The sequence below is a fragment of the Rhinoraja longicauda genome, chromosome 12, assembly GCF_053455715.1.
Source record: "Rhinoraja longicauda isolate Sanriku21f chromosome 12, sRhiLon1.1, whole genome shotgun sequence".
Taxonomy (NCBI): domain Eukaryota; kingdom Metazoa; phylum Chordata; class Chondrichthyes; order Rajiformes; family Arhynchobatidae; genus Rhinoraja; species Rhinoraja longicauda.
This window is the reverse complement of record NC_135964.1, coordinates 51,082,065-51,153,796: the sequence shown is the minus strand read 5'-3', so window position 1 is coordinate 51,153,796 and position 71,732 is coordinate 51,082,065. Positions and strand designations below refer to the sequence as shown.

General features: G+C 50.7%; 2 protein-coding genes across 2 annotated transcripts in view; one reads left to right on the top strand and one right to left on the bottom strand.

Annotated features, from left to right (window-relative positions):
• The window catches only part of LOC144598462 (ATP-binding cassette sub-family G member 1-like), a 22,789-nt gene extending 15,255 nt beyond the window's left edge, over nt 1-7,534 (top strand). Inside the window, exon 3 of the mRNA XM_078408605.1 lies at nt 2,085-7,534. Coding sequence (XP_078264731.1) covers nt 2,085-2,313 — 229 coding nt within the window. The 3' untranslated portion in view covers nt 2,314-7,534. The remainder of the gene's footprint in view (nt 1-2,084) is intronic.
• A 4,275-nt stretch (nt 7,535-11,809) lies between these two features.
• Nucleotides 11,810-42,814, bottom strand: tmprss3a (transmembrane serine protease 3a). Its single transcript, XM_078408603.1, has 13 exons — nt 42,800-42,814; nt 38,942-39,092; nt 37,177-37,296; nt 32,848-32,964; nt 30,712-30,835; nt 27,966-28,082; nt 23,700-23,740; nt 21,551-21,716; nt 18,806-18,975; nt 17,173-17,268; nt 16,699-16,844; nt 14,089-14,241; nt 11,810-11,830 (listed from the first exon to the last, which is right to left on the bottom strand). The coding sequence occupies exons 1-13, from the start codon at nt 42,812-42,814 to the stop codon at nt 11,810-11,812; spliced, it is 1,437 nt and encodes a 478-aa protein (XP_078264729.1).
• Nucleotides 42,815-71,732: the final 28,918 nt, after the last annotated feature.

The window sequence follows — 71,732 nt, the reverse complement described above, 5'->3', positions numbered from 1 at the left end:
ACTCTGGGTAAACGACTCTGTGCGTCTCTGCATGTTAGTGTGGGCAGGTGGGGCCGAAGGGCCTGTTTCCAGGCTGTATGACTCAATAGACAATAGACAATAGACAATAGGTGCAGGAGGAGGCCATTCAGCCCTTCGAGCCAGCACCGCCATTCAACGTGATCATGGCTGATCACTCTCAATCAGTACCCCGTTCCTGCCTTCTCCCCATACCCCCTCACTCCGCTATCCTTAAGAGCTCTATCCAGCTCTCTCTTGAAAGCATCCAACGAACTGGCCTCCACTGCCTTCTGAGGCAGAGAATTCCACACCTTCACCACTCTCTGACTGAAAAGGTTCTTCCACATCTCCGTTCTAAATGGCCTACCCCTTATTCTTAAACTGTGGCCCCTTGTTCTGGACTCCCCCAACATTGGGAACATGTTTCCTGCCTCTAATGTGTCCAATCCCCCAATTATCTTATATGTTTCAATAAGATCCCCCCTCATCCTTCTAAATTCCAGTGTATACAAGCCCAATCGCTCCAGCCTTTCAACATACGACAGTCCCGCCATTCCGGGGATTAACCTAGTGAACCTACGCTGCACGCCCTCCATAGCAAGAATATCCTTCCTCAAATTTGGAGACCAAAACTGCACACAGTACTCCAGGTGCGGTCTCACCAGGGCCCTGTACAACTGTAGAAGGACCTCTTTGCTCCTACAATCCTCCGTTTACAATCAGTCTGATGAAGGGTCCTGATCCGATCCATATTCTCCAGAGATGCTGCCTCACCTGCTGTGGTTACCCCAGCACTTTGTGTCGACCTACGTTAGAGACATAGGCCGTAAGCCTGAGGCTGCCCCTGTCAATCTGGGCAGCCGTGGGATAAATATTGTTCGGAAGTGGAAATTAAAAGGCTTGAGAAATGATGCCAGTTGTGCAAATGTGGATGGGGGTAAAGATCTTCCGGGCTGCAGATTCTGGAACCCTTGTCGGGAAGAAGAGATGCTGGAGTAACTCAGCGGGTCAGGCAGCATCTCTGGATGAGGAGGAATAGGTGAAGTCTTCAGGCCCCCCCTCGAGACATTGCGGGCCGAAGGGCCTGTCGCCATGCCGCCCCGCCCTCCCGCCGCGCTCCAAGGTACATAGAAACATAGGAAATAGGTGCAGGAGTAGGCCATTCGGCCCTTCGAGCCATTCAATATGATCATGGCTGATCATCCAGCTCAGTAACCTGTACCTGCCTTCTCTCCATACCCCCTGATCCCTTTAACCACAAGGGCCACATCTAACTCCCTCTTAAATATAGCCAATGAACTGGCCTCAACGACCTTCTGTGGCAGAGAATTCCACAGACTCACCACTCTCTGTGTGAAGAAATGTTTTCTCATCTCGGTCCTAAAAGACTTCCCCCTTATCCTTAAGCTGTGACCCCTAGTTCTGGACTTCCCCAACATCGGGAACAATCTTCCCGCATCTAGCCTGTCCAACCCCTTAAGAATTTTATATGTTTCAATAAGATCCCCCCTCAGTCTTCTAAATTCCAGCGAGTATAAGCCTAGTCTATCCAGTCTTTCTTCATATGAAAGTCCTGCCATCCCAGGGATCAATCTGGTGAACCTTCTCTGTACTCCCTCTAAGGCTAGAATGTCTTTCCTCAGATTAGGAGACCAAAACTGTACACAATACTCCAGGTGCGGTCTCACCAAGGCCCTGTACAACTGCAGCAGAACCTCCCTGCTCCTATACTCAAATCCTCTTGCTATGAATGGTAACATACCATTCGCTTTCTTCACTGCCTGCTGCACCTGCACGCTTGCTTTCAATAACTGGTGCACCATGACACCCAGGTCACGTTGCATCTCCCCTTTTCCTAATTGGCCACCATTCAGGTAATACTCTGCTTTCCTGTTCTTGCCGCCAAAGTGGATAACCTCACATTTATCCACATTATATTGCATCTGCCATGCATTTGCCCACTCGCCTAATCTATCCAAGTCACTCTGCAGCCTCCTCGCATCCTCCTCGCAGCTAACACTGCCACCCAGCTTCGTGTCATCCGCAAACTTAGAGATGTACTGACCGCCCTTGTCTCCGCGCAGGTACGGCTTTGAGGGCGTCATCCTGACCATCTACGGCCTGGGCCGCGAGGACCTCCACTGCGAGGAGGCCGAGACCTGCCATTTCCAGAAGTCGCAGGCCATTTTGAAAGAGCTCGACGTGGAGAACGCCAAGCTCTACCTGGATTTCATCGTCCTCGGCATCTTCTTCGTCTCCCTCCGCCTCATCGCCTACTTCGTGCTGAGGTACAAGATCCGAGCCGAGAGGTAGAAAAAAAACCCAACAAGGAAGCGGGCAAAATCCGCCTGTCTCACTGCCCTGACTTTTTTTCACTTCAGGACTCGACTTTGCCCTCAGGGTCAAATGGCTAAAAAGAAAACCCCACAAAAAACAATGACTCCCTCTGGCTCCAAACTCTTGATTTTGGGGCTTGGATACTTGCTCTCCCTCCACCATCACCCACAAGATATCACGCCCCCCTCCCCCACTTTCTCCAAATGTTTTCACGTGCCAAATATTCTCGTCTCAAGACGGGCTCCGCCATTTTTTTCTCCTCCGTTTCGTTCGGGCCTTCCAACTTCCCGGGGTAATCTCGCCATGGCAACAGGTAGACCATCTTGTCCCTATAGTCAGAGGAAGAGGGGGGGGGGGGATTGGGGAGCAAGAAAATGGGGTTATCAGGATTACATTTAATTCCAGAATTCCTCCCTCTCTTTCTAACTAATCTGTCGATCTCCGCCTTAAAAATGCCCAATGACTTGCTGAGGTTGTGCTACAAAACTAGAATTTCAAGGCACAGTGCGATAGAGAGGCAGGGGTCATAAGTGATAGGAGCAGAATTGGGCCATTCGGCCCATCAAGTCTACTCCGCCATTCAATCGTGGCTGATCTATCTCTCCCTCCTAACCCCATTCTCCTGCCTTCTCCCCATAACCCCTGACACCCGCACTAATCAAGAATCTATCTCTCTCTGCCTTAAAAATATCCACTGACTTGGCCTCCACAGCCTTCTGTGGCAATGAATTCCACCGATTCACCACCCTCTCATCAAAGAAGTTCCTCCTCATCTCCTTTCTAAAGGTACGTCCTTTTATTCCGAGGCTGCGCCCCCTTGTTCTGGACTCTCCAGCCAGTGGAAACATCCTCTCCAAATCACCCCCCCCCCCCCCTCCTCATCCTTCTAAACCAACGGGTATAAAATCACGAAGGGGATTAGATAGGATGAATGGGTTTTGGGAATCAATAACAAGAGGACATAGTTAGAAGGAACTGCAGATGCTGGTTTACAAAAGAAAGACACAAAATGCTGGAGTATCTCAGCGCTCCAGGCGGCATCTCCGAAGAACATGGGAAGGTAACGTTTTGGGTCAGGACTTTCGGGTAAGACCCTAAACGTCACCCGTCCACGTGCTCCAGAGATGCTGCCTGAAATTCTGAGTTGCTCCAGCATTTTGTGTCTTTACGTTGCGAGGGGCAGGATTTAACGCTAAATCTGAGGGGCTACGTTTTCACTCGGAGGGTGGTGGGTATATGGAACGAGCTGCCAGAGGAGGTAGCTGGGGCTGGGACTATGACAGTATTTAAAAGCCACCTGTGCTGGCACTTTTGGTGATGAATGCTTTAGAGTAATGTGGGCAATTGGAACCAGCTTAGATGGGGCATCTTGGTCAGCACGGACCAGTTGGGCTGAAGGGCCTGGTCCCATGTCGTGTGACTCCATAACTCTTTTAATTTACTCGTCCGATAACTCTATCATTTCCACATTCAAACACCTGAGGTTATTGATCAGCATCTTTGCTTTTAAAATCCCCCTTGGTGATTGACAAGGGCACGGAATTAAAGTGGCAATGAGCTATCAATGACCCCACCCACCAGGCCCCGATTTATCCTGACCCATTTGTTGTAGCACCTCCCTGACTCGATCGGTCCCATCCCTCCGGAAACACTGCCGAGTGCTTGATCAAAAGACCATTTCAAAAAGAACCGAACAAACAAACAAACAAACGAACCGCGAACGGATTTGAAAACCATTTGTCTTGGTAAATCGATGAGCGGTCGGCCGCATTGGACAGAGGACGTCTCGGCTGGGGAAGAAGGTTGTTGTGAAATTGGACGGCTTCCACCTTTTTCTCGTCTCATCTCGCTTGCGTCGTCTACCGTTGGCGGTTTGAGGTGGCGGTGGGAGCCGTGGAGTCCGGGGTTTTGTCGACACCATCTTTTCACCTCCTGCCGTAGCCCAAGTTGGGTCAACGACTCATCACGAACCTCGTCTGAGAATATTTTGCCATTCAGTAATGTTACAAGCAAAAATCAATGCAAAACAAAAACGCCAAGCTTCGGCGAAACCTACTCTCTGCCCAGCGATGCTGCGGACGTAATCTTTCTTTGCCGAACCTTCCGTCTCCGCAGGTGGCGAGGGGGCATTTTTAAGTTATTGTAAATAGTTTAGATACCTGGAATTCAAGGTACTTGAATCTCGTGCACGTTTTAATGCAGTCGTGTCGTTGTGGACAAACACTGCCTCGTCAAGAGGTTTGCAGAGGCCATGGAGAGGATGTTGAAGTTTGGGGAAGGTGTCTCGACCCGAAACATTCATCCATTCGGCCCATTCATCCATTTTGTTTTCCTCTCCTGAGATGCTGCCTGACCTGCTGAGTTACTCCGGCACTTTGTGTCTATCTTGTGCCGATTCGCAAACTTGGATGTCGAACTTTGAAACTGTGTGGTGAAAGTGGTGTCGTTCCGGCACGGTGGAGCAGCGGTAGAGTCGCTGCCTCACGGCGCCAGAGACCCGGGTTCGGTCCCGCCTACGGGTGCTGCCGTCTGTGCGGAGTTTGTGCGTTCTCCCCGTGACCCGCGTGGGTTTTCCCCGGGTGCTCCGGTTTCCCCCCACGCTCGAAAGACGTACAGGTTTGTAGGTTAATTGGCTACGGTCAAATTGTCCAGCGTGTGTAGGATGGTGTGAATGTGCGGATGTCGCTGGCCGGCATAGACTCGGTGGGCCGAAGGGCCTGTTTCCGCGCTGTTTCTTCTCAACTAAATTAAATAAGAAAATGTGGGATTAGGTGGTGTGTCTCGTTCCTTTTCAGCAGTGCACTGCGGACTTAGGTGAAGATTACTGGGTCATCTTTACAGAGAGATGTGGTGCCTCAGGTAACCTCTGTAAGGCTATCCAAGAGGGAGGGTTTTATCCAGGCACTTTATCCAGCATGGACTATTACTCAAACTTCTCAACTATTGATTATAGATTGAGATTTAAGTAATAAGGGGATAACGTTCAGTGCAAGGTAAAGCCAGCAAAGTTCGATCAAGGATAGTCCGAGGGTCACCAAAGAGGCAGATAGTAGTCTGCGCCGACCAGCGATCCCCACACATTAACGCTATCCTACACCCATAACCCCTGACACTGGTACAAATCATGAATCTATCTAGCTCTGCCTTAAAAATATCCACTGACTTGTCCTCCACAGCCTTCTGTGGCAAAGAGTTCCACGTCCTTAAATAAACGTCCTTTAATTCTGAGGCTGTGGCCTCTGGTCCTGGACTCTCCCACTAGTGGAAACATCCTCTCCACATCCACTCTATCCAGGGTCATTGTCAAGAGGTAGGTATTAGTCTAAGGTGAGGGAGAAAAGATTTGATAGGAACCCGAGGGGCAACTTTTATTTACACAAAGGGTGGTAGGTGCTTGAGGAGGTAGTTGAGGCAAGTACTATCTCAGCGTTTAGAAAACACTTGGACAAGTACATGGATAGAACAGGTTTAGAGGGATGTGGGCCAAACACGGGCAGGTGGGACTAGTTTAGATGGGGAAAGTTGGTCAGCGTGGGCAAGATGGGCCGAAGGGCAAGTTTCCTGATTACGGGTCCTGTCTGCATGGAGTTTGTAAGATGACCGCGTGGGTTTTCTCTGGGAGCTCCGGTTTCCTACCATACTTCAAAGACGTGCAGGTTTGTAGGTTGATTAGCGTCAGTAAAATAGATTTGTAAATTGCCCCTAAGTGTGTGGGGTAGCGTTAGTGTACGGGGCGATCCCTGCTCGGCACGGTCTCGGTGGGCCGAAGGGCCTGTCTCCTCTCCCTATCTCTAAAGTAGGAACGAACTGCAGATGCCGGTTTACACCGAAGATAGACACAAAAAGTTGGAGTAACTCAGAGTGTCAGGCAGCATCGCTGGAGAAAAGGAAAAGGCGATGTTGTTTCGGGTCGAGAAGAGTCTGAAGAAAGGTCTCGACCGAAAAAGCCACGTGTTCCTTTTCTCCAGAGTTGCAGCCCGACCCGCTGAGTTACTCCAGCATTCTGTGTCTCAAGAACCTGATGGTTGCAGGAAAAAGTAGCCATTCCTGAACCTGGTGGTGTGGGACTTCAGGCTTCTGTACCTCCTGCCCGCTGGTAGCAGCAAGGATGGTGGGTAGGGTTGCCCACTACCAAATAAGGGACAAGGTGACATCACCTCCCCTCGCCCCATGTGACTTCACTCAGCCAGCAGCCACATGCTCCCGCTCCACCAATGGTAGCCGCCCGGGCCGGGAGGCGGGTTGCTACGCAACCTCCGTCAGGTGGCGTCTGGGCCTCCGGGCCTACACTGTCTGGGCCTACACTGTCCGGGCCTACACTGTCCGGGCCTACACTGTCCGGGCCTACACTGTCCGGGCCTACGCAGTCCGGGCCTACGCAGTCCGGGCCTACGTAGTCCGGGCCTACGCAGTCCGGGCCTACGCAGTCCGGGCCTACACAGTCCGGGCCTACGCAGTCGTGGCCTACGCAGTCCGGGCCTACTCTGTCCGGGCCTACACTGTCCAGGCCTACACTGTCCGGGCCTACACTGTCCAGGCCTACACTGTCCGGGCCTACACTGTCCGGGCCTACACTGTCCGGGCCTACACAGTCCGGGCCTACACAGTCCGGGCCTACACAGTCCGGGCCTACACAGTCCGGGCCTACACAGTCCAGGCCTACAGCGCTCCCCGGGCCTAATACAGGACAAGGGCGGTCCCAGTACGGGACAAACCAATTTAGCCCAATATACGGGATGTCCCGGCTAATACGGGACAGTTGGCAACCCTAATGATGGGGAACGACACGACACATGACACCATAAATTCCACATAAGTAAAAATGATATTTACATTTGGCTGCTGAACCACTTTCCCAGTTCATGGGTTTTGCACTAAACCTGTCCACACACAGTAAGGACACAGGGCCACATGGACAAGACTGAGCTGTCTGCTTCTCTTAAAGAATATTGGCTCCTTCTTACCTGGAATCTCAAGAAAGTTCTTGGTATTTAGAGTTGTTTAAAATTTGTATTGTTTCACCGAGCAACTGGGACTGACCCAGCAACAAAATAGTCCTTATTTTTAGGCAGTATTTCTGTACAATATATATATTTAATGCTCATTGAGATGTCGAATGTTTTAGTACCAAAGCAGGCTGCGGGAAATGGATATATGTGCTGACGTGATCAGTCCTATTTTGTCTGCTTACAATAGGATCAGTTAAATAAAATGATATTTTTAAGAAGCTTGTCTGCTTTTCCTTCGCCAAAATCAGCTTTCATTTTTCATTTGCCCATCATCTTTCCAGAATGAATGAATGAATGGATGAATGAGTTTATTAGCCAAGTATGTGCACACACAAAGAATGTGCCTTGGTGCCCCGCTCGCAAGTAACAACACGAACAGACAGTCGACAATTAAGAATAAAGCATAAAACATTAAAACATTAAGAATACAACGTTACAGTCTAAACATGTGAGTGAACTAAACCAGAGCAAAAAGAGACCACAGACGTTTGGTTGTTGAGTAGAGCTATTGCTCGTGGGGAAAAAAGCTGTGTTTATGTCCGGCTGTGGCTGCTTTGACAGTCCGGAGTCGCCTTCCAGAGGGAAGTGCTTCCAAGAGTTTGTGGCCAGGGTGAGAGGGGGTCAGAGATGATCTTGCCCGCTCGCTTCCTGGCCCTTGCAGTGTACAGTTCGTCAATGGGGGGGAGGGAAGGTTGCAGCCAACAACCTTCACCGGCCGATCGAACGATCCATTGTATCTTCGTCACGTTATTGAGGAGGAATTCATCTTTATTGGAGCACAATGGCACATCGCTCACATACAGCGCCGGAGACCCGGGTTCGTTCCTGGCCACGGGTGCTGTCTGTACGGAGTTTGCACGTTCTCCCCGTGACCTGCGTGGGTTTCTTCCGGGTGCTCCGGTTTCTTCCCACATGCCACAATAGACAATAGGTGCAGGAGGAGGCCATTCGGCCCTTAGAGCCAGCACCACCATTCAATGTGATCATGGCTGATCATTCTCAATCAGTACCCCGTTCCTGCCTTCTCCCCAAAACCCCCTGACTCCGCTATCCTTAAGAGCTCTATCTAGCTCTCTCTCTTGAATGCATTCAGAGAATTGGCCTCCACTGCCTTGTGAGGCAGAGAATTCCACAGATTCACAACTCTCTGATTGAAAAGGTTTTTCCTCATCTCTGTTCTAAATGGCCTACCCCTTATTCTTAAACTGTGGCCCCTTGTTCTGGACTCCCCCAACATTGGGAACATGTTTCCTGCCTCTAACGTGTCCAACCCCTTAATAATCTTATATGTTTCGATAAGGTCCCCTCTCATCCTTCTAAATTCCAGTGTATACAAGCCTAGTCGCTCCAGTCTTTCAACAGGTGGGGGTATCTCAGTGAGTCAGGCAGCATCTGTGGAGAAGTGTGTAGGAAGGAGCTGCAGATGCTGGTTTAAACCAAAGATAGACGCAAAAAGCTGGAGTAACTCAGCAGGCCAGGCAGCATCTCTAGAGGAAATGGATCGGTGACGTTTCAGGTCGGGGTCCTTCATCAGACTGACTGCAGTCTGTTACAATCAGCCTGAAGAAAGGTGACATTTCAGGTCGGGACCCATCTATTGTTTCTCGACCCGAAACGTCACCCATTCCTTCTCTCCAGAGATGCTGCCTGTCCCGCTGAGTTACTCCAGCTTTTTGCGTCTATCTTTGGTTTAAACCAGCATCTGCAGCTCCTTCCTACACACTTCTCCACAGATGCTGCCTGACTCACTGAGATACCCCAACATGCTGTGTCTATGAGCGGCACGGTGGCGCAGCGGTAGAGTTGCCGCCTTACAGCGAATGTAGCCCCGGAGACGCAGGTTCGATCCTGACTACGGGCGCCGTCTGTACGGAGTTTGTTCTCCCCGTGACCTGCGTGGGTTTTCTCCGAGATCTTCGGTTTCCTCCCACACTCCAAAGACGTACAGGTTTGTAGGTTAATTGACTGGGTAAATGTAAAAATTGTTCCTAGTGTGTGTAGGATAGTGTTAATGTATGGGGATCGCTGGGCGGCGCGGACTCGGTGGGCCGAAGGGCCAGTTTCTGCGCTGTATCTCTAAATCTAAATCTAAATCTCAGGTTTGTAGGTTGATCGGCTTCTGTAAATTGCCCCCTTCTGTCTATGATGCAAAACTGGGATAACATAGAACTAGTGTGAACAGGTGATCAACGGTCAGCGTGGAGTCAGTGGGCCGAAGGGCCTGTTTCTGTGCTGTATGACTATGACTCCAGAACTACTTTGTAAATCTGCCTTCAGCCATGTAATCTGTGATCCTTTCGGCAATGGGTGACACGGTGGCACAGCGGTAGATTTGCTGCCTTACAGCACCAGAGACCCAGGTTCGATCCTGACCACGGGTGCTGTCTGTACGGAGTTTGCATGTTCTCCCAGTGACCTGCGTGGGTTTTTCTCTGGGTGTTCCGGTTTTCTTACACACTCCCAAAGAATAGCAGGCTTGTAGGTCAATTGGCCCTCTGTAACTTCATAGAAAACATAGAAAACATAGAAAATAGGTGCAGGAGTAGGCCATTCGGCCCTTCGAGCCTGCACCGCCATTCAATATGATCATGGCTGATCATCCAACTCAGTATCCCGTACCTGCCTTCTCTGCCTGATCCCTTTAGCCACAAGGGCCACATCTAACTCCCTCTTAAATATAGCCAATGAACTGGCCTCAACTACCTTCTGTGGCAGAGAATTCCACAGATTCACCACTCTCTGTGTGAAAAAAAACTTTCTCATCTCGGTCCTAAAAGACTTCCCCCTTATCCTTAAACTGTGACCCTTGTTCTGGACTTCCCCAACATCGGGAACAATCTTCCTGCATCTATCCTGTCCAACCCCTTAAGGATTTTGTACGTTTGTTCCCTCTCTAATGTGCGGGGAACGAATGAGAAAATGGGATAACATCGAGCGAGTGTGTGAACGGGCGATCGATGGTCGGCCTGGGCTCTGTGGGCCGATGGGCCTGTTTCCACGCTGTATCTCTAAACTGAACGAAAGATGGCTTGACAAAGTTGACCGAATCAATGCATCGATGTTTGCCAGAATGTTTTGTTACCATGACAACTCCCCCCTCTTAGATTGGAGGATGAGAGACACCAACCACATCAGAGAAAAAGAATGGAAAAAGCAAAACAATTAACACATTTTAAAACGGTGAATGTTCCCTCACCAGCACCCAATGAAAGCATGTTTCATCTTCGTGACAAAGGAATTGCCAACGAGACAGACCACAGCTTAGTTTAGGTAGACACAAAATGCTGTTGTAACTCAGCGGGAACAAGCAAGCACATCTCAGGAGAGAAGGAATATGGGGAGTGGGCAGGAACGGGGTACTGATTGTGGATGATCAGCCATGATCACGGTGAATGGCGGTGCTGGCTCGAAGGGCCAAATGGCCTCCTCCTGCACTTATTGTCTATTGTCTATTGAATGGGTGACGTTTCGGGTCGAGACCTTTCTTCAGGGCGGGACAATGATCTACACTTAGAGATCCAGCGCGGAAACAGGCCCTTCGGCCCACCGAGTCCGCACCGACCAGCGATCCCCGCACATTAACACTATCCTACACACACTAGGGACAATTGTACATTTATACCAAGCCAATGAACCTACATACCTGCACGTCTTTGGAGTGTGGGAGGAAACCGAGGATCTGAGAGAAAACCCACTCAGGTCACGGGGAGAACGTACAAACTCCGTACAGACAGTGCCCGTAGTTGGGATCGAACCGGGGTCTCTGGCGCTGTAAGCGCTGTAAGGCAGCAACTCTACCGCTGCGCCACCGTGCCGCCCATATATGGTGCAAATCAGAGAAGGTCATCTCACACAAAACATTCATTATCTTTCAGATGACTCAAACACAAATTAATGATAAACACTTTACAAAAAAACACGAAGGTGTTATCTATAAAATGATGCTGAATTGTTTACGTCAAAAGGCAATTTTGAGGTCGCAATGTTTTACTTTAAAATTTGGAGATACAGCGCGGAAACAGGCCCTTCGGCCCACCGAGCCTGTGCCGACCAGCAATCCCCGCACACTAACATTATCCTACACTCGAGGGACAATTTTACATTTACACCAAGCCAATTAACCTCCAAACCTGTACGTCTTTGGAGTGTGGGAGGAAACCGAAGATCTCGGAGAAAACCCACGCAGGTCACGGGGAGAACGTACAAACTCCGTACAGACGGTGTCCGTAGTCGGGATCGAACCCGGGTCTCTGGCGCTGCAAGCGCTGTAGGGCAGCAACTCTACCGCTGTGCCACCGTGTCGCCCGGTGGTAGGCTTGCAGCTTGTGAATATGTAACTAATTCCTACCCTTTCCCATTCCCAAATGTTAAAAATGCAATATTCATATTGAGACATGACTCGTTTTGTAATTAGGACAAAACTTAGACGTGGTTTTATTCAAGCATTTCACTTTAGGATGTCTTCAGCCATTTGACTCTTCCTTCTGTGAAATGAAAGCAGATAAAAAGCTTGATTAACTCCAGTAATATCAGTAATATGTTTTTTGTTACTCCTCCCATTTTAAGGGAAGATGAATACCAAATGTGGGGTTTACATTATACAGTTATATAGTCTAGTTTATTGTCACGTGTACCGAGGTACAGTGAAAAGCTTTTTTGTTGTTGCGTGCTACCCAGTCAGCAGAAAGACTGTACATGATTACTATTGAGCTATCTACAGTGTGCAAATACAGGATAAAGGGAATAATGTTTAGCGTAAAATACAGTCCAGTAAAGTCTGATTAAAGATAGCCCAGTGAGGAAGATAGTAGCTCAGGGTCGCTCTTGTTAAGGATGTTAGAAACATAGACATAGAAACATAGAAAATAGGTGCAGGAGGAGGCCATTTTCCCCTTCGAGCCAGCACCACCATTCATTGTGATCATGGCTGATCATCCACAATCAGTAACCCGTGCCTGCCTTCTCCCCATATCCCTTGATTCCACTAGCCCCTCGAGCTTTACCTAACTCTCTTTTAAATCCATCAAGTGAATTGGCCTCCACTGCCCTCTGTGGCAGAGAATTCCACAAATTCACAACTCTCTGGGTGAAAAAGTTTTTTTCACCCCTCAGTTTTAAATGGCCTCCCCTTTATTCCTAGACTGTGTGTGGCCCCTGGTTCTGGACTCCCCCAACATTGGGAACATTTTTTTCCTGCATCTAGCTTGTCCAGTCCTTTCATAATTTCATACGTCTCTGTAAGATCCCCTCTCATCCTTCTAAACTCCAGTGAATACAAGCCCAGCCTTTCCAATCTTTCCTCGTATGACAGTGCGTTGACAGGACGTATAGTGTACGGTTTTGATTTCCTTATGTAAGGATGGACCTTATTGTCCCTCGGTTTAGTTTAGTTTAGAGATTCATCATGAAACAAGCCCTTCGGCCCACCGAGGGTCACGCCGACCATCAATCCCCCACTGACACAACGTCCATGTTCTTCCACTTTCGCATCCACTCCCGACACACTGGGAGCCACCTAATCTACCCAACATCATAGCCACCTAACCTACTGAACATCATAGCCACCTAACCTACCCAACATCATCTCCTAGTCGAGCCTAACTTAAACGTGCTCAGAACACTTACATTAGCCTACAGTTGGGCAAAATCATCTAACACAAAGTATATTTTATAATAAATTGTTTTATATAATTGTCGTCAAGTCGAAATATCGTACGTTGAAGCATCGTAAGTCGACGAGCATCTGCACGACAAAACTACAACGAAGCTGCAACTGCAACTACAATTACAACTAAACTATGAAACCTGGGGTTGCCAACTATCTAACTCCCAAATAAGGGACAAGGTGACGTCACCGCCCCGCGCCCCACGTGACCTCACCCAGCCAGCAGCCACGTGCTCTCGCTCTGCCAGTGGCGGCAGCCCGGGCCGGGATGCGGGTTGCTACGCAACATCCGACAGGCGGCACCTGGGACTCCGGGCCTACACTGTTCGGGCCTACAGTGTCCAGACCTACAGCGTCCGGGCCTACAGCGTCCGGGGCTACAGCATCCGGGCCTACAACGTCCGGGCCTACAGTGTCCGGGCCTACAACGTCCGGGCCTACAGTGTCCGGGCACACGACGTCCGGGCATACGGCGTCCGGGCCTACATTGTCCGGGCCTACAGCGTCCGGGCCTACAGCATCCGGGCCTACAACGTCCGGGCCTACAGTGTCCGGGCACACGGCGTCCGGGCCTACGGCGTCCGGGCCTACAGTGTCCGCCCCCCCGGTCATAATATAGGACTAAGTTCTGGCCATCCGCGACTCACGACGCCAGGCGGAAGAGGGCTCTGCCCGAGCCGGCTGCCTGCCCCTTTTTCCGGGGTTACGTCCATCTGCGCCCGGGTGGTGTTGGAGAGGGACCGCGCGCTGTCCACGGGCTGATCCTGGGGGATTTCCGGGACCGCTGGGCACCGCGGGGGGATGGGATGCATCCTGGATGGGGATTGTAATATAATTGTATAATAGTTTAATTTGGTATATTTGTTTGTAATGCATTCTGGTGGTGGGTGCCGATTTGTTTTATAGCATTTGTAAATATTGTTTTAAAATAATTGAATACATTTTTTGAGTTAAGAAATAAATAAATAAATAAAATACAGCACAGTACGGGACAAACTAATTCAGCCCAGGATACGGGATGTCCTGGCTAATACGGGACGGTTGGCGACCCATGGCTGGGAATGGCTGTGCCGTTACCTCCATTTGCTCGTGGATCCACTCCAGGTATTCGGAGACCCTGGCGTACACGCCCGGCTTGTTGTGGTTGGCACAGCCCGCTCCCCAGCTGGTGATCCCCACCAACCTCCATCCGTTCTCCTCGCTGCAGGCGAGCGGCCCCCCACTGTCTCCCTGTGTGAATCCGAACGGACATTTACACTCACACCGACCGAGCCAATTAACCAACGAGCAGGCGCGTCTTTGGAGCGCGGGAGGAAACCGAAGGTCTCGGAGAAAACCCCTCCCCCCCCCCGCGCAGGTCACGGGGGAGAACGTACAAACTCCGCACGTGGTCGGGATGAGAGGGGATCTTATCGAAACGTATAAGATTATTAAGGGGTTGGACACGTTAGAGGGCAGGAAACATGTTCCCAATGTTGGGGGAGTCCAGAACAAGGGGCCACAGTTTAAGAATAAGGGGTAGGCCATTTAGAACTGAGATGAGGAAAAACTTTTTCAGTCAGAGAGTTGTGAATCTGTGGAATTCTCTGCCTCAGAAGGCAGTGGAGGCCAATTCTCTGAATGCATTCAAGAGAGAGCTAGATAGAGCTCTTAAGGTTAGCGGAGTCAGGGGGTTTTGGGGAGAAGGCAGGAACAGGGTACTGATTGAGAATGATGATCACATAGAATGGTGGTGCTGGCTCAAAGGGCCGAATGGCCTACTCCTGCACCTATTGTCTATTGTGGTCGGGATCGAACCCGGCGCTGTGAGGCAGCGACTCTACCGCCGCGCCACCGTGGCCGCCCAGATCCAAGGTAAACGGGAAAACCCACGGATTGGGAACAACATTACAAGGCTGAAGGCTGAGAGGACACCTGGCAGAAGTATATACGATTATGAGAGGTGTTGGATTAGACTCTCGTAGACAATAGACAATAGACAATAGACAATAGGTGCAGGAGTAGGCCATTCAGCCCTTCGAGCCAGCACCGCCATTCAATGCGATCATGGCTGATCACTCTCAATCAGTACCCCGTTCCTGCCTTCTCCCCATACCCCCTCACTCCGCTATCCTTAAGAGCTCTATCCAACTCTCTCTTGAAAGCATCCAACGAATTGGCCTCCACTGCCTTCTGAGGCAGAGAACTCCACAGATTCACAACTCTCTGACTGAAAAAGTCTTTCCTCATCTCCGTTCTAAATGGCCTACCCCTTATTCTTAAACTGTGGCCCCTTGTTCTGGACTCCCCCAACATTGGGAACATGTTTCCTGCCTCTAATGTGTCAAATCCCCTAATTATCTTATATGTTTCAATAAGATCCCCCCTCATCCTTCTAAATTCCAGTGTATACAAGCCTAATTGCTCCAGCCTTTCAACATACGACAGTCCCGCCATTCCGGGAATTAACCTAGTGAACCTACGCTGCACGCCCTCAATAGCAAGGATATCCTTCCTCAAATTTGGAGACCAAAATTGCACACAGTACTCCAGGTGCGGTCCCACTAGGGCCCTGTACAACTGTAGACTTTACTTTAAACTTTAAAGACAATACATGATTACAATCAAGCCGTCCACAGTGTGTAGACACATAGAAATAGAAAATAGGTGCAGGAGGAGGTCATTCGGCCCTTCGAGCCAGCACCGCCATTCAATGTGATCATGGCTGATCATTCTCAATCAGTAGCCCTTTCCTGCCCTCTCCCCATACCCCCTGACTCCGCTATCCTTAAGAGCTCTATCTAGCTCTCTCTTGAATGCATTCAGAGAATTGGCCTCCACTGCCTTCTGAGGCAGAGAATTCCACAGATTCACAACTCTCTGACTGAAAAAGTTTTTCCTCATCATGATAAGGGAATAACGTTCAGTGCAAGGCAAAGCCAACAAAGTCCGATCAAGGAAAGCACAAGGGTCTCCAGTTAGGTCGAGAGTGGTTCTACCTCATGAGAGTGTAGCTTTGGTCTCCTAATTTGAGGAAGGACATCCTTGCTATTGAGGCAGTGCAGCGTAGGTTCACGACCTTAATCCCCGGGATGGCGGGACTGTCACATGAGGAAAGACTGGGGCTTGTATTCGCTGGAATTTTGAAGGATGAGAGGGGGATCTTATAGAGACGTGTAAAATTATAAAGGGACTGGACAAGCTAGACGCAGGAAAAATGTTCCCAATGTTGGGGGGAGTCTAGAACCAGGGGCCACACACAGTCTAAGAATAAAGGGGAGGCCATTTAAAACTGAGGTGAGATGAAACTTTTTCACCCAGAGAGTTGTGAGTTTGTGGAATTCTCTGCCACAGAGGGCAGTGGAGGCCAATCACTGGATGGATTCAAAAGAGAGTTAGATAGAGCTCTAGGGGCTGGCGGAATCGAGGGATGTGGGGAGAAGGCAGGCACGGGTTACTGATTGTGGATGATCAGCCATGATCACGATGAATGGCGGTGCCGGCTGGAAGGGCCGAGTGGCCTCCTCCTGCACCTGTTTGTATGCTCAGGACCGCTCTCTGGTTGCGGTGGGATGACGGGATCTTTTGGCCAGGTTTGCCTGACCTGCTCAGTTACTCCAGCATTTTGTGAATAAATCGATTTGTACCAGCATCTGCAGTTATCTTCTTATACTACTTGTTGCTCCACTGAGATTGCTCAACCCTTACCTGACAGGTGTCGATACCTCCGTGCAGGTAGCCAGCGCAGATCATCCTGGAGCTGATCCTCTTGTTGTACACATCTGGATGACGGCAGACGTTGTTGGCAATCAGGGGGACCTCTGCCTCGCGCAGGTCGAGTGAGATTTCATCCGCTGCATCGCAAAAAGCGCTTTCAGTTTAGTCTCAGAGGCACGACGTGGAAACAAGCCCTCCGACCACGCACAGTCCACACCAGCCGGTGGAACTACTTTTTCAACAAAAATACGTTTTTTAAAAATATAACTCTTTCACCCAGAGAGTTGTAAATCTGTGGAATTCTCTGCCACAGAGGGCAGTGGAGGCCGATTCACTGGATGAATTTAAAAGAGAGTTAGATAGAGCTCTGGGGGCTAGCGGAATCAAGGGATGTGGGGAGAAGGCAGGCACGGTGCCGGGGTGGAGTTTGGAAACCACAAAACCGTTTACAAAAACTCTCCTCACCTCCTTCGCTTGTCAGGCCCCAGCCTGAGATCCAGCAGGCTTTGCCGTCTGGAAAGTCCTGTCCCCAGTTCGGTAGGCAGATGGGCTGAATCCAATCTACATTTGAAATGAGACACGGAGATCACTTCCTGATAGTGTGCTACAAAACTAGGATTTCAAGGCACAGTGTGATAGAGAGACAGAGGTCAGTAGACAATAGACAATAGACAATAGATAATCAGTGCAGGAGGAGGCCATTCGGCCCTTCGATCATTCTCAATCAGTACCCCGTTCCTGCCTTCTCCCCATACCCCCTGACTCCGCCATCCTTAAGAGCTCTATCCAGCTCTCTCTTGAATGCATTCAGAGAATTGGCCTCCACTGCCTTCTGAGGCAGAGAATTCCACAGATTCACAACTCTCTGACTGAAAAAGTTTTTCCTCATCTCCGTTCTAAATGGCCTACCCCTTATTCTTAAACTGCGGCTCCTTGTTCTGGACTCCCCCAACATTGGGAACATGTTTCCTGCCTCTTAACGTGTCCAACCCCTTAATAATCTTATATGTTTCGATAAGATCTCCTCTCATCAGCCCATAAGTGAAAGGAGTAGAATTAGGCCATTCGGCCCATCAAGTCAACTCCGCCATTCAATCATGGCTGATCTATCTCTCCCTCCTAACCCCATTCTCCGGCCTTCTCCCCATAACCCCTGACCCCCGCACTAATCAAGAGTCTATCTATCTCTGCCTTAAATATATCCATTGACTTGGCCTCCACAGCCTTCTGTGGCAAAGAATTCCACAGATTCACCATCCTCTGACTAACGAATTTCCTCCTCATCTCCTTCCTAAAAAAACATCCAGAACCAGGGGCCACACACAGTCTAAGAACAAAGGGGAGGCCATTTAAAACTGAGGTGAGAAAAAAACTTTTTTCGCCCAGAGAGTTGTGAATTTGTGGAATTCTCTGCCACTGAGGGCAGTGGAGGCCGAATCACTGGATGAATTTAAAAGAGTTAGATAGAGCTCTAGGGGCTAGTGGAATCAAGGGGCCTGGGGAGAAGGCAGGCACGGGGAAACTGATTGTGGACGATCAGCCGTGATCACAATGAATGGCGGTGCGTACAGGCTCGAAGGGCCGAATGGCCTCCTCCTGCACCTTTTTTCTAAATTTCCATGTAAGAGCAGAAGCAGCTTCATAAGTAGTTTAAGAAAATAACTGCAGATGCTGGTACAAATCGAAGGTATTTATTCACAAAATGCTGGAGTAACTCAGCAGGTCAGGCAGCATCTCGGGACAGAAGGAATGGGTGACGTTTCGGGTCGAGACCCTTCTTCAGACTGATGTCAGGGGGGCGGGACAAAGGAAGGATATTGGTGGAGACAGGAACATCGACTTCTCCAACTTTAGATAGTTCCTCTGTCCCTCTCTCCCCCTCCTCCTTCCCAGATCTCCCTCTATCTTCGCCTCTCCACCTATATCCTTCCTTTGTCCCGCGCCCACCCGACATCAGTCTGAAGAAGGGTCTCGACCCATTCCATCTCTCCCGAGATGCCGCCCGACCCGCTGAGTTACTCCGGCATTTTGTGAATAAGCAGCTTCACAACGTCTGCTGCCTCAAACGCAAGGAAGAGGAAGAATGGGGTAAAGTCACCGTTGAACGCCAGCGGCCTCTCCAGCTTTAAGAGGGCGAGGTCGTAATCGTACGACTGACTTCTAAATCTCTGGTGGTGGATGATCCTCTTCACCCGGTAGGAAGAGCTGGTGGTCAGAGGCTGCTCGACGATGCCCGCGTACACCCTCCACGAGGAGAGGAATATGAACCTAAATCAAGAAGGGACACAAGCAAAATAACAAGGGGTTACGCCACCCACTCCTTCCCCCCCCGAGGAAGGAGGGTCTCGGCCCGATACGCCACCCACTCCATCCCTCCAGAGATGCCGCCCGTCCCCGCTGAGTTACTCCGGCACTCCGGTTTAAAGCAGCATCTGCAGTTCCTTCCTACACATTCCTCCAGATCCTAGCCCCCCTTCCCATCGTCACATACAAATTTAGATCTCCGAATTTAGACGGGTGAGAGGGGGTCTTATCGAAACGTATAAGATTATTAAGGGGTCAGACACGTTAGAGGCAGGAAACATGTTCCCAGTGTTGGGGGAGTCCAGAACCAGGGGCCACACAGTTTAAGAATAAGGGGTAAGGCCATTTAGAACTGAGATGAGGAAAAACCTTTTTCAGTCAGAGAGTCGTGAATCTGTGGAATTCTCTGCCTCAGAAGGCAGTGGAGGCCAATTCTCTGAATGCATTCAAGAGAGAGCTGGATAGAGCTCTTAAGGATAGCGGAGTCAGGGGGTATGGGGAGAAGGCAGGAACGGGGTACTGATTGAGAATGATCAGCCATGATCACATTGAATGGCGGTGCTGGCTCGACGGGCCGAATGGCCTCCTCCTGCACCTATTGTCTATTGTCTAAAGCCCTAAACCGGCTTGCCCCCCCCCCCCCCCATATCAAAAATCTTCTAACCCACCACTCTATCTCCAGGTCCCTCAGGTCGGCCGACTTGGGGCTACTGACTATCCCACGGTCTAGGCTTAAGCTCAGGGGTGACCGCGCTTTTGCGGTTGCAGCTCCTAGACTGTGGAACAGCATCCCTCTCCCCATCAGAACTGCCCCCTCCATCCACTCCTTCAAGTCCAGGCTCAAAACCCATTTCTACTCCCTGGCGTTTGAGACCCTCTGAGGGGGCGCTGTGAACTGTTTATGTATGTGCTGTTATGTTTGTGTGCCATTGTATGTTCGTTTCTTAGTACCTGAACTGATGTACAGCACTTTGGTCAACGTGGGTTGTTTTTAAAAGTGCTGTACAAATAAAATTGACTTGACTTGACGACCGCCCGATGTCTTGGTTGCAAAAGTGAAGTGGATAGTTCGTCTGCTCTAGAGGGCACGCGTCTCAGGTTTATTTCAGAGGTACAGCGCGGAAACAGGCTCGCCGGCCCACCGAGTCCGCGCCGACCAGCGATCCCTGCACACTAACGCTAACCTACACACACTAGGCGACCATTTACAATTATGCCAAAGCCAATGAACCTATAAACCTGCGCGTCTTTGGAGTGTGGGAGGGAACCAGAGCACCCGGAGAAAACCCACGCAGGTCACGGGGAGAACGTGCAAACTCCGTACAGGCAGCGCCCGTACTCAGGATGGAACCCGGGTCTCCGGCGCTGTAAGGTGGCAACTCTACCGCTGCGCCACCGTGCCGCTTAATCTTCACTTTGTGATGCTAATCTATCGGTTATGGATTATTGGCTGTTTAGTTCAGTTTAGTTTAGAGATATTTGGGGTGGCGCAGCGGTAGAGTCGCTGCTTCACAGCACCAGAGACGCGGAATACATCCTGACTACGGGCGGTGCCTGTACGGAGTTTGTACGTTCTCCCCGGGACTGTGTGGGTTTTCTCCGGGTGCTCCGGTTTCACCACAAGTCCCAAAGATGTGCAGGTTTGTAGGTTAATTGGCTTCAGTAAAATTGTAAATTGTCCCTAGTGTGTGTAGGATAGTGTTAGTGTGCGGGGATCGCTGGGCGGCGCGGACTCGGTGGGCCGAAGGGCCTATTTCCGCGCTGTATCTCTAAACTAAACTAAACTAAATTAAACTAAATGATTGTGATCGTGTATTGACCTTCTGCCGACTGGTTAGCGTGCAACAAAAGCTTGTCGCTGTACCTCGGTACACGTGACAATAAACTAAACTAAACTAAACTAAACTAAATTAAAGTAGACCTTTCTCTCGAATCTACCAAAAGCCCTAGGGTGCCACTGGGGTTGCCAACTGTCCCGTATTAGCCGGGACATCCCGTATTTTGGGCTAAATTGGTTTGTTCTGCACTGGACCTCCCTTGTCCCTTATTAGGCCTGGGGGATGCTGTAGGCCCGGACACTGTAGGCCCGGACACTGTAGGCCCGGACAGTGTAGGCCCGGACAGTGTAGGCCTGGACACTGTAGGCCCGGACACTGTAGGCCCGGACAGTGTAGGCCCGGACACTGTAGGCCCGGACACTGTAGGCCCGGACACTGTAGGCCCGGACACTGTAGGCCCGGACACTGTAGGCCCGGACACTGTAGGCCCGGACACTGTAGGCCCGGACACTGTAGGCCTGGAGGCCCGGGTGCCCTCTAACGGAGGTTGCGTAGCAACCCGCCTCCCGGCCCGGGCGGCCGCCGTTGGTGGAGCGGGAGCACGTGGACGCTGTCTGGGTGAGGTCACGTGGGGCATGGGGCGGTGACGTCACCTTTTGTCCCTTATTTGGGAGTGAGATAGTTGGCAACCCCTAGGGTTCCACACATGCATCTAGTCAGGTTGGGTGTGGCGAGCACTGAGATGTGAATGAGAGACTTACTGGACGACGCAGTGAGCCGCAGTTGCTATCCACAGCGGGGCGATGATGGATCCTCCACACAGGTGGTGCCCGTCCAAGTGAAGACTGACCTGCCACGGCCACTGTCCGCTGGCCGAGAGGTTCCCTCCGACAATCCGGGGCAGGTACCTGGGCCTGGAGCCACAGTCTACACAAGGGAAGTCAGGAGCGTGATTCAGAAGCAAGGCACAGAGTTTAGACCAAAGACAAACACAATAGACAATAGGTGCAGGAGGAGGCCATTCGGCCCTTCGAGCCAGCATCACCATTCAATGTGGTCATGGCTGATCATTCTCAATCAGTACCCCGTTCCTGCCTTCTCCCCATACCCCCCTGACTCCGCTATCCTTAAGAGCTCTATCTAGTTCTCTCTTGAAAGCATTCAGAGAATTGGCGTCCACTGCCTTCTGAGGCAGAGAATTCCACAGATTCACAACTCTCTGACTTCAATTTTTTTTGCCTCATCTCCGTTCTAAATGGCCTACCCCTTATTCTTAAACTGTGGCCCCTTGTTCTGGACTCCCCCAACATTGGGAACATGTTTCCTGCCTCTAACGTGTCCAACCCCTTAATAATCTTATACGTTTCGATAAGATCCCCTCTCATCCTTCTAAATTCCAGTGTATACAAGCCTAGTCGCTCCAGTCTTTCAACATATGACAGTCCCACCATTCCAGGAATTAACCTAGTAAACCTACACTGCACGCCCTCAACACAAAGCAGTGTGGCACGGTGGCGCAGCGGTAGAGTTGCTGCCTTACAGCGAACGCAGCGCCGGAGACCCCGGTTCGATCCTGACTACGGGCGCCGTCTGTACGGAGTTTGTACGTTCTCCCCATGACCTGCGTGGGTTTTCTCCGAGATCTTCGGTTTCCTCCCACACTCCAAAGACGTGCAGGTTTGAAGGTTAATTGGCTGGGTAAATGTAAAAATTGTCCCTAGTGGGTGTAGGATGGTGTTAGTGTGCGGGGATCGCTGGCCGGCGCGGACCCGGTGGGCCGAAGGGCCTGTTTCCGCGCTGTATGTCTAAAAACTAAAAATTAAAAAATGCTGGAGTAACTCAGCGGGACAGGCAGCGTCTCTGGAGAGAAGGAATGGGTGGCGTTTCGGGTCGAGACCCTTGTGCAGACTGAGAGTGTGGGGAGAGGTAGACATCCAGAAATAGGCAATAGAAAATAGACATTAGACAATCATCTGTCCTTTTCCTCCACAGGTGCTGCCTGACACAAAAGGCTGGAGGAACTCAGCGGGTCAGGCAGCGTCTCTGGAGAGAAGGAATGGGTGACGTTTGGTGTCGAGACTTCTTCATGGGTTTCTTGTTTCAATGTTGAACCCGCTGTCAGTGCAACGCACGTTCCAGCAGGTGGCAGTGCCGTTCCACCAATGTCAAAGTGGCTCGACGGTGCCCCTGAGAGGCAGTGAATGGTACTGAACCCTGGGCAGACCCTCAGGAAGGTTTCAATGAGGTCCCCCCTCACCCTTCTTTCTTTGCTTTTGACAATAGACAATAGGTGCAGGAGGTGGCCATTCGGCCCTTCGAGCCAGCACCGCCATTCAATGTGATCATGGCTGATCACTCTCAATCAGTACCCCGTTCCTGCCTTCTCCCCATACCCCCTGACTCCGCTATCCTTAAGAGCTCTATCTAGCTCTCTCTTGAATGCATTCAGAGAATTGGCCTCCACTGCCTTCTGAGGCAGAGAATTCCACAGATTCACAACACTCTGACTGAAAAGGTTTTTCCTCATCTCAGTTCTAAATGGCCTACCCCTCATTCTTAAACTGTGGCCCCTTGTTCTGGACTCCCCCAAATAAGGGGTGGGCCATTTAGAACTGAGATGAGGAAAAACTTTTTCAGTCAGAGAGCTGTGAATCTGTGGAATTCTCTGCCTCAGAAGGCAGTGGAGGCCAATTCTCTGAATGCATTCAAGAGAGAGCTAGATAGAGCTCTTAAGGATAGCGGAGTCAGGGGGTATGGGGAGAAGGCAGGAACGGGGTGCTGATTGAGAATGATCAGCCATGATCAGCCATGATCACATTGAATGGCGGTGCTGGCTCGAAGGGCCGAATGGCCTCCTCCTGCGTCTATTGTCTATTGTCTATAACATCTAACAAAAGAAAAACGACTTACCTAAACATTTGAGTGAGGTCACTCTTCCTGAACTGCACTCACTGCTGGAGGGAATAACAAAAACACATTATACATCTGACCATCAATATTAGGAACAAGGTCACAAGTTATAGAAGTAGAATTAGGCCATTCGGCCCATCAAGTCTACTCTGCAGACTGGAGAACTTTAGGGCCCGTCCCACTTAGGCGATTTTAAGGCGACTGCCGGTGACTAGGCTGTCGCCGAACGTTTGCCGGGGTGTCGCGGGCGCGATCCTGAGGAGTCTTCAATGAATCGCAGCGGATCTCGGCGCATCGCGGAAACATTTTCCAGATAGAAGTTTCTCTGCGACAGCTGGCTTGTCGCCAGGTATCGTTGCTTATTGCGGGCGCTGTCTGTCGCACGCTGTCCCCAGGTTTGCTAGGTTGTCGCAGATGCGTTTAGAAGCACGTAATATTAAATTAAGAAAAGGCATTTGAAGACACCGGAAGATAGTTTTGTTGAACCAATTTATTTACCGTCAGGACATTTGACGGGTAGATTGGAGGCGACAGTTTAACGGTCAGGTAAGCGTGGGGATTTCGTGATGTTTATGGCCATCAGCCATTACATTTAAAGTGGGCTCCAAACCCAGATATGCAACCCAGAAACCAGATATGCATCTCCCGTACATTTTCAAAGAAAGCCCACACACTTTTCACAAAAATCCACTGAACCACTTAAAAAAAAAAAATTAAATTTAATATAGCTATTAGTAAAGTGGAAGTAAATCCAGTTTATTCCTTGTTACAGTGAAGCTTGGTTTTTAAGTAACCCATACAAGGTGTTATAGTTCAAAACTGTCAAGTCATGGTCGTGGTCATTGTTGTGGTCATTGTGGTGGTCATTGTCGTGGTCATTGTCGTGGTCGTTGTCGTGGTGATTGTCGTGGTCGTTGTCGTGGTCGTTGTCGTGGTCATTGTCGTGGTCATTGTCGTGGTCCTTGTTGCAGTCATTGTCGTGGTCGTTGTCGTGGTCGTTGTCACGGTCGTTGTCGTGGTCGTTGTCATGGTCATTGTCGCGGCCATTGTCGTGGTCATTGTCATGGCCATTGTCGTGGTCGTTGTCGTGGTCATTGTCGTGGTCGATGTCGTGGTCATTGTCATGGTCATTGTCGCGGTCATTGTCGTGGTCGATGTCATGGTCATTGTCGTGGTCATTGTCACGGTCATTGTCGTGGTCATTGTTGTGGTCATTGTAGCGGTCATTGTCGTGGTCGATGTCATGGTCATTGTCGTGGTCATTGTCGTGGTCGATGTCGTGGTCATTGTCGTGGTCATTGTCGTGGTCATTGTCGTGGTCGTTGTCATGGTCATTGTCGCGGTCATTGTCGTGGTCGATGTCATGGTCATTGTCGTGGTCATTGTCATGGTCATTGTCGTGGTCATTGTTGTGGTCATTGTAGCGGTCATTGTCGTGGTCATTGTCACGGTCATTGTCGTGGTCATTGTCGTGGTCGATGTCGTGGTCATTGTCATGGTCATTGTCGTGGTTGATGTCGTGGTCATTGTCGTGGTCATTGTCGTGGTCGTTGTCGTGGTCGTTGTCGTGGTCATTGTCGTGGTCATTGTCGTGGTCATTGTCGTGGTCATTGTCATGGGGTAAAAGAAAATCTCGGCGATCTGCTACGACTTTGACAGTCGCCGGCAGTCGCCTACGTGGGGCAGGCCCTTATTAGGGGCAGCAGAAGTAGAATGGAAAGCCTAATCTTGGGAGCAGATGCCACAGGTCAGTCTGAAGCCGTGTCACACTACATATGATATTCATAATAAGATCATAAGTTCTCGGAGCAGAATTTGGCCATTCGGACCATCCGCCATTCAATCATGGCTGATCTATCTCTCCCTCCTAACCCCATTCTCCTGCCTCCTCCCCGTAACCCCTGACACCCCGGTACCGATCACGAATCTGTCCGTCTCTGCCTTTTTAAAAAGATACACGTTTGACTTGGCCTCCACAGCCGTCTGTGGCAATGAATTCCACTTCTAAAAGAGACAAGTCTTTCTAGGGGAGAAGCAGATATCGTGGGTTGGACAACCTAGCAATCACTTCACACATTGCCACCACATTCCACAGAGCTCCAGTTCGGTTTAGTTTGGGGATACGGCGCAGAAACATTCGGCCCGTCAAGTCCACTCGTGGCCGATCTATCTCCCTCTCAACCCCATTCTCCTGCCTTCTCCCCGTAACCCTTGACACCCGCACTGATCAAGCAGGGCCGAACGGCCTTACTCCTGCGCCTATTTTCTGTGTAATTTATTAGTCGGAGTCCGGGGGCCGACAGAGGCCGGGGCCGGGGCCCGGGTCGGGGCCACGGAGTCATCAGGAGGGGACTTGGCGGCTGTTGTGGAGAGGTCGGTATGACGGTCGATGAGAGCGCCGGAGGTAGAGGATGGACACGTGGACGTGAGGACGCCGCTGCTGGGGCAGGGAGGACCGCCGTGAGGGGGGGTGGGGAGGATAACAGCGGAGGACCTGGCGCGGGACACTTTGTAACTCTGTCGCCGCCCTTTATGTGGTGACCATTTGCATACCTTGGGGCATGCAAGCAATGAATTTGGGACGGCCCGGTGGCGCAGCGGTAGAGCTGCCGCCTTACAGCGAATGCAGCGCGGGAGACCCGGGTTCGATCCCGACTACGGGGGCTGTCTGTGCGGAGTTTGTACGTTCTCCCCCGTGACCTGCGTGGGTTTTCTCCGAGATCTTTGGTTTCCTCTCGCACTCCAAAGACGTGCAGGTTTGTAGGTTAATTGGCTTGGCATGAAGGTAAAATAGGATAGTATTAGTGTGCGGGGATCGCTGGTCAGTGCGGACTTGGTAGGCCTGTTTCCGCAAAGCATCTCTAAACTACAAATACATAGTTCCCAGTGTAACTGGCATTGCTGGTAGACAGGGTGTGGAAAGAAGGCCTTTGCTACATCGACCTTCATCATTCAGGGCATCCATGCTAGATGAAAGACACAAAGCGCTGGAGTAACTCAGCGGGTCTGGCAGCATCACTAGAGAACATGAATAGGTAACATTTTGGGTCGGGACTATTGCTCTGCCAATTGACCGACAAACCTGCACGTCTTTGGAGTGCGGGGGGGGGGGGGGGGGGGGGGAAACCGGAGCACCCGGAGAAAACCCACGCAGGTCACGGGGAGAACGTACAAACTCCGCACAGACAAGATTCCAAGGTTCAAGATTTCAAGATCGATTTATTGTCACACGTGTACCAATTAAGGTACACAGTGAAATTTGAGTTACCAGACAGCCAACAAGACACACAGCCACACAACGTAAAGTTTAACATGAACATCCACCACAGCGGATTTCACATTCCTCACTGTGATGGAAGGTTAATAAAGTTCAATCATCTTGCTCTTTGTTCACACGCCCGTGGTTAGGATCGAACCCGGGTCTCTGGCGCTGTGAGGCGGCAACTCTACCGCTGCGCCACCGTGACGCCAACATGCAGGGAGATCAGGAGAAGATCATAGAAACATAGATAGAAACATAGAAAATAGGTGCAGGAGGAGGCCATTCGGCCCTTCGAGCCTGCAGCGCCATTCAATATGATCATGGCTGATCATCCAACTCAGGATCCCGTACCTGCCTTCTCTCCATACCCCCTGATCCCTTTAGCCACAAGGGCCACATCTAACTCCCTCTTAAAGATAGCCAATGAACTGGCCTCAACTACCTTCTGCGGCAGAGAATTCCACAGATTCACCACTCTCTGTGTGAAAAAAACCTTTCTCATCTCGGTCCTAAAAGACTTCCCCCTTATCCTTAAACTGTGACCCCTTGTTCTGGACTTCCCCAACATCGGGAACAATCTTCCCGCATCTAGCCTGTCCAACCCCTTAAGAATTTTGTAAGTTTCTATAAGATCCCCCCTCAATCTTCTAAATTCCAGCGAGTACAAGCCTTTCTTCATATGAAAGTCCTGCCATCCCAGGAATCAATCTGGTGAACCTTCTCTGTACTCCCTCTATGGCAAGAATGTCTTTCCTCAGATTAGGAGACCAAAACTGTACGCAACACTCCAGGTGTGGTCTCACCAATGCCCTGTACAACTGCAGCAGAACCTCCCTGCTCCTATACTCAAATCCCCTCGCTATGAATGCCAACATACCATTCGCTTTCTTCACTGCCTGCTGCACCTGCATGCCTACTTTCAATGACTGGTGTACCACGACACCCAGGTCTCCCCTTGTCATATTCGGAGCAAGCGGTGGCGCTAACGACAGGGCCCGATGTACCTGAGGGTGACGGCCATTTGTACTCGGGTCACGCGGAGGCTGACGTCTACTTCTGCAAAGTTGCTCCTCAACGTCTCCTCGATGGCGTGGACTGGAAGCTGGGTGGAGTTTACGTAGCTGGGGCAGGGCAGGAAAGAACGGAGTCCAGTTTAGAGATACAGGGCAGAAGCAGGCCCTTCGGCCCATCTTATCGAAACGTATAAGGTTATTAAGGGGTTGGACACGTTAGAGGCAGGAAACATGTTCCCAATGTTGGGGGAGTCCAGAACAAGGGGCCATAGTTTAAGAATAAGGGGTAGGACATTTAGAACTGAGATGAGAAAAAACTTTTTCAGTCACAGAGCTGTGAATCTGTGGAATTCTCTGCCTCAGAAGTCAGTGGAGGCCAATTCTCTGAATGCTTTCAAGAGAGAGCTAGATAGAGCTCTTAAGGATAGCGGAGTCAGGGGGTATGGGGAGAAGGCAGGAACGGGGTACTGATTGAGAATGATCAGCCATGATCACATTGAATGGCGGTGCTGGTTCGAAGGGCCGAATGGCCTCCTCCTGCACCTGTTGCCTATTGTCTATTGACCAGCGATCGCCCCGCACACTAACGCTATTCTACACACACCGGGGAACAATTTACAGTCATGCCAAGCCAATTAGCCTACGAACCTGTACGTCTTTGGGAGTGTGGGAGGAAACCAGAAGCACCTGGAGAAAGCCCACGCTGGTCACGGGGAGAACGTACAAACTCCGTACAGACATCCCCCTCCGCACCCTTAGTCAGGATAGAACCCGGAAAGAATGAACCAATAACTACATTTCTTTTTAGATTTTTTTAAATTAGATTTAGGGATACAGCCCGGAAACAGGCCCTTCGGCCCACCGGGTCCGCGCCGCCCAGCGATCCCCGCACACTAACACTATCCTACACACACTAGGGACAATTTTTACATTTACCCAGTCAATTAACCTACATACCTGCACGTCTTCAACAGAAGAAGACACAAAGCGTCAGAGTCTTAGAGTCATCCAGCGTGGAAACAGACCCTTCAGGGCCTGAAGAGGTACAGAAGTGTGAGAACGCACACCTCCAGATTCAGGGACAGTTTCTTCCCAGCTGCTACCAGGCAACTGGACCGTCCTCTCACCAACTAGAGAGCGGTCCTGACTTCCCATCTACCCCATTGGAGACCCTCAGACTGTCTTTGATCGGTCTTTACTGGACGTTATCTTGCACTAGATAGAGCTCTTAAGGATAGCGGAGTCAGGGGGTATGGGGAGAAGGCAGGAACGGGGTACTGATTGAGAATGATCAGCCATGATCACAGTGAATGGCGGTGCTGGCTCGAAGGGCCGAATGGCCTCCTCCTGCACCTATTGTCTATTGTCTAATCGTTATTCACTATTCGTTGTGCACTTTATCCTGTATCTGGACACTGTGGACGGCTCGATTGTAATCATGTGTTGTCTTTCCACCGATCGGTTAGAGCGCAAACAAAAGCTTTTCACTGTACCTCGGTACACGTGACAATAAACTGAGCTCAAACTCAAACTCAGGTCAGCTAAATTGGAAAAGGAAAGGAGGTTTGTCACAGAGTCATAGAGTGATACAGTGTGGAAACAGGCCCTTCGGCCCAACTTGCCCGCACCGGCCAACATGCCCCATCCACACCAGTCCCACCTGCCCGCGCTTGGCCCGTATCCCTCTAAACCTGTCCTATCCATGTACCTGTCCAAATGCCTCTTGAATATGATCATTGTACCTGCCTTAACTACCTCCTCCAGCAGCTCGCTCCATACACCCACCACCCTTTGCGTGAAAACGTTACCCCTCGGGTTCCCATTAAATCTTTTTCCCCTCACCTTAAACCTATGCCCTCAGGTTCCTGATTTCCCCAACTCTAGGCAAGAGACTCTATGCATCTAATCGATCTATTCCTCTCACGAGAGGAATAGCTCCCAATGTTGGGGGAGTCCAGAATCAGGGGGCCACACAGTCTAAGAATAAAAGGGAGGCCATTTAAAACTGAGGTGAGAAAAAACTTTTTCACCCACAGAGTTGTGAATCTGTGTAATTCTCTGCCACAGAAGACAGTGGAGGCCGATTCACTGGATGGATTTAAAAGAGAGTTAGATAGAGCTCTGGGGGCCAGCGGAATCAAGGGATATGGGGATTTAGATTTAGATTTAGAGATACAGCGTGGAAACAGGCCCTTCGGCCCATCGAGTCCGCGCCGCCCAGCGATCCCCGCACATTAACACTATCCTACACACACTAGGGACAATTTTTACATTTACCCAGTCAATTAACCTACATACCTGCACGTCTTTGGAGTGTGGGAGGAAACCGAAGATCTCGGAGAAAACCCACGCAGGTCACGGGGAGAGCGTACAAACTCTGTTCAGACAGCGCCCGTAGTCAGGATCGAACCTGAGTCTCCGGCGCTGCGTTCGCTATAAGGCGGCAACTCTACCGCTGCGCCACCGTGGGAGAAGGCAGGCACGGGGTACTGATTGTGGACGATCAGCCACGATCACGTTGAATGGCGGCGCTGGCTCAAAGGGCCGAGTGGCCTCCACCTGCACCTTGTTTCTACGTTTCTGTGATTTTGTACACCTCTATAAGGTCACCCCTCATCCTCCTGCGCTCTGATGGAATAGAGTCCCAAGTCTGCTCCCAAGGTCTCCCTGCAGCTCAGGCCCCTCGAGCCCTGGCGACGTTTTCTGGAGGGTGTGTGGGCGCAGGGCGTGAGCTTACCTGCCGTACCCCAGTTGTTTGCAAGCGGCGTTCCCGTGCGCCGCGTCCCAGCCGTCCCAGCACATGGTCCTCCACTCCCCGCCGCTGTAGACCTGCACCACCGAACTCTTCCCACTGACTCGCACTGCGGGAAGAACAACCCCCAGTGGAGGGCAGTTACCCGTGTGCGCCTGGGGGGGGGGGGAGAGGGTAGAGGGGCCGAAGATGTCCCGGATGGGTTTGGCTTGTGGCCAAGCCCGCCATCCGCGAGTCACGGCGCCTGCCTGCCCCTATCCCGGGGGTTACGTCCGCGCCCGGATGGGGTTAGAGAGGGGACCTCGCGCTGTCCACGGGGCACCCTGGGGTGCTTCTGGGACCGCTGGGGGTGGGGGGGGGGGGGGTGGGGGGGTTGGAATGCATCCTCAACAAGGATGGTGATATCGTGGCACTATAGGTTATCTAGTATTTAAGAATATCTGTCAAATGTATTTATTTCACAAAATGCTGGAGTAACTCAGCAGGTCAGGCAGCATCTCGGGAGGGAAGGAATGGGGGTGACATTTCGGGTCAAAACCCTTCTTCAGACTGATGTCAGGGGGGCGGGACAAAGGAAGGATATAGGTGGAGACAGGAAGATAGAGGGAGATCTGGGAAGGAGGAGGGAAAGAGAGGGACAGAGGAACTATCTAAAGTTGGAGAAGTCAATGTTCATACCGCTGGGCTGCAAGCTGCCCAGGCGAAATATGAGGTGCTGTTCCTCCAATTTGCGGTGGGCCTCACTATGGCACTGGAGGAGGCCCATGACAGAAAGGTCAGACTGGGAGTGGGAGGGGGAGTTGAAGTGCTGGGCCACAAAATATCTGTTGTACTTTGCATTTCGGTGGTGGGTTTGTTTGTAGTGTTTTGTATTGTACGTAACATCTTTGTAAATAATCGATTAAAATTATTCTTGGTTAACAAAAAAAGGTGTAGAGTTGACAGAGGTTTGACTGGACGTACCTCGACCAGGTTACGATTGTCCTCCTAGAACTTATGATGGTGGCAGAGGGAAAGATAGATCAGCCATGATTGAATGGCAGAGTACATCTGATGGGCCGAATGGCCTAATTCTGCTCCAATCACTTATGTTCATACATCATACATTAGTGACTTGGATGAAGGGATTAAAAGTACCATTAGCAAATTTGCAGATGATACAAAGCTGGGTGGCAGTGTGAACTGTGAGGAAGATGCTATGAGGTTGCAGGGTGACTTGGACAGGTTGTGTGAGTGGGCGGATGCATGGCAGATGCAGTTTAATGTGGATAAGTGTGAGGTTATCCACTTTGGTGGTAAGAACAGGAAGGCAGATTATTATCTGAATGGTGTCAAGTTAGGAAAAGGGGACGTACAACGAGATCTGGTTGTCCTAGTGCATCAGTCACTGAAAGGAAGCATGCAGGTACAGCAGGCAGTGAAGAAAGCCAATGGAATGTTGGCCTTCATAACAAGAGGAGTTGAGTATAGGAGCAAAGAGGTCCTTCTGCAGTTGTACAGGGCCCTAGTGAAACCACACCTGGAGTACTATGTGTAGTTTTGGTCTCCAAATTTGAGGAAGGATATTCTTGCTATGGAGGGCGTGTAGCGTAGGTTTACTAGGTTAATTCCCGGAATGGCGGGACTGTCATATGTTGAAAGACTGGAGCGACTAGGCTTGTATACACTGGAATTTAGAAGGACGAGAGGAGACCTTATCGAAACGTATAAGATTATTAAGGGGTTGGACACGTTAGAGGCAGGAAACATGTTCCCAATGTTGGGGGAGTCCAGAACCAGGGGCCACAGTTTAAGAATAAGGGGTCGGCCATTTAGGACGGAGATGAGGAAAAACTTTTTCAGTCAGAGAGTTGTGAATCTGTGGAATTCTCTGCCTCAGAAGGCAGTGGAGACCAATTCTCTGAATGCACTCAAGAGAGAGCTGGATAGAGCTCTTAAGGATAGCGGAGTCAGGGGGTATGGGGAGAAGGCAGGAACGGGGTACTGATTGAGAATGATCAGCCATGATCACATTGAATGGCGGTGCTGGCTCGAAGGGCCGAATGGCCTCCTCCTGCACTTATTGTCTATTGTCTGTTGGAACTGATGAACTTATTAAGATACACAAGGAAGGAACTTTACCACAGCCCAGCTCATCTTCCCCTGAAGGGCAGTCTTTAACGCCATCACAGCGAGCGGAAAACCAGAGACACGATGAGGAGTCGCGACATCGGAACTTGCCGAGACAGCTGTATGTCACTGGAAAGATTTACACATTCATCGTCAGATTCAACCTTTAAACACCCTTACAGAGATCAAATACGGCCAAACGGCACGAGGCGGCACGGTGGCGCAGCGGTAGAGTTGCTGCCTTACAGCGAATGCAGCGCCGGAGACTCAGGTTCGATCCTGACTACGAGCGCCGTCTGTACGGAGTTTGTACGTTCTCCCCGTGACCTGCGTGGGTTTTCTCCGAGATCTTCGGTTTCCTCCCACACTCCAAAGACGTGCAGTTAATTGGCTGGGCAAAATGTAAAAATTGTCCATAGTGTGTGTAGGATGGTGTTAATGTGAGGGGATCGCTGGGCGGCGCGGACCCGGTGGGCCGAAGGGCCTGTTTCCGCGCTGTATCTCTAAATCGAAAAAATCTAAACGGCAACACAAGGAACTGCAGCTGCCGGAGTCGTGAGTAAAAAGCACAAAGTGAAACATAGAAAAGACAAACATAGAAAATAGATGCAGGGGTAGGTCATTCGGCCCTTCGAGCCAGCACCGCCATTCAATGTGATCACGGCTGATCATCCAAAATCATTACCTGCTTTCTCCCCATATCCCTTGATTTCTTTAATGCGAAGAGCTAAATCTAATTCTCTCTTGAAAACATCCAGTGAATTGGCCTCCACTGCCTTCAGTGGCAGAGAATTCCACAGATTCACAACTTTCTGGGTGAAAAAGTTTTTCCTCATCTCAGTCCTAAATGGCCTACCCCTTATTCTTAAGCTGTGACCCCCCTGGTTCTGGACTCCCCCAATATTCTTCCTGCATCTAGCCTATCCAATCCCTTAATAATTTTATGTATTTCTACAAGATCCCCTCTCATCCTTTGAAATTCCAGTGAATATGAATGAATGAATGAATGAATGAATGAATGAATGAATGAATGAATGAATGAATGAATGAATCAATCAATCAATCAATCAATCAATCAATCAATCAATGAATAAGTCTATTGGCCAAGTATGTGCATATACAAGGAATGTGCTTTGGTGCTCCGCTCACAAATGAGCTAGATAGAGCTCTTAAGGATAGCGGAGTCAGGGGGTATGGGGAGAAGGCAGGAACGGGGTACTGATTGAGAATGATCAGCCATGATCACATTGAATGGTGGTGCTGGCTCGAAGGGCCGAATGGCCTCCTCCTGCACCTATTATCTATTGTCTATTGACAACACAAACGTACAGTTAACAATCAAGAATAAAGCATCACACACAGTGATAACGACAGAATATAAGTGAATACTGGACTATAAAGTGGTGGGAAATCTGTGGAATTCATTGCAAAGGGGAGACCAATCCAATGGATATTTTTAAGGCAGAGATAGGCAAATTCTTGATCAGTGCGGGTGTCAGGGGTTACGCGGAGAAGGCAGGTGAATGGGGTTAGGAGGGAGAGATAGATCAGCCACGATTGAATGGCGGAGTAGACTTGATGGGCCGAATGGCCTAATTCTGCTCCTATCACTAAATGACCTTATGAACTTATGAGATGAAGTGACATTAGCCGGAATAATACTGAAGAGAACAGTTAGATGATAACATCCGAAGGTTGGGATGAACAGATCACGTTCAGCTTTCCATTGTGAATGCAACCTAATATCCACCCAAGGTTGTTTTGAAACTCGATTAACATCTGCTCTGTTTTTCTTCAATTAAATATTCTCACACTTTCGAGCACCTGACTCAAATTGCACAGGAGATACAAACACACCAGTCACGGTGGCGCGGCGGTAGAGTTGCGAATGCAGCGCCGGAGACCCGGGTTCCATCCCGACTACGGCCGCCATCTGTAAGGAGTTTGTACGTTCTCCCCGTGACCTGCGTGGGTTTTCTGCGAGATCTTCGGTTTCCTCCCACACTCCAAAGACGTGCAGGTTTGTAGGCTAATTGGCTGGGCAAATGTAAAAAAATCCCCAGTGGGTGTAGGATGGTGTTAATGAGCGGGGATCGCTGGTCGGCGCGGACCCGGTGGGCCGAAGGGCCTGTTTCCGCGCTGTATCTCTAAACTAAACTAAACTAAAGATCCCAGTCCAACCTCCCTTCCAGTGTCTCCATCTTTAATTCACTCTTGGTAAAGCAGTCTACCACCATTCTCACTTTGTGTTCTTTTGTGTAAACCAGCATCTGCGGTTCATTGATTCTCCACACCATCTGACTTCCTTTTGATAGAGTGAATGGAATTTGTGAATTTGAGGGTATATTTGCATTAGAAAACGCAAAATATCTGCAAAGAAAAGTATTTCCTATCGTCTAATAATATTTAGCTTAGCCATTGAAAGCCAGCGTGCAGGTGCAGCAGGCAGTGAAGAAAGCGAATGGTTTGTTAGCATTCATAGCAAGAGGATTTGAGTATAGGAGCAGGGAGGTTCTGCTGCAGTTGTACAGGGCCTTGGTGAGACCGCACCTGGAGTATTGTGTACAGTTTTGGTCTCCTAATCTGAGGAAAGACATTCTAGCCTTAGAGGGAGTACAGAGAAGGTTCACCAGATTGATCCCTGGGATGGCAGGACTTTCATATGAAGAAAGACTGGATAGACTCGGCTTATACTCGCTGGAATTTAGAAGACTGAGGGGGGATCTTATAGAAACATATAAAATTCTTAAGGGGTTGGAGAGGCTAGATGCGGGAAGATTGTTCCCAATGTTGGGGAAGTCCAGAACCAGGGGTCACAGTTTAAGGATAAGGAGGAAGTCTTTTAGGACCGAGATGAGAAAACATTTCTTCACACAGAGAGTGGTGAGTCTGTGGAATTCTCTGCCACAGAGGGTAGTTGAGGCCAGTTCATTGGCTATATTTAAGAGGGAGTTAGATGTGGCCCTTGTGGCTAAAGGGATCAGGGGGTATGGAGAGAAGGCAGGTACAGGTTCCTGAGCTGGATGATCAGCCATGATCATATTGAATGGCGGTGCAGGCTCGAAGGGCCGAATGGCCTACTCCTGCACCTATTTTCTATGTTTCTATGTTTCTATCCGATCTAACTGGGAATAATCTGTATCTGAAATCAGTCTGAGGAAGGGTCTCCACTCAAAACGTCATCTATCCATTTTTAGTTTAGTTTAGCTTACAGCGTGGAAACTGGCCCTTCGGTCCACCGAGTCCGTGCCGACCAACGATCGCTACGCTATTTCTACCCTACATGCCAGGGGTGACTTACAGAAGCCAACTAGCCTACAAAACCGGCACGTCTTTGGGATGTGGGAAGAAACCGGAGCACCCGGAGAAAACCCACGGGGTCACAGGGAGAACGTACAAACTCCGTACAGGATCGAACCCAGGTCTCTGGCGCCATAAGGCAGCAACTCTACCACTAGGCCCACCGTGTTCTCCAGAGATGCTGCCTGACCCGTTGAGTTCCACCAGCGCTTTGCGGCCATTTTATAACATAAACCAGCACCTGCAGTTCCTTGTGGGACCAACAAGCCACCCATTTACTAATTGAGGATCGAGGGTATGGCAATAATCTACTGGACTGTTCGTACGTGAAAAATAATTTCACTGTGTTAGCACTTTGCACATCGGACGATAAAATCAAAATTGAAAATCACTCCAACCATTAAGACAGATCCACACTATTCCATGCCCAGCACTGGGAAGACTGCAAATGTTTAGTTTAGTTTAGTTTAGTTTAGTTTAGAGATACAGGGGTGTAAACAGGCCCTTCGGCCCACCGAGTCCGCGCCGACCAGCGATCCCCGCACACTAACGCTATCCTACACACGCTAGGAACAATTTACATTTAGAACCAAGCCGATTAACCTACAAACCTCTACGTTTTTGGAGATTAGTTTAGTTTAGTTTAGAGATACAGCGCGGAAACAGGCCCTTCGGCCCACCGAGTCCGCACCGACCAACTGTCCCCGCACACTAACACAATCCTATACCCACTAGGGACATTTTGTACACCTACACCGAGCCAATTTACCTACAAACCCGCACGTCTTTGGAGTGTGGGTGGAAACAAAACGATCTCGGAGGAAGCCCACACAGGACACGGGGAGAACGTACAAACTCCATACGAACAGCACCCGTAGTTGGGATTGAACCCGGGTCTCCGGCGCTGTGAGGCAGCAACTCTACCGATGCGCCACCGTGCCGCGATATTGTTATCAAGGGATTTGAACCCATGTATGAACAGGTGCTCCATAGCCAATGGCACACATTTTATATGGTCAGGTGTAAGGACAGCTTACTTACCTCCCACACTGATGGCTATTATAAGTAACACGGTGCTGGCCGAGACACCGGCAGCCACTAACAGCAGAAACTTCTTGGATGTGAAAATGTGGCACTTGGACGTGGTTCTGTCTTGTAATCCTGAATAAAGAGTCATAAAATCATAGTCATAGAGTGACACCGCATGGAAACAGGCCCTTCGGCCCAACTTGCCCACACCGACCAGCATGTCCCATCTACACTAGTCCCGCCTGCCCGCGTTTCCCTCTAAACCCGTCCTATCCATGTGCCTGTCTAACTGTTTCTTACAAGTTGGGATAGTCCCAGCCTCAACTACCTCCTCTGGCAGCTCGTTCCGTACAACCACCACCCTCTGTGTGAAAAAAAGTTTCCCCTCAGATTCCTATTAAATCTTTTCCCCTTCACCTTGAACCTATGTCCTCTGGTCCTCGATTCCCCTACTCTGGGCAAGAGACTCTGTGCATCTACCAGATCTATTCCTCTCGTGATTTTATGCACGCGGGTTCAGTGGGCCAAAGGGCCGGTTTCCAAGCTGGATCTCTAAACCTATGTCCTCTGGTCCTTGATTCACCTGTCCTGGGTAAGAGACTTTGTGCATCTACCTGATGTTGGGGAAAAGAAAATCCTTTAGCCAGGTCGTCACGGTGGCGCAGCGGTAGAGTTGCTGCCTTAGAGTGTCAGAGACCAGGGTTCGATCCTGACTACGGGTGCTGTATATTGGTCACAGATTGCAACTAGTATTCCATAGAATTCATTGCCACAGAAGGCTGTGGAGGCCAAGTTAATGGATATTATTAAAGGCAGAAATTGGTAGATTCTACAGGTGTCAGGGGTTATGGGGAGAAGGCAGGAGAATGGGGTTAGGAGGGAGAGATAGATCAGCCACGATTGGTCTCCTAATTTAAGGAAGGCCATTCTTGCTATTGAGGGAGTGCAGCGTAGGTTCACCAGGTTAATTCCTGGGATGGCGGGACTGTTGTATGATGAAAAAATGGGTCGACTGGGCTTGCATTCACTGGAATTTAGAAGGATGAGAGGGTGATCTTATAGAAACATGTACAATTCTTAAAGGATTGGACAGGATAGTTGCAGAAAAAAATGTTCCCGATTTTGGGGGAGTCCAGAACCAGGGGTCACAGTTTAAGAATAAGGGGCAGGCCATTTAGGACTGAGATGAGGAAAAACTTCTTCACCCAGAGAGTTGTGAAGCTAGACTTAGAGATACAGCACAGAAACAGGCCCGTCGGCCCACCGGGTCCGTGCCGCCCAGCGATCCCCGCACATTAACACTATCCTACACCCACTAGGGACAATTTTTACATTTACCAAGCCAATTAACCTACAAACCTGTACGTCTTTGGAGTGTGGGAGGAAAACGAAGATCTCTGAGAAAACCCACGCAGGTCATGGGGAGAACGAACAAACTCCGTACAGACAACACCCGTAGTCGGGATCGAACCTGAGTCTCCGGCGCTGCATTCGCTGTAAGGCAGCAACTCTACCGCTGCGCCACCGTGCCGCACTGTGGAATTCTCAGCCACAGAAGGCAGTGGAGGCCAATCCACTGGATGTTTTCAAGAGAGAGTTAGATATCGCTCTTAGGGCTAATGGAATCAAGGTGATGTGGGGAAAAAGCAGGAAAGGGGGTATTGATTTTGGATGATCAGCCGTGAATGGCGGTGCTGGCTCGAAGGGCCGAATGGCCTTCTCCTGCACCTTTTTTTTCTATGTTTCTGTGTTTGCAAACTAAAGAAAGGCACATTACCTGCCTCGGCGGGCAAGACTTTAGCTTTGAGGATGTTGGGAACCCGCTGGGCGACGTTGGGGAGAGCGATGGTGGGAATTTCATCTTCGGTCACTGACACTATTTCGATCTTTGCGTCTTCCTCTGCCTGCGTCGCTGGCTCAGACGTACCCTGACCGTGAGGGAGAAAACAAAGCAAAACATTGGCATTGTCACAACATTAGTTTATAGACAAAAGACAATAGGTGCAGGAGTAGGCCATTCGGCCCTTCGAGCCAGCGCCGACATTCAATGTGATCATTTTAGTTCAGTTTAGTTCAATTTGGAGATACAGCGCCGAAACAGGCCCTTTCGGCCCACCGGGTCCGCGCCGACCAGCGATCCCCGCACATTAAAACTATCCCTGAACTGTCACTGAAAGGAAGCATGCAGGTACAGCAGGCAGTGAAGAAAGCCAATGGAATGTTGGCCTTCATAACCAGAGGAATTGAGTATAGGAGCAAAGAGGTCCTTCTGCAGTTGTACAGGGCCCCAGTGAGACCGCACCTGGAGTACTGTGTGCAGTTTTGGTCTCCAAATTTGAAGAAGGATATTCTTGCTATTGAGGGCGTGCAGCGTAGGTTTACTAGGTTAATTCCCGGAATGGCGGGACTTTCATATGTTGAAAGACTGGAGCGACTAGGCTTGTATACACTGGAATTTAGAAGGATGAGAGGAGATCTTATCGAAACGTATAAGATTATTAAGGGGTTGGACACGTTAGAGGCAGGAAACATGTTCCCAATGTTGGGGGAGTCCAGAACAAGGGGCCACAGTTTAAGAATAACGGGTAGGCCATTTAGAACTGAGATGAGGAAAAACTTTTTCAGTCAGAGAGTTGTGAAACTGTGGAATTCTCTGCCTCAGAAGGCAGTGGAGGCCAAATCTCTGAATGCATTCAAGAGAGAGCTAGATAGAGCTCTTAAGGATAGCGGAGTCAGGGGGTATGGGGAGAAGGCAGGAACGAGGTACTGATTGAGAATGATCAGCCATGATCACATTGAATGGCGGTGCTGGCTCGAATGGCCGAATGGCCTCCTCCTGCACCTATTGTCTATTGTCTATCCCACACCCAAGAGGGCACTTTTTACATTTACCCAGCCAATTAACCTACAAACCCGCTCGTCTTTGGAGTGTGGGAGGAAACCGAAGATCTCAGAGGAAACCCACGCAGGTCACGGGGAGAGCGTGCAAACTCCGCACGGACAGCACCCACAGTCGGGATCGAACCCGGGTCTCCGGCGCTGCATTCGCTGTAAGGCAGCAACTCTACCGCTGTGCCACCGTGACCGCCCTAACTCCACTGTGTGGGGGAGTGGTGGTTGTTTGGGGATGAGCATCAGAGATCGTGACCAACGACCCAAACAAGCGAGGTTGAATCTTTATATCATATCATATATATACAGCCGGAAACAGGCCCCTTCGGCCCACCAAGTCCGTGCCGCCCAGCGATCCCCGTACATTAACACTATCCTACACCCACTAGGGACAATTTTTACATTTACCCAGCCAATCGACCTACAAACCTGCACGTCTTTAGAGTGTGGGAGGAAACCGAAGATCCCGGAGGAAACCCACGCAGGTCACGGGGAGAACGTACAAACTCCATACAGACAGCGCTTGCGGTCGGGATCGATCCCGGGTCTTCGGCGCTGCATTCGCTGTGAGGCGGCAACTCTACTTCCGCGCCACCGTGACCGCCCACGGACTCGGGGAGAACGTACGAGCTCCGTACAGACGTTACCCGCTGTCAGGATTGCGCGCTGGCACAGCTCCAGAGACCCCGATTCGATCCTGACCACAGGGGCCACCCGTGCGGAGTTTGCACGTTCTCCCTGTGACCTGCGTGGGTTTTCTCCGGGTGCTCCGGTTTCCACCCACACTCCAAAGACGTGCAAGTTTTGTAGGTTCATTGGCTTCTCTAAATTTTCGCTGGAGCGTTGGATAGAATTAGTGCATGGGTAATCACTGGTCAAGCATGGACTCGATGGGCCGAAGGGCCAGTTTCCACACTGTATCTGTAAACTACACTAAACTAACCTGCCTCCTGTATCAGCGTGTCCCATTCACCCACCATCGAATAAGAGAAAAAGTTGTCTCGCAGGTTGCTATTCAATCTTTCCCCTCTCCTCTGCATGGATACGTTTTTTCTGCATTCTTTTAGGTCCAATCTAAGAGATGGTCTCTCCCTCAGACTCCTGCACTCCAGAGAAAACAATCAAAGTAGGTGCAAAAAAAGACATAAAGTACTGGAGTAACTCAGCCAAGTCATGCAGCATCACTGGAGAACAAGGACAGGCGCTGTTTTCCGTCACCCATCCTTGCCCTCCAGTGATGCTGCCTGACCCGCTGAGTTACTCCAGCACTCTGCCTTATTTTATAAACCAGCATCTGCAGTTTAGTTTAGTTTAGTTGTGAGATACGGCGTAGAGACGGGTCCTTCGGCCCACTCTGTCCGTGCCGACCAGCGATCCCTGCACACCAGGGAACATTTACAATCTCTTCCGAAGCTGAATAACCTACAAACCTGCACGTCTTTGGAGTGTGGGAGGAAATCGGAGCGCCCGGAGAAAACCCACGCTGGTCACGGGGGAGAACGTGCCAACTCCGTACAGACAGCGCCCATTGTCAGGATCGAATCGGGCCTCTGGCGCTGTGAGGCAGCAACTCTACCGCTGCGCCACCGTGCCACCCTTCCCCACGGTTTGCCCAACCTCTCCTTCGAGCCAAACAGAGTTAAAGTTTCAGGTCGGAACTGGGAATCGCAGAAAGAGAGGGTGAACATCACGCAAAGAGTTCTTTGGTTAGCACGCAACTTAAGGGCCTGTCCCGGTTATGCGGTTTTGTAGGCGACTGCCGGCGACTGTCAAAGTCGTGGCAGACCGCCGAGATTTTCTTTTACCCCGCGACAATGACCGCGACAATGACCAGGACAACGACCACGACAACGACCACGACAATGACCACGACAATGACCACGACAATGACCACGACAATGACCACGACAATGACCACGACAATGACCACGACAATGACCACGACAATGACCATGACAATGACCAGGACAATGACCACGACAATGACCACAACAATGACCACGACAATGACCACGACAATGACCACGACAATGACCACGACAACGACCACGACAACGACCACCACAATGACCACCACAATGACCACGACAATGACCACGACAATGACCACCACAATGACCACGACAGTGACCACGACATTGACCGCGACAATGCCGAGTCAGGTCGATACCAGTCACTTTTTTCGTGAAACTAGCACCTGGCTAAGAGATTACACCGTCTTCGGAAACATCGCGAAATCCCCACGCTTACCTGACCGTCAAACCGTCGCCTCCAATCTACCCGTCAAATGTCCTGACGGTAAATAAACTGGTTAAACAAAACTACCTTCTGTTGTTTTCAAATGCCTTTCCTTAATTTAATATTACGTGCTTCTAAACGCATCTGCGACAACCTGGCAAACCTGCTACGATACCTGGCGACAAGCCAGCTGTCGCCGAGAAATTTCTATCTGGAAAATGTTTCCGCGATGCGCCGAGATCCGCAGTGATTCGTTGAAGACTCCTCACGATCGTGCCCACAACACCCCGGCAAACGTTCAGCGACAGCCTAGTCACTGGCAGTCACCTTATCATTGCCTAAGTGGGACCGGCCCTTAAAGCTTTTCACTGCACCGTGACAAAAAAAACGAACGTAAAATTAACTGAGCTAAAAAGTCCGTTCGATTGAGACACAAAACCACTGTCCAAACAGCCGACCAAAAAGATGACATTTTCGCAGTCCCGGTTATTCCTCGCTAACTTACTTCCACGGATGCCATTTTGTGCCGGGGCGGTGAATCCAAGTCGGGGGTTAACGCATGGGGAAGACCGCACGGACGGTCTCCGCTGTCTGAGTAGCTGCCTGCTGGAGGAACGATGACTGCCTCGAGCTGGCGGATAGTTCAGTCCGTGGCTATCAGGTTCCCCCCCTCTGCTGAACAGGTGGCTATAGAAACCGAGCCTCACCGCAGGACTCCTCATTACGGTCTGAATCGAGCGGTAAGCCAACACCTCCTCTGCGTTTGTCACATAAATATAACAGGAGGTGTGCATGAGAACTCTGGTGTCAATGGGGCATGAAGCACACAGGTTCAATAGACAACAGACAATAGGTGCAGGAGGAGGCCATTCGGCCCTTCGAGCCAGCACCGCCATTCAATGTGATCATGGCTGATCATTCTCAATCAGTACCCCGTTCCTGCCTTCTCCCCATACCCCCTGACTCCGCTATCCTTAAGAGCTCCATCTAGCTCTCTCTTGAATGCATTCAGAGACTTGGCCTCCACTGCCTTCTGAGGCAGAGAATTCCACAAATTCACAACTCTCTGACTGAAAACGTTTTTCCTCATCTCCGTTCTAAATGGCCTACCCCTTATTCTTAAACTGTGGCCCCTGGTTCTGGACTCCCCCAACATCTAAGTGTCTTTGAAATGTTCTTATATTCCCTGCCTGAACTACCTCCTTGTGGCAGATAGACATAAAATGCTGGAGTAACTCAGCAGGACAGGCAGCATCTCTGGAGAGAAGGAATGGGCGACATTTCGGATCGAGACCCTTCTTCAGACCTGCTGTCTGAGTTACTCCAGCATTTTGTGTCTATCTTCAGTTTAAACCAGCATCTGCAGTTCCTTCCTACACACATCACCTCTGGCAGATGGTTTCATATACCGACCTCCCTCTGTGTGAAAACGTTGCCCCTCGAGCTCCCGTTAAATCTTGCCTCCAGCTATCTGGGTTTTTTTTCTGGTTATTGGGTTTCCTGGTCATTTTAATCTGTTCACTGCCAATTTTTTTATTTCACTATTAGCCATGAGCCAGGTATTCTTTGGGGGGGCACTGAACAGGTTAAAACAGGTTGCCATCTTGGTTCTTTCAGAAGGTCCTTCAAAACATCAAGAGTTCATCGAACGACTGAAGATTTATCCTCAGTTGCACGCAAAGTCCGATGACCAAAGTTGGATATACCTTCCGTAAGTAGGCTTCATGATCGATCCAAGTTCCACGGAATCATGGACAACATATCAATAGACAAAAGACAATAGACAATAGGTGCAGGAGTAGGCCATTCGGCCCTTTGAGCCAGCACCACCATTCAATGTGATCATAGTTGATCATTCTCAATCAGTACCCCGTTCCTGCCTTCTCCCCATACCCCTGACTCCGCTATCCTTAAGAGCTCTATCTAGCTCTCTCTTGAATGCATTCAGAGAATTGGCCTCCACTGCCTTCTGAGGCAGAGAATTCCACAGATTCACAACTCTCTGACCGAAAACGTTTTTCCTCATCTCCGTTCTAAATGGCCTACCCCTTATTCTTAAACTGTGGCCCCTTGTTCTGGACTCCCCATAACATTGGGAACATGATTCCTGCCTCTAACGTGTCCAACCCCTTAATAATCTTATACGTTTCGATAAGATCCCCTCTCATCCTTCTAAATTCCAGTGTATACAAGCCTAGTCGCTCCGGTCTTTGAACATGTGACAGTCCCGCCATTCCGGGAATTAACCTAGTAAACCTACGCTGCATGCCCTCAATAGCAAGAATATCCTTCCTCAAATTTGGAGACCAAAACTGCACACAGTACTCCAGGTGCGGTCTCACTAGGGCCCAGTACAACTGCAGAAGGACCTCTTTGCTCCTATACTCAACTTCTCTTGTTATGAAGGCCAACATTCCATTGGCTTTCTTCACTGCCTGCTGTACCTGCATGCTTCCTTTCAGTGACTGATGCACTAGGACACCCAGATCTCGTTGTACATCCCCTTTTCCTAACTTGACACCATTCAGATAATAATCTGCCTTCCTATTCTTACCACCAATGTGGATAACCTCACACTTATCCACATTAAAAAGAATCTGCCATGCATCCGCCCACTCACACAACCTGTCCAAGTCACCCTGCAACCTCATAGCATCTTCCTCACAGCTCACACTACCACCCAGCTTTGTATCATCTGCAAATTTGCTAATGGTACTTTTAATTGCTTCATCCAAGTCAATAATTGCATCCTGTAAGAAGTTACAAGAAATCTGTTTACAGCAGGAGAGGGTTAATACTGGAGTAACTCAGCAGGTCAGGCAGCATCTCTGGAGAGAAGGAATGGGTGACGTTTCGGGTCGAGACCCTTCTTCAGTCTGCCTGACCCGCTGAGTTACTCCAGCATTTTGTGTCTACCTTCGATTTGAACCAGCATCTGCAGTTCTTTCCTGCACAGGAGAGGGTTAATATTTTGTTCCAAGTTAATTAATGGCGTATGGGTGGAAGCAAATGTGAAAGATGGCCCACAAACCCACGATGCAGTCATCGCACTTTAGTGTGGTTGTTAGTGTGGTTGGACCGCACTGTGCAGCCAACGTTACCCGTGCAAGTTCCTCTGTGCAAGGCGGTGCACTCCCTGTCATTAACCCGCGTCGATCACCGCCACGGGGGGAATCCCTGGAGCTGGTGGGACCAGTGTTGCCACGGGATCGGGAGCGGGTCGCCTGTGTGTCGCCTGTGTGTACGAGCGTGGAAGATGTGAGGAGGGAAGGAACAAACGCAGACGGCCGCGGCTCCAACGACTCGCCTAGCCTGTCCCAACGTCAGCCCGCCTGCACTTGCAACCTCAACCGCAGAGGAATGGCGAGGAGCGGCGAGCACGTGGGCACGCCGCCACCCACCGCCTCTGTGCGATGATCAGCGTGGGGCGCCCTGTCGTGGAGGGAACAAGGGAATGCTGGAGATAGACAGAAGCTTTGTATCATCTGCAAATTTGCTAATGGTACTTTTAATCCCTTCATCCAAGTCAATAATTGCACCCTGTAAGAAGTTACAAGAAATCTGTTTACAGCAGGAGAGGGTTAATACTGGAGTAGCTCAGCGGGTCAGGCAGCATCTCTGGACAGGACGAGTGGGTCAAGGCCCTTCTTCTGAAGGTCCCGCTGAGTTACTCCAGCATTTTGTGACTATCTCTGGTTTAAACCAGCATCTGCAGTTCCTTCCCGCACAAGGACTGTCATAGGTTGAAAGACTGGAGCGACTAGGCTTGTATACACCGGGATTTAGAAGGATGAGAGGGGATCTTATCGAAACGTATAAGATTATTAAGAGGTTGGACACGTTGGAGGCAGGAAACATGTTCCCAATGTTGGGGGAGTCCAGAGCAAGGGGCCACAGTTTAAGAATAAGGGGTAGGCCATTTAGAACGGAGATGAGGGAAAACTTTTTCAGTCAGAGAGTTGTGAATCTGTGGAATTCTCTGCCTCAGAAGGCAGTGGAGGCCAATTCTCTGAATGCATTCAAGAGAGAGCTAGAAACATAGAAACATAGAAACATAGAAAATAGGTGCAGGAGTAGGCCATTCGGCCCTTCGAGCCTGCACCGTCATTCAATATGATCATGGCTGATCATCCAGCTCAGTATCCCGTACCTGCCTTCTCTCCATACCCTCTGATCCCTTTAGTCACAAGGGCCACATCTAACTCCCTCTTAAATATAGCCAATGAACTGGCCTCAACTACCTTCTGTGGCAGAGAATTCCACAGACTCACCACTCTCTGTGTGAAGAAATGTTTTATCATATCGGTCCTAAAAGACTTCCCCCTTATCCTTAAGCTGTGACCCCTGGTTCTGGATTTCCCCATCATCGGGAACAATCTTCCCGCATCTAGCCTCTCCAACCCCTTAAGAATTTTATATGTTTCTATAAGATCCCCCCTCAGTCTTCTAAATTCCAGTGAGTATAAGCCTAGTCTATCCAGTCTTTCTTCATATGAAAGTCCTGCCATCCCAGGGATCAATCTGGTGAACCTTCTCTGTACTCCCTCTAAGGCTAGCTGGAGCTCTTAAGGATAGCGGAGTCAGGGGGTACAGGGAGAAGGCAGGAACGGGGTACTGATTGAGAATGATCAGCCATGATCACATTGAATGGCGGTGCTGGCTTCGAAGGGCCGAATGGCCTCCTCCTGCACCTATTGTCTATTGTCTATTGTCTATTGTCTATTGTGCATGCAGTACAGCATTAGACCACAGGATGGCGGAAAGGCTCCATGTAAATGGTTACCATTATTAGAGCCATCGATTCAACTTGACCAAGATACCCTTCTGAATTGTGGAGCAGACTGAAAGGGACTGGCACAAAATGATGCACAGATTCTCTTGCACAGAGTAGGGGAATCGAGGACCAGAGGACATAGGTTCACGGTGAAGGGGAAAAGATTTTAGTAGGAATCTGAGGGTTAACTTTTTCACACAGAGGGTGGTGGGTGTATGGAACGAGCTGCCAGAGGAGGTAGTTGAGGCAGGGACTATCCCAACGTCTATCCCAGCTAGACAGGTACATGGATAGGACAGGTTTGGAGGGATATGGACCAAGCGCAGGCAGGTGGGACTAGGGTAGCTGGGACAAGTTGGCCGGTGTGGGCGAGTTGGGCCGAAGGGCCTGTTTCCACACTGTATCATTCTATGACTCTATGAAAGTGCTGGGGTAACTCAGCGGGTCAGGCAGCATCTCTGGAGGACAAGGATAGGTGACGTTTCACAGAGTGCTGGGGTAACTCAACGGGTCAGGCAGCATCTCTGGATGACAAGGATAGGTGATGCTTTGGGTTGAGACCCCTCTTCAGTTCCGTGAGAACCTCCCTCATTGCTTCCCCACTCTGTCGTAGTTGTACGTCTACTTTACTTTACTTTGGAGATACTCACCAGGGACAATTAACAACTTTTTTTACAGAAGCCAATTGACTCACAAGCCTGCACGTCTTTGGAGCGCGGGAGGAAACCGGAGATCTCGGAGAAAACCCACACGCAGGTCACGGGGTGAACGTACAAACTCCGTACAGACAGCGCCCGTAGTCGGGATGGAACCCGGGTCTCCGGCGCTGTGAGGCAGCAACTCTACCGCTGCGCCACCGTGCCGCCCTTCTCAACCCCATTCTCCTGCTGTCTCCCCATAACCCTGCCTCCTGGATTTAGACAATAGACAATAGACAATAGGTGCAGGAGGAGGCCATTCGGCCCTTCGAGCCAGCACCACCATTCAATGTGATCATGGCTGATTTCTGATTTCTGATCCTCCGATATCTACCTCTTTCTCTTTTGCATTTTCTAGATCACTCTTAACTTTACACACTGTGGGTGGAACGGTAGAAATGTTAAAAAAAAAATGTTTAAAAAAGGGCGGTCACGTTGGCGCAGCGGTAGAGTTGCCGCCTTACAGCGAATGCAGCGCCGGAGACTCAGGTTCCATCCCGACTACGGGCGCCGTCTGTACGGAGTTTGTATGTTCTCCCCGTGACCTGCGTGGGTTTTCTCCGAGATCTTCAGTTTCCTCCCACGCTCCAAAGACGTGCGGGTTTTGCAGGTTAATTGACTCGGTATCAATGTAAAAATCGTCCCAGGTTGGGATCGCTGGTCGGCGCGGACGGGCCTGTTTCCGCGCTGTATCTCTGAGCTAGATCGTCCCTGCCGCGCGTAAGATGGTCCCTGGGATGGCAGGACTGTCATATGAAGAAAGACTGGATAGACTCGGCTTGTACTCGCTGGAATTTAGAAGACTGAGGGGGGATCTTATAGAAACATATAAAATTCTTAAGGGGTTGGAGAGACTAGATGCGGGAAGATTGTTCCCGATGTTGGGGGAGTCCAGAACCAGGGGTCACAGCTTAAGGATAAGGGGGAAGTCTTTTAGGACCGAGATGAGAAAACATTTCTTCACACAGAGAGTGGTGAATCTGTGGAATTCTCCGCCACAGAGGGTAGTTGAGGCCAGTTCATTGGTTATATTTAAGAGGGAGTTAGATGTGGCCCTTGTGGCTAAAGGGATCAGGGGGTATGGAGAGAGGGCAGGTACGGGATACTGAGCTGGATGATCAGCCATGATCATATTGAATGGCGGTGCGTACAGGCTCGAAGGGCCGAATGGCCTACTCCTGCACCTATTTTCTATGTTTCTATGTTTCTATGTCAGTGGACGCTGTTGGTAGAAGTGACGACGCCTATTTCTACAAACGGGCGGGTGGGTGGTCGGCACTGGCCCTGTGGGCAGAAGGGCCAGATTCCATGCTAGCTCTATGATTCGATCACCCGTGCTCCGACTGAGGAGGGGGGAGGTGTGCGAAGGCGGGCATGGCCGCTGCACCCCCCTCGGAAATGCACCAGAGTCGGGACGTGGGACAGGATACGTGCGCTGACTAACGCCCGCCCGCCCGCCCGCCCGCCCGCCCGCCCGGGTTAACAGGATGTGTGTCTCAGACCAACATCAGCAAACATCAGCGGCATCCTCTGAGAGATGTGAACTGCATGACAGCGTTGGATAAGATCACAGGTTCCAGGAGCAGATTTAGGCCATAGACAATAGACAATAGACAATAGGTGCAGGAGGAGGCCATTCGGCCCTTCGAGCCAGCACCGCCATTCAATGTGATCATGGCTGATCATTCTCAATCAGTACCCCGTTCCTGCCTTCTCCCCATACCCCCTGACTCCGCTATCCTTAAGAGCTCTGTCCAGCTCTCTCTAGAATTCAATCATGGAAACATAGAAAATAGGTGCAGGAGGAGGCCATTCGGCCCTTCGAGCCAGCACCGCCATTCATTGTAATCATGGCTGATCACCCACAATCAGTAACCCGTGCCTGCCTTCTCCCCGTATCCCTCGATTCCACTTGCCCCTCGAGCTCGATCTAACTCTCCTTTAAATTCATCCAGTGAATTGGCCTCCACTGCCCTCTGTGGCAGAGAGTTCCACAAATTCTCAACTCTCTGGGTGAAAAAGTTTCTTCTCACCTCAGTTTTAAATGGCCTCCCCTTTACTCTTATTCTGATCTATCATGTTCATGATCGATATGATCATGGCTGATCTATCTCTCTCCCTCCTAACCCCATTCTCCTGCCTTCTCCCCATAACCCCTGACACCCGCACTGATCAAGAATCTGTCAATCTCCGCCTTAAATTATCCATTGACTTGACCTCCACAGCCGTCTGTGGCAACGAGTTCCACAGATTCACCACTCACTGACTAAAGAAGTCCCTCCTCGTCCCCTTCCTGAAGGTACGTCCATTATTCTGAGGCTGTGGCCTCCAGTCCTGGACTCTCCCACCAGTGGAAACATCCTCTCCACTTCCAAACCTTGCTTAGATTGGCTTCAGAAGGTGGACGCAGAGCGCTGGAGTAACTCAATAGGTCAGGCAGCACCTCTGGAGAAAAGGAACAGGTGATGTTTCAGGTCGAGACTTTTCCTCAGACCCCAAAACGTCACCTATTCCCTTTCTCCAGAGATGCTGTCCGACTCACTGGTTACTCCAGCGTTTTGTGCCTATCTTTGGTGCAAGCCAGCATCTGCTGATCTTTCCTGCACATTGATAAGAGGAACTTCGCAAAGGGTGGGGTTACCTCCAGGTGACAAGCTGTAGGGAAAGTTGTGGCGCGGTGGCGCAGCGGTAGAAATCGCTGCCTCACAGCGCCGTAGACCCGGGTTCGATCCCGACCGCGGGTGCTGCCTGTACGGAGTTTGTACGTTCTCCCCGTGACCTCGTGGGTTTTCTCGGGGTGTTCCGGCTTTCTCCCACACTCGTAAAGCCCTAGGGTCGTAAGCGATAGGAGTAGAATTAGGCCATTCGGCCCATCGGGTCTACTCTGCCATTCAATCGTGGCTGATCTATCTCTCCCTCCTAACCCCATTCTCCTCCCTTCCCCACCCAAGACTCGAAAGGCTTGCGGGTTTGCAGGTTAATGGCCTTCTGCAAACTGTCCCTGGGTGCGGGGATCGCCGGTCGGCACGGACTCGGAGGGCCGAAGGGCCTGCTTCCGCGCTGCGTCTTGTAAGATTTGAGAAGTTTTCCCTCATTCTGAAAGCAACACCAAACCAAAGAGCTGCAGTTTGGACATTTTAAACGGGAGACTGGGGCTGATAGCGGAGAAAGGCTGCGGTCAGTTTACCAAGGGATGTCACAATCCGTGGGTCCTAAGATGGCCGCAGAACCTCGTGACCAGCCACAAAAGCAAAAACCTTACAGCCCAGTCTCTAGGTTTCTGCAAAGCCACGGCCAGAACAATGGATGGGTATTGGCCATGCAGAAACCTGCGAAACCAGGTCGAAGTCCAGACACTGGGGCGCTGACATCAGCATACTCACAATGCCCCAAGCCGACCTACACAGTTAATCCCGTTAAGCGGGCACAATAGCCCATAGAAAACTACCTGGTAGGTGATGGGAAACCAGTTAAACCCATCACCTCGCAACGAAATACCAATTAACACCGTCTGGCCATCCCCGGTACCCCCCGGACATAAGCGCAGATCAGAGAGAAAACTCAATACATATCTTTTAAACAAAGAGATCCCGAGATCTGGCGGGAGATAGGACGGGTCAGAATTAGTATAACTGGCCACGACTTTTGGGTTTTAAACGCGTGCAAGGCAGAAGTCAAACGGATGCAGGAGGAAGAAAAGACAGGCAAGTGGAGGCCTGTGGATTCAAGGCCGGGGACATCTTCTGCCTCCAGGACTTCCCAGGTAACGGATATTTCGACGTTACCTTCCAGAACCCGTCGGGATGGCAGAAGTTGCTGCAGGACTTCCGGGAGAAGGGGGATGAAGCCCCGCTGTCGCTCCTGAAGGTGCAGCCGCTCTTCACCCTCCCCACCCAGAGGGAACGGATGATCACGGTGCACATGTTTAACCCACATGTGCCCGTCGTGGATGTCCTCACCTTCCTTGCGCGCTACGTCGAAGGGGCCGGGAACTGCGTGGACATAAAGGACTTGTTCGGGATCTGGACGAGCAAGAGGCAGGTAAAGGTGAAGCTGAGGGTGGACGGGAAGGGATTCATCATCCACCCTCCCTCGGTGTTCGCTATCGGAGGGAACCGGGGCTACATGACGTACGCGGGGCAGCCCAGGGTGTGCAGGAAATGCAACAAACCTGGGCACGTGGCGGCAGAATGCAGGACAGTCGTCTGCAGAAACTGCAAGTTAGAAGGCCACGAGACAAGGGATTGTAAAGAGAGTAAGAGCTGCAACCTGTGTGGGGAGGCAGGCCACCTTTACAGGGCCTGCCCTAAAAGAGCAAGCACTTATGCACAGGCGATAAGAGGGGCCGCTGCCAGCACCCCCAGGGTGGACGAGACGCCTCCTACCACGGAAAAAGTCCAAAAAGGAAAGGAGAGCAGGGGCGAGGACAACGCGACCACCAGGAGCCCCCAACCGCAGGACAGAGCCCCCCAGGCCCCTGCCCACGAGGGTGAGTCGATGGAAGAGGGGGAACAGGAAGAGGACGAATGGAAGGTGGTACAGTCGAGGAAAACATTGAAGGCTGTGCGCACGGAGAAAAAGGCGGAGGGGGTAAGCAAGTCCCAAAAAAGAGTCCTCTCCCAGGACGAGGCCAGCAGCCTCTCCGCATCGGAGGATGAGACGACCAGGAAGAGCCGACAACGGAGGCAGAGGCAGAGGAAGAAAACGGGGGAGGAGGAAGGTAAGAGAAAGAACGTGTCTGTTGCCCCCCAGCCCCAGGAGACTGGGAGCAGTGCCAATGGGCCCCAGCCCCAGGAAACTGGGAGCAGTGCCAATGGGCCCCAGCCCCAGGAAACTGGGAGCAGTGCCAATGGGCCCCAGCCCCAGGAGACTGGGAGCAGTGCCAATGGGCCCCAGCCCCAGGAGACTGGGAGCAGTGCCAATGGGCCCCAGCCCCAGGAGACTGGGAGCAGTGCCAATGGGCCCCAGCCCCAGGAGACTGGGAGCAGTGCCAATGGGCCCCAGCCCCAGGAGACTGGGAGCAGTGCCAATGGGCCACAGCTCCGGGAGACTGGGAGCAGTGCCAATGGGCCACAGCTCCGGGAGACTGGGAGCAGTGCCAATGGACCCCAGCCCCAGGAGACTGGGAGCGGCACAACGGCCAATGGGCCCCAGCCCCAGGAAACTGGGAGCAGTGCCAATGGGCCCCAGCCCCAGGAGACCGTGAGCGGCACAACGGCCAATGGGCCCCTGCTCCGGGAGACTGGGAGCAGTGCCAATGGGCCACAGCTCCGGGAGACCGTGAGCGGCACAACGGCCAATGGGCCCCTGCTCCGGGAGACCGTGAGCGGCACAACGGCCAATGGGCCCCTGCTCCGGGAGACCGGGAGCGGCACAATGGCCAATGGGCCCCAGCTCCGGGAGACCGGGAGCAGTGCAGTGGCCAATGGGCCTCAGCTCCGGGAGACCGGGAGCAGTGCAGTGGCAAATGGGCCCCAGCTCCAGGACACTGGGAGCAGCGCAGGGGCCTCGCCAGAAAATATACCCTGTGCTGAGGAAGCCACCAACCTGTACCACTACCTGTGCGACAAAAACGTACAGGAACTCAGCCAGATGATTGGCATGCGGGAGGATCGCCTGGGACACTAAAGGACAATGGAGCTGAAACTGGCATCCTTAAACGTGCGCAGTGTGAAGAGCACTGCGCGATGTGTAACCGCCTTGCAGTACCTGGCCAAGGGAAAGGCGGATGTGACTTTTTTACAGGAGTGCGGGCTGCCACACCTTCGCTGCTATCGGAGGTGGTCGCGATGGTGGCCCCACGGACTGTCGGTATGGTCGGGGGGAAATGATTGTCGTGCGTCCGGTCTGGGGATCTTGCTGCGGGGAGGGGGCTTCACCATCACTGAGGTAAGGGAGGTGGTGGGGGGTCGTCTCTTGGTGGTGGATGTAATGTACCGTGGTTCTCCGCTCCGGCTGATTAATGTGTATGCCTCACCCAGGTGGAGCGAGCGGGTGGCCGTCCTCCAGCAGCTCCCACCGCTGCTGGCCACGTCTAGACCGCTCGTTCTGGCCGGTGACTTCAACTGCATCATCGATGCGGCTGGACGATCCGGCAGTGCCAACCACAGACTGGACGGCACCTCCAAACTCCTGGTGGAAACGGTCAAAGATGCAAAGCTGCGCGACGCCTTCAGTGACCCTGCAGGCGGAGTCCAGCCACGGTTCACCTGGTCAGGACCGAACGGTTCAGCCCAGTCCCGGATAGACTTCCTCTTCACATCGAGGGCCGTCACGGTCAGACACACCGACCTCGCGCCGGTGTTCTTCTCTGACCACTGCCTCCTTCATGCCACCTGTCACCTACAGGAGGACCGGAAGGCGGGCAGAGGGACGTGGAAGCTAAACGTGGAGCTGTTGACCCCAGAGAACGTTAAGGAGCTAAAGAGGGACTACGCATGTTGGAGAACTGTGAGGCCCCTCTTTGACTCCCAGACACTCTGGTGGGAGGCAACAAAGGAGAACATCAAGAAGTTCTTCGTCTCCAAAGGTGTTCAGAGAGCAAGACAGGGTAAGAGGGAACTGTGTCAACTCCAGACAGATTTGCAGCAGCTACTCCTTCTGCAGAGGAGAGGGGTGGATGTGAGGGAGGAACTGAGAGAGTTGAAGGGCCGGCAAGCTCGGCCCTTTACCTCTGAATCCTCCAAAATCATCTTCAGGTCCAGGGTCCGCCATGTTGAGCAGGATGAGACGTGCTCACGTTACTTCTTCCATAAGGTTCACAGGGGGAGCTCTGTGATCAAAAGCCTTAGGGAGGAGGTAACATCCTCGCAGACAGACATGCTCAAGATCTGCAGATCCTTTTATAAGGATCTGTACGATGTAAAGACCACAGACAGCACCGCCTCCCAAAACTTCCTGTCCTCCATCACGGAAGTCTTGGACGACAGCAAGCGGGAGAGTCTGGACCAACCACTGACCCTGGAGGAGCTGACTGGCTCCATCCGTTCCTTTGACTCGAGTAAAACTCCCGGAGGCGATGGCTTACCGGCAGAGTTGTACTCGGCTCTGTGGGACTGGGTGGGCCCGGACCTGCTGGAAGTGTACAACGATATACTTCTAGCCGGCAGCATGTCAGACTCTATGAGGAAGGGCAACATCACCCTGATCTACAAGCAGAAGGGGGAGATGAATGACTTAAGGAATTGGAGACCCATCACATTGTTGAATGTAGACTACAAGATCCTGTCTAAGGCCATCGCCAACCGGGTCAAGTCTGCTCTGGGACAGGTGATCCACCCGGACCAAACCTGTGCTGTACCTGGCAGGAAAATCTCAGACAGCCTGGTGCTGCTGAGAGATACCATTGCCTACGTGCAGGACAGACGGGTGGATGCCTGCCTGGTCAGCTTGGACCAGGAGAAGGCCTTCGACAGGATATCGCACACGTACATGAGGGACGTGCTCTCCAAAATGGGCTTTGGGGAGGGAATCAAGAAGTGGATACAACTGCTCTACTCCGATATCTGTAGTGCAGTCCAAATTAATGGGTGGGAATCAGACAGCTTCCCCGTCAGGTCTGGAGTCAGGCAGGGTTGCCCTCTTTCCCCTGTCTTGTTCGTCTGTTGCATTGAACCCTTTGCCGAATCCATCAGGAAGGATGCGAGCATAAGAGGAGTGACACTGCCAGGCAGTGGGGGCACTCAGGTCAAGGCCTCCCTGTACATGGACGATGTCGCCGTCTTCTGCTCGGATCCAGGGTCGGTCCGCAGACTGATCAGCGTCTGCGACCAGTTTGAGTTGGCCACGGGGGCCAGGGTAAACCGCAGGAAGAGCGAGGCCATGCTCTTTGGCAACTGGCCCGACCGATCTTCCATCCCCTTCACCATCAAGCCTGACTTCCTGAAGGTGCTGGGGATCTGGTTCGGGAAGGCTGAGGCATGTAACAAAAATTGGCTGGAGCGGATAGCCAAGGTGGGGAAGAAGCTGGAGCTGTGGAAGCAGCGCTCCCTCTCCATCACGGGGAAAAACCTGGTCATCAGGTGTGAGGTGCTCTCGGGGCTGCTGTACTTGGCGCAAGTGTGGCCCGTCCCTCCCTCCAACGCCAAGGGGATCACCTGGGCCGTCTTCCACTTCATCTGGGGGTCGGCGATGGACCGGGTGCGACGGGCCACAATGCACAAGTCGGCAGACAACGGGGGTAAAGACGTGCCCAACGTCGCCCTCATTCTGATGGCCACTTTCGTGTGTGGCTGCATCAGGCGGAGCATAGAGCCAAGGCACGTGGGCACCAAATGCCACTACCTGCTGAGGTTCTACCTGTCCCCGGTGTTGCGAAGGATGGGCCTGGCGCAGATGCCACGCAATGTGCCAGTCAGCTGGACATTGCCGAACCATCTGTCGTTTGTGGACAGGTTCTTCCGGACCAACACCTTTGACCACAAGTCCATCGGGCAGTGGTCAGCACGGAACGTCCTGCAGGCACTGCAGGGGAATGACTCCATGGATCCTGTGGCGTGTTTCCCAGAACAGACAGCCCAGCTTGTCTGGCAAAATGCCTCATCGCCAGTACTCACCAACAAGCACCAAGACCTGGCTTGGCTGGCGGTGAGGGGAGCCCTCCCAGTCAGATCCTTCCTGCACCGCCGGAACCTCACTACCGGCGCACGCTGCCCTCGGGACGGCTGCTACGTAGAGGAAACGGTGGCCCACCTCTTCAAAGAGTGTGGATTTGCCAGGAGAGTCTGGAGAGGTCTGCAGGGGTCCCTGTCACGATTCATTCCGAGCAGCTCCGTCACAGAGGACTCGGTGCTCTACGGACTGTTCCCAGGGACGCATTCCGAGACTGACATCGAGTGCTGCTGGAAGGTCATCAACTCGGTGAAAGACGCTCTTTGGTCTGCCCGATCCTTGTTGACCTCCCAGCGGAGCGAGCTGTCCGTCAAGGAATGTTGCCGACTGGCCCACTGCAGACTGCAGGAGTACGTGCTGAGGGACGCTCTGAAGCTCGGTGCAGCCAACGCCAAGGCCCTGTGGGGGAGGACCACAGTCTAGGGTCCTTCCGCTGCTGGACATGGGGGGGGCAGGGTGTGGTGGAGAGAGACGCCCCTCCAAATAAGGGATATGTATGTAAATGTATGTAAATGTCTAAGTAAATGCCTGTATTGAATATGTAACCTCCGGAAATGTCGGATGGGTTTGTTTAAAAAAGATGTTTTGTAAATGATATTTATTACTTGAATAAAGTATTTTTTGATAAAAAAAAAAAAAAAAAAAAAAAGAAAAGACAGGCAAGAAGAAGCGAAGTGCCAGAGAGAGGAACCGGCACGCAACTCGAGAAGAAATACTGCAAGAAAACCTGCAAGGAACGCAAGAAACGGAAGGAAGAAACTCAGGGGACAAGCACGACCCTCACGGAGCAGAGGAGAAGCAGCACGAACAGCCAGTAACCCCAGTAATAGCCCCATGGTGAGCATGTACCCCGATCCTGCATATCCTGGACATAGTTTAGTGTAGAGGGGAGGGTGATTTGAATAAACGTGGGTGTGTAAAGGAATATGTGTTGGTCAATTTTGCGATGTGTCGTACGTTCCCCATCTTACAGTCGTGTACATGTCTTGTAGAACTGTGCGTTTTAGAATTCAGAGTAAAAGGTATTCATGTATATGTCTTGTAGAACTGTGCGTTTTATGATTCATAGTCAAAAGTATTCATGTAATTCGGTATGTGTCTTATAGATATGTCTTATAGAACTGTATAAGTATTCATGGACAATAGTCCCAAGCGCTCAATAAAAGCCTTTTCCATTTATAAACCCTGGTTTTCAAATCTGGTCTGGTTGAATTTTTCTGCACTATAAACGCTCCTGCATCTAAGTCCAGTGTCTAGAACCGTAGGGGGTGAGTGGGTCGAACCACTCACGGGGAACCAGTGTGCGCGGCCTGGTCAAGGGATCAGAGCAAGGCACGGGGACCGTAGGTCGGGCGAAAGCTCGGCGCAGAAACCCCTTACAGTCTCTAAAACTAAAAACTGAAAGCTTTGCACTTCCAAACATCACCGCCTCTGGAAGTGCACGAGTCATGGATGATTTATTAGCCGCTCAGAGGAAATTTGTCGTGTGCGAGTTTGGATCTGGTTTGCAAACTGCTAATTAAAATTGTTCGATGGCAGGTTCATATCCAGTGTTTACAGCAACTTAGAATGCAATGTCCCTGGGTGGATCCCCTGCTTTGTAATCAAAGGCTCCTTTGTGAGTTCATCCCACTCCCAGTTTAACGAGTCCCCTGTGTCTACGGATGACAGATGCTTCTGATTTAGAAGCGTGCACACAGCAGGTTTATGACTATCAACACTCCTGGCAATGTCAAAGACAACTGCAGCCCATAGCTTCGTTAACCCTCTCCTAAACGGGGCCGGCCACGGTGGCGCAGCGGTAGAGCGGCTGCCTTACGGCGCTAGCAGCGCCGGAGACCCGGCGGGTTCGATCCCAACCACGGGCTTTGTCTTTTTTCTCCCCGTGACCCACAATAGACAATAGACAACAGGTGCAGGAGGAGGCCATTCGGCCCTTCGAGCCAGCACCGCCATTCAATGTGATTATGGCTGATCATTCTCAATCAGTACCCCGTTCCTGCCTTCTCCCCATACCCCCTGACTCCGCTATCCTTAAGAGCTCTTTATTGTCATTGTACAGGGGTACAACGAGATTGGGAACGCGCCTCCCATACGATGCAATAAATTAATTAGCTAGTCAGTATTAATTTAAACAACCCAATGAAACAAATTGGAACAGTTTTAAAACAGAATAAAGTGCAAGTAGATCTGTGCCGGTTCACTGTGCGATGTGACCATCCGGCTCAGCAGGACCGGTTCATGGCAGCTATGGCCCTGGGGATGAAGCTGTTCCTGAGTCTGGAGGTGCGGGCGTAGAAGGCCTTGTATCGTCTGCCCGATGAAAGGAGTTCGAACAGACTGTTGCAGGGGTGTGAGGAGTCTTTGTGGATGCTGGTGGCTTTTCCGAGGCGTCGTGTGTTGTAGATGCCCTCCAAGGCTGGTAGCTGTGATCCGATGGTCCTCTGAGCTCTATGGACTACCCGCTGTAGAGCTTTCCTCTCTGCCTCCGTGCAGCTGAGATACCACACAGGGATGCCATGTGTTAGGATGCTCTCTATGGTGCAGCGGTAGAAGGTCGTCAGCATCTGTCGGGGTGGACCAGACTCGGTCTACCCCAACCGTGTACAGATGCAGAGCGAGTAATTGGACCGATGCCGAAGGATCCCCCTTGCAAGTCGCAAACCAAAACTGAGGGAAATAATCGTATTGCTCTTTCACAGGAAAGGATTAAATATCCCAGTTATTGCTGAAAGGTCGCTCAAAGTGAGGGGTGTGGGCAGGGGGGGGGGGGGGGGGGGGGGATGGGGGAGGGGGGGAGGGGGGGGAAGGCTCTTGTTCACAGAATGATGCACAGGAGAGTGCATGTCCGAACCACGTTGCTTCCTCTCTCCGTCTCTGCGGGGTTTTGCCAATGACCGTGACTGCCGCTACTTTGAGGCGAAGATGCTGCGGTCACGTTTACGAGCCGGGTGATTTGTGGGGAAGTGTGGAGGTGTGACGCTGGGAAACGCTCCCCTGCCCTCCCAGCCCCTCGTGCAGGAAGTCAGACTTACAGCGTGGACTCTGCTTGGCCTCTCCTTTCAAGTGTCGCCCTGCTGGATTGTCAGTTATCCAGCAGTCATTCCAATGGATCATAGCACCATATGTGTGTGTGTGTGTGTGTGTGTGTGTGTGTGTGTGTGTGTGTGTGTGTGTGTGTGTGTGTGTGTGTGTGTGTGTGTGTGTGTGTGTGTGAGAGTTTGTGTGCGTGTGCATGTGTATGTGCGTGCTACATGTGTGTATATGTGCATGTGTGCGTGCTTGCACGTGTGTGCATGTGTGTGTGTGCGTGTGCGCGTGCATGCATGTGTGTATATGTGTGTGTGCATGCGAGTGTGCATGTCTGTGCATGCATGTGGTTGCACCTGCATGTTTGTGTTCATGTGTGTGTGCGCGTGTGTGTGTCTTCGCTTATGCATGACCGTGTGTGTCTGTGTGCATGCGTGTATGTGCATGTGGGTGCGTGTATGTGTGTGCGCGCACATATAGAAACATAGAAAATAGGTGCAGGAGGAGGCCATTTGGCCCTTCGAGCCAGCACTGCCATTTATCTGAATGCATTCAAGAGAGAACTAGATAGAGCTCTTAAGGATAGCGGAGTCCGGGGGTATGGGGAGAAGGCAGGAACGGGGTACTGATTGAGAATGATCAGCCACGGGGTACTGATTGAGAATGATCCGACTGGCGTTGCTGGCTCGAAGGGCCGAATGGCCTACTCCTGCACCTATTGTCTATTGTCTATTGCGATCACAGCTGATCATCCATGTATATGTGTGTATGTGTGCATGTGTGTGTGTGCGCATGTGGATGTGTGTACGTGTGTGTGCGCACATATATGTGTGTATGTGTGCATCCCTACTTTGTATGCACATGCACATAGAATATAGAACAGCACAGCACAGGAACGAAGGCCCTTCGGCCCACAATATCTGTGCCAACACAATGCCAAGTTAATTAATCTCTGGCTGTGTGTGATTCATATCCCTCCGTTCCCTGCATATACATGTGTATGTCTAAATATTTCTTAAATGCCACAGTCGTATCTGTCTTCCTCGGCAGCACATTCCCGGCAATCCCCAGCCATCGCCTGTAAACCTTGTCCCACTCACCTTAAACCCACGCCCTCTAATATTTGATATCTTTACCCTGGGAAAAAGGTCCTGACTGCCTTCCCTATCCATGCCTCTCATCATTTTTTCTGTATGTTCTTGCCTGTGCATGTTCTTGAACAATGGTGCAGCTGGTAGAGCCACTGCCTCACAGCGCCACAGAGACCCGTGTTTAATGCTGACCTCGGTTGCTGTCTGTGTGGAGTTTGCATGTTCTCCCTGTGACTGCGTGAGTGTTGGCCACGCGCTCTGGTTTCCCAAAGACGTGTGCGTTTTTGGGGGGTTATTGGCTTCTGTAAAATTGCCTTAAGGTGGGGGAACTGAATGAGAAAGTGGGATGATGTAAGGGTTGCCAACTTTCACGTGGGGCGCAGGGTAGTGTCCCTTATTTTGTCCCTTATTTGGGAAGTGAGAAAGTTGGCAACCCCTAACCACAGATTCTATGTTCTATGTCAAACTATAACATCTGCTTTTGGCACAGATATTGTGGGACGAAGGGCCTGTTCCTGTGCTGCACTGTTCTATATTCTATGTACACGTGGATACAAAATACGGATTCACATATACACACACACACACATGTGCGCACACACATACACATGCACGCTCACACGCACATGCACACAAACATACACACACACATGCTCATGCATACACACATGCACATACGCACAAACACCAACACGCACACACATATCCATGCACGCGCACATATACACTGATATACACATATACACATATATTCTGAAGAAGGGTCTCGACCCGAAACGTCGCCCATTCCTTCTCTCCTGAGATGCTGCCCGACCCGCTGAGTTACTCCAGCATTTTGTGAATAAATACGCACATATACACACATACATGCACGCACATTAACACACACACACACACACACACATGCAAGCACATACGTGCACACATATATTGTATAGCATAAATTCATATATATGTTGAATATAATATAATGTACTGTATAACATGTGGTTGACTTTGGAGGAGGCATCATTACGTTTGCCTCATCAGTCATCCTCCTGATACAGTCAATGTGGATAAAGGAAGTGGAAAAAGTGATCATAAAGGAAGCCCTAGTAGACCGCAAGGGTCTAATCGTGGAAGGACAGCGTAACGCCCGCTTCCTTCCTGCACGGCGGTGAGGGTATTTCGGTGGGTGGCTGACTGGGCCCAGAGCTCACAGCACAGATGGAGAATGGATGTGAGAGGCGGTCAGTCGGAGATGAGAGCAGGAAATCACAACCGGGTGCCAAGAGAGCACAGCAAGGTCGGCTTGGATTACCAACTACAAATGTCATATATATCGCACTGGGAATTCCGGTTGGGCGTAGATATCTCTCTCTCTCTCTCTCTCTCTCTCTCTCTCTCTCTCTCTCTCTCTCTCTCTCTCTCTCTCTCTCTCTCTCTCTCTCTCTCTCTCTCTCTCTCTCTCTCTCTCTCCCTCTCCCCCCCCCCCCCCCCCCCCCCCCCCCCCCCCCCCCCCCCCCCCCCCCCCCCCCCCCCCCCCGTCCTCGTACAAAAAACACAGGGAATCCTGAAGAATTAAGTTTGCAAGTTTAGTTTAGTTTAGTTTAGAGACACCAGCGTGGAAACAGGCCCTTCGGCCCACCCAGTCTGCGCCGCCCAACGATCCCCGCGCATTAAAGCCATCATACACACACCAGGGACAATTTACGCTTATACCAAGTATACGGTATAATAAGGTATAAGTGTAAAGTGTACCAATTTATGCTGATTTATACCAATTTATACCAAGCCAATTAACCTACACACCTGTACGTCTTTGGAGTGTGGAGGAAACCGAAGCACCCGGAGAAAACCCACGCAGGTCACGGGGAGAAACGTACAAACTCCGTACAGACGGAGCCCGTAGTCGGGATCGAACCCGGGTCTCCGGCGTTGCAAGCGCCGTGAGGCAGCAACTCTACCGCTGCGCCACCGTGACCGCCCACTAAGGATATTTTGGTCCCTGGTCTTTTCTTCACGATAAATCGTCAAATTTCAATTCAATGATTCACTTCAATGATACTTTCCTATCACTTGTACCTGGGTGTGCAGAAGTGAAATTCTTTATTTTTGCGGCCAATACACAAATTACGTGAAGACTTCTGATGCGACAGAGTGACAAAGTACCCATTAGAGTCCCAAGTTCACGTTCACAGGTTATAGGAGCAGAGTTAGGCCATTCGGCCCATCGAGTCCACTCCGCCATTCAATCATGGCTGACCTCTTCCTCCTAATCCCATTTCCTGCCTTCTCCCCATAACCCTTGACACCGTGACTCCTCTTTAAAAGAGCATCCCTTTAATTCTGAGGCTGTGACCTCTGGTCCTAAACCTCTCCACCACTCCCCCCCTCAACCTTCTAAACTCCTCAGGTGGCAGAGATAGATCAGCCATGATTGAATGGTGGAATAGACTCGATGGGCCGAATGGCCTAATTCTGCTCCTGTGTGCAGTTTTGGTCACAAAATTTGAGGAAGGATATTCTTGCTATTGAGGCTGTGCAGCGTAGGTTTACTAGGTTAATTCCCGGAATGGCGGGACTGTCGTATGTCGTGAAAGACTGGAGTGACTAGGCTTGTATACACTGGAATTTAGAAGGATGAGAGGGGATCTTATCGAAACGTATAAGATTATTAAGGGGTTGAACACGTTAGAGGCAGGAAACATGTTCCCAATGTTGGGGGAGTCCAGAACAAGGGGCCACAATTTAAGAATAAGGGGTAGGCCATTTAGAACGGAGATGAGGAAAAACGTTTTCAGTCCGAGAGTTGTAAATCTGTGGAATTCTCTGCCTCAGAAGGCAGTGGAGGCCAATTCTCTGAATGCATTCAAGAGAGAGCTAGATAGAGCTCTTAAGGATAGCGGAGTCAGGGGGTATGGGGAGAAGGCAGGAACGGGGTACTGATTGAGAATGATCAGCCATGATCACATTGAATGGCGGTGCTGGCTCGAAGGGCCGAATGGTCTACTCCTGCACCAATTGTCTATTGTCTATTGTAACTCGTGAATTGTCATGGAGCTCAGAACAATCACGATTGGGTGATCACGAGAAATGAATGGGACATCAAGTCCTGGGTAGCAGTGGATGTGGAGAGGATGTTTCCACTAGTGGGAGAGTCTAGGACTAGAGGGCATAGCGTCGTTCCTGAGGTGTTATGGGCCTAACTCAATGAAACATCAGTGAAGGGAGGTGCCCACTTGATAATCCCAATGATGCACCGATGAGCCAAAACATTATGACCACCTGCCTGATATGCTGTTGGTCCTCTGTGTGCAGCCCCATACGCAGCAGGGTGCGATGCACTGTGTATTGTGACACATTCCTCCCGTGACCACCATTAACGTTTTCTGTGACTTGTGTCACAGTCGACCTTCTGTCAGATCGGACCAGACGGGATAACCTTCGTTGCCCTCGCGCATCGATGAGCCTTGGGCGCCCAACACCCTGTCTGTCGCCGGTTTGTGATTTGTCCCTCCTCGGACCACTGTCGGTCGGTACTCACCACTGCTGACCGGGAGCACCCCACAAGCCTTGCCGTTTCAGAGATGCTCTGGCCCGGTCGTCTGGCCATAACAATTTGGCCCTTGCCAACGTCGCTCAGGTCTTTACTCCTGCCCATTTCTCCTGCATCCAACACGTCAACTTCAAGAACTGACTGTTCACTTGCTGCCTAATATATCCCACCCCTTGACAGGTGCCATTGTAACAAGATAATCAATGTTATTCACTTCACCTGTCAGTGGTCATAATGTTTTGGCTGATCGGTGTATACTTGCATCTGCAGGATTTGTTTTTTTGTAAGTTGGTATATTTAGTTAGATAGTTAGATAATACTTTGGCTTGGTTTTCTTAGTTGACCGCTTATCCTGGAGTTGTAGCACAAGTGCTTTGTGTTTTAATTGTCATCTAAAGTTGTTAACAGTAGATCCAGATTCTTATTGCAATGTACAGGCATAACCAATGACAATTCTGCCACCACATTAGCTCAATCCACATCAGAATTTGTGGAATTCTCTGGCACAGAGGGCAGTGGAGGCCAAATCACTGGATGGATTTAAGAGAGAGTTAGATAGGGCTCTAGGGGCTAGTGGAATCAAGGGATAAGGGGGAGAAGGCAAGCACGGGTTACTGATTGTGGACGATCAGCCATGATCACAATGAATGGCAATGCTGGCTCGAAGGTCCAAATGGCCTCCTCCTGCACCTATTGTCTATTGTCTATTGTTTATCAGCCATGATCACAATGAATGGCGGTGCTGGCTCGAAGGGCCAAAATGTCCTCCTCCTGCACCTATTCTCTATGTTTCTATGTTTATCTCCATTCACTAATTGTAGTCCTCACTGTTGGTTGCCCTACAACAGTTTAGTTTAGTTTATTTAGGTTAGAGATACAGCGCGGAAACAGGCCCTATCGGCCCACCGGGTCTGCACCGACCAGCGATCCCTGCACATTAACACTATCCCACACCCACTAGGGGCATTTTTTACATTTGACCAAACCAATTAACCTACAAACCTGCACATCTTTGGAGTGTGGGAGGAAACCGAAGATCTCGGAGTAAACTCATCCTACACACACTAGGGACAATTTTTACATTTTACCCAGCCAATTAACCTACATACCTGTACGTCTGGAGTACGGGAGGAAACCAGAGATCTCGGAGCAAAACCCACGCAGGTCACGGGGAGAACGTACAAACTCCGTACAGACAGCGCCCGTAGTCGGGGTCGAACCTGGGTCTCCGGCGCTGCATTCACTGCAAGGCAGCAACTGTTATGGCAGTAAGGGCCGCATGGTGGCGCAGCGGTAGAGTTGCTGTTCAATGTGCGGGGATCGCTGGGCGGCGCGGACTCGGTGGGCCGAAGGGCCTGTTTCCGCGCTGTATCTCTAAATCTAAAAAAAGAATGGCAGTGCCGGTTCGAAGGGCCAAATGGCCTCCTCCTGCACCTATTTTCTATGTTTCTACGCCACCAAAATGGTGACGTATTATTTATAAACATTATACTGCCGCTGCCATGCTTCTGCCCACTCATCCAACATCCTCGTAAATCTTCCAGGCACTCACTATCATCTAGGTATAAAACTTGCTCCTCAAATCTCCTTTATCTGGGATGCAGATGGAGTCTGTGGAAGGGAGCTTTGGTTTGTGAGATGGCCTGTACTGGGTGTAGGATAGTGTTGGTGTACGGGGTGATCGCTGATCGGCGCTGACCCAGTGGTCCAAAGGGCCCTGTTTCCGCGCCAGATCTCTAAAGTCTAAAGTCTAATCTTTACCACGTCACCGACAGAACCCAAGGAGCCGTGAGGCAGTAAAATGCGATCCAGTTTGCTTGATATTCCAACAAGTTAATCTGAGCAGATCAGAAAAACAGAGAGCTGTTGTTTATGTTCTTGTAACTTGAGGCCTTCCACATGTTCAAGCCTGTGGCCGTTGCGAAATCTCGGTGGAAACTTGTAACTCATCTGCCCAGCGGCTTGGAAACATTACTGCAAAAGGAGATGCTGTAAAATTGGATCGCATCACACGGTTTATATTCCAGTGTTGTGCAAGCAAAGTTGGGTTTCTTTCCGTAAGAGTAATTATACAATAACGACTGCTATTGTATATTGTAAGGGCGGGCACGGTGGCGCGGCGGTAGAGTTTTAGATTTAGATTTAGAGATACAGCGCGGAAACAGGCCCTTCGGCCCACCAGGTCCGCGCCGCCCAGCGATCCCTGCACATTAACACTATCCTACACACACTAGGGACAATTTTTACATTTGCCCAGCCAATTAACCTACATACTTGTATGTCTTTGGAGTGTGGGAGGAAACCGAAGATCTCGGAGAAAACCCACGCAGGTCACGGGGAGAACGTACAAACTCCGTACAGACGGCGCCCGTAGTCGGGATCGAACCTGGGTCTCCGGCGCTGCATTCGCTGTAAGGCAGCAACTCTACCGCCGCGCCACCGTCCCAACATTAGGAAAGGGGGAGGTGCAACGAGACCTGGGTGTGCTTGTACATCAGTCACTGAAAGTAAGCAAGCAGGTAGAGCAGGCAGTGAAGAAAGCCAATGGCGTGTTGGTCTTCATTGCGAGAGAATTTGAGTTTAGGAACAAGGAGGTCCTACTACAGTTGTACAGGGCCCTGGTGAGACCGCTCCTGGAGTACTGTGTGGAATTTTGGTCTCCTAATTTGAGGAAGGACATTCTTGCTATTGAGGGAGTGCAGTGTAGGTTCACCAGGTTAATTCCCGGGATGGCGGGACTGACGTATGATGAAAGAGTGGGTCGACTGGGCTTGTATTTGCTGGGATTTAGAAGGATGAGAGGGGATCTTATAGAAACATATCAAATTCTTGGACAGGGTAGATGCAGGAAAAATGTTCCCGAAGTTGGGGGAGTCCAGAACCAGGGGTCACAGTTTAAGAATAAGGTGCAGGCTAGATACATAGATACAAAGACAACAGGCGCAGGAGTAGGCTATTCGGCCCTTCGAGCCAGCACCGCCATTCAATGTGATCATGGCTGATCATCCACAATCAGTACCCTGTTCCTGCCTTCTCCCTATACCCCTTGATTTCACTCGCCCTAAGAGCTCTATCTAACTCTCTTATGAATGCATCCAGTGAATCAGCCTCCACTGCCTTCTGAGGCAGAGAATTCCACAAATGTTGGACTGAGATGAGGAAAAACTTTTTCACCCAGAGAGTTGTGAATCTGTGGCATTCTCTGCCACAGAAGGCAGTGGAGGCCAATTCACTGGATGTTTTGAAGAGAGAATTGGATATAGCTCTTGGGACTAACGGAATCAAGGGATATGGGGAGAAAGCAGGAACGGGGTACTGATTTTGGATGATCAGCCATGTTCATAATGAATTGCGGTGCTGGCTCGAAGGGCCAAATGGCCTACTCCTGCACCTATTTTCTTTGTTTCTATGTTTCTATGTTGCCAGGACTCGAGGGTCTGAACTATATCGAGAGGTTGAGCAGGCTGGGACTCTATTCCTTGGAGCACAGGAGGATTAGGGATGATCTTATAGAGGTGTGTAAAATCATGAGAGGAACAGATCGGGTAGATGCGCAGAGTAGAGGAATCGAGGACCAGAGGACACAGGTTTGAGGTGAAGGTGAAAAGTTTGATAGGAACCCGAGGGGAGACTTTTTCACACAAAGGGTGGTGGGTGTATTGAACGAGCTGCCGGATGAGATAGGTGAGGCTAGGTCTATCGCGATATTTAGGAAACAGTTAGACAGGTAAATAGATAGGCAATAGACAGTAGGTGCAGGATCCGGCCCTTCGGGCCAGCACCACCATTCAATGTGATCAGGGCTGATCATTCTCAATCAGTACCCCGTTCCTGCCTTCTCCCCATACCCCCTGACTCCGCTATCCTTAAGAGCTCTATCTAGCTCTCTCTTGAATGCATCCAGAGAATTGGCCTCCACTGCCTTCTGAGGCAGAGAATTCCACAGATTTACAACTCTCTGACTGAAAAAGTTTTTCCCCATCTCAGTTCTAAATGGCCTACCCCTTATTCTTAAACTGTGACCCCTTGTTCTGGACTCCCCCAACATTGGGAACATGTTTCCTGCCTCTAACGTGTCCAACCCCTTAATAATCTTATACATTTCGATAAGATCCCCTCTCATCCTTCTAAATTCCAGTGTATACAAGCCTAGTTGCTCCAGTCTTTCAACATACGACAGTCCCGCCATTCCGGGAATTAACCCAGCCCGGGAAAAAAATCTAAATTTAAAATTCCAAGTCCAGTTTCTACTGAATGTGGATCACTTTTGCACCGTTGTAAAGTCGAAATATCGAATGTCGAGGAGCATCTGTACAAAATGCTTTCCAACAGCTAAAAAAAAATATTTTTGTCACGTTTCGATAAGATCCCCTCTCATCCTTCTAATTTCTGACACTGTCACTGCACTGAGTAGCTCCTTCAGTGGCAGACTCCTTCACCCCGAGTGCGTGAAGGAGAGATATCGGAAGTCCTTCCTTCCCGCTGCTGTGAGACTGCACAACCAGCACTGCTCCCAGCAGATGAGTCAACAGACCAGTCAACAGTAACAGTAACGGAAACACACACAGTAAATGATGACAATTTATCCTTATCTTTATGTTTATTTATAATGAATGCTCTCTTGCTGTCCACTGTGCTGCTGTAAAACTACAAATTTCCCCGGTGTGCGACAAATAAAGGAATATATTATTATATTTAGTTCTGGAGATAGACCCCAGCAGAGATACGGTGGAAGGAGGCCCTTCGCCCCACCGACTCCATGCTGGCCACCGATGATCACCTGTACGCACTAGTCCTACGTTATTCCACTTGCTACAAGCACCGGGGACAATTCTTTTACAGAGGGGTGCCAGTTCAACCTACAATCCCGCACGTCTTTGGAGTGTGGGAGGAAACCGGAGCACCCAGAGAAAACCGCACGCAGGTCACCGGGGGGGGGGGGGGGGAGGGGGGAGAACGTGCAAACTCCGCGCAGACAGCGGCCGAGGTCAAGATCGGGCCAGCGGCACTACCCGCCGCGCCGCCCTGCAATGTTCCTATTTCAAGGTAGATGTGGTGAACGAACGTGACCGGCCGGGATGTGAAGCTACAATAGGATTTGATGCGTGTGGAATTCTCCACTGAAGCCAGGTGGTGATTGCTACTTGATAGCTCACAGTGTGGTGAGTCACAGCTGATGAAAGAATGTTCTGGCAAGCCAGCCCCCGAGCGACACAAGGCTGAGAAAACATATTGTTCTTCCATTTCCTTACGCGATGGTGAGGCCTTCCCCCCAGCACAGCCTCCTTCAAGTCACAGAATGTCCAAGCCTGCAAATCCACAGCCTTTCCCAGCTTCTGTCAAGCTTGGGAGTGTTGCTGGCATCAGCCAAGATCCAAGAAGCTACTGTACATTAAACATTAGGTTCTGCTTAAGCCTTTCACCCAGGGAAATATTACAACCAAGTGTGTCCTTTGAAACTTCAGGCTCCAGCAACTCAGTTCATGTAAACCGCCGTGAGAAATGTTTAACTCATTGCGAACCAAATTACTGACCAGTCTGAAGAAGGGTCCCGACTAGGGTTGCCAACTGTCCCGTATTTTGGGCTAAATTGGTTTGTCCCGTACGGGACCACCCTTGACCCGTATTAGGCCTGGATGGCGCTGTAGGCCCGGACGCTGTAGACCCGGACGTGCAGCGTAGGTTTACTAGGTTAATTCCCGGAATGGCGGGACTATCATATGTTGAAAGACTGGAGCAACTAGGCTTGTATACACTGGAATTTAGAAGGATGAGAGGAGATCTTATCGAAACGTATAAGATTATTAAGGGGTTGGACACGTTAGAGGCAGGAAACATGTTCCCAATGTTGGGGGAGTCCAGAACCAGGGGCCACAGTTTAAGAATAAGGAGTAGGCTATTTAGAACTGAGATGAGGAAAAACTTTTTCAGTCAGAGAGTTGTGATTCTGTGGAATTCTCTGCCTCAGAAGGCAGTGGAGGCCAATTCTCTGAATGCATTCAAGAGAGAGCTAGATAGAGCTCTTAAGGATAGCGGAGTCCGTTCCTGCTGAGCCGGATGGTCGCAACGCATAGATCAACTTGCACTTTACCCTGTCTAAAACTGTTACAATTGTTTCGTTGGGTTGCTGTTGTCTAAATCACTTAAATTATTGCATCGTATGGGAGGCGCATTCCCAATCTCGTTGTACCCCTGGGTACAATGACAATAAAGATATATTGTATTGTATTGTATTGTATTGTATTGTATGGGGAGAAGGTAGGAACGGGGTACTGATTGAGAATGATCAGCCATGATCACATTGAATGGCGGTGCAGGCTCGAAGGGCCGAATGGCCTCCTCCTGCACCTATTGTCTATTGTCTATTGTCTATTATCTGGCGTCTGTCTTATGGATGGGTGATGAATCAGTCAGAGATCATGGCGAGGTGAGGGTTTTGGGTGGGAACCCTTCTCAGAGTGGGTTGACGTAGTAGGTCTTGCCCCGATCAATTCATTTCTGTCGATTTCCCAAAAGGAGGGTGTGGGGGGAATGATTGCCTGTCCCAAAACGACGTGCTTCCCTGTCCTCGGGAAGTGATCTCAGCTCACCGAGGGTCCAGTTTGGGTCGGACGCCATGACTCGCCCGCCACTTCCCTGAGCAATGACCCTGCCTGGCCTCGATGGAAGTCTTTGTCCCTGGGCCACAGAGGAGGAAATGACAAACGAACAGGGGACGGGTCAGGATGTGGTGGTGAGGGGGAGGGGGGGGGCGAGGGAGGGTTGCCACGGTTCCCCTTCCCGTCAGCTCACCCTTGTCCTTCGAGTCTGGGAAATCCTGCCTGGCCAGAATCCATACGCGCACGCCACCACGATGAATGACTTCCACTGCAACAACTTGGACTGTGCAATTCTGCGGTGGTCTGCTACCAATTTATGCTCGCGTCATTCGGCTGGCCCTGTGAAACCCAAACTGAAACCTAGTAGCTTGATTTGCAGAACGCAACACCCTGCCAAATCCTTGCTGCGCGTTTAACTGGCTGTGATGTGGTAGCACTTACAAACGGTTGGCCAACACAGGCCACTGGTGGAGCGGTGGGTAGAGTTGCAGCGCCGGAGACCCGGGTTCCATCCCGACCGCGGGTGCTTTCTGTACGGAGTTTGCACGTTCTCCCCGTGACCTGAATGGGTTTTAGAAACATAGAAATCAGGTGCAGGAGGAGGCAATTCGGCCCTTCCAGCCGGCACCGCCATTCAATGTGATCGTGGCTGATCGTCCACAATCAGTAACCCGTGCCTGCCTTCTCCCCGTATCCCTTGATTCTGCTAGCCCCGAGAGCTCTATCTAACTCTCTCTTAAATCCATCCAGCGATTTGGCCTCCACTGCCCTCTGTGGCAGAGAATTCCACAAATTCACAACTCTCCGGGTGGAAAAGTTCCTTCTCACCTCAGTTTTGAATGGCCTACCCTATATTCTCCGAGATCTTAGGTTTCCAAAGACGTGTACGGGTTTGTAGGTTAATTGGCTTGGTGTCAATGTAAAATTGTCCCTAGTGTGTGTGGGATAGTGTTAGTGTGCGGGGATCGCTGGTCGGCGCGGACCCGGCGGGCGGAAGGTCCTGTTTCTGAGGAAAGACATTCTAGCCTTAGAGGGAGTACAGAGAAGGTTCACCAGATTGATCCCTGGGATGGCAGGACTTTCATATGAAGAAAGACT

Excerpts from the sequence above, each read along its gene's own strand:
- tmprss3a (XM_078408603.1), bottom strand. Across the intron at positions 32,965-37,176 it reads AATAGCCATCAGTGTGGGAG|TGACATACAGCTGTCTCGGC; the intron begins GTAAGTAAGCTG and ends AAATCTTTCCAG. Across the intron at positions 16,845-17,172 it reads GGGCCTGACAAGCGAAGGAG|CGGATGAAATCTCACTCGAC; the intron begins GTGAGGAGAGTT and ends TTTGCGATGCAG.